This window comes from Amblyraja radiata, chromosome 2 (genome assembly GCF_010909765.2).
Source record: "Amblyraja radiata isolate CabotCenter1 chromosome 2, sAmbRad1.1.pri, whole genome shotgun sequence".
Taxonomy (NCBI): Eukaryota; Metazoa; Chordata; class Chondrichthyes; order Rajiformes; family Rajidae; genus Amblyraja; species Amblyraja radiata.
Genome location: NC_045957.1, coordinates 7,764,052 through 7,836,140, shown reverse-complemented (window position 1 = coordinate 7,836,140; position 72,089 = coordinate 7,764,052). Strand labels below are relative to the sequence as shown.

General features: G+C 45.7%; 1 protein-coding gene across 1 annotated transcript; it reads left to right on the top strand.

The window, feature by feature from the left end:
* The first annotated feature begins 13,405 nt into the window (after positions 1-13,405).
* Positions 13,406-66,124, top strand: slc39a4 (solute carrier family 39 member 4). Its single transcript, XM_033041674.1, has 12 exons — positions 13,406-13,757; positions 34,844-35,140; positions 40,514-40,724; positions 41,791-41,984; positions 46,350-46,527; positions 48,385-48,557; positions 52,214-52,351; positions 53,377-53,484; positions 57,781-57,832; positions 61,267-61,419; positions 62,437-62,624; positions 63,905-66,124. Exons 1-12 carry the CDS (start codon positions 13,536-13,538, stop codon positions 64,034-64,036), a joined length of 2,046 nt encoding a protein of 681 aa, XP_032897565.1. The 5' UTR covers positions 13,406-13,535; the 3' UTR covers positions 64,037-66,124.
* The last annotated feature ends 5,965 nt before the right edge of the window (positions 66,125-72,089 follow it).

Sequence of the window (72,089 nt, the reverse complement as noted above, 5' to 3'; positions counted from 1 at the left end):
CCACCACATTCAAATCCATTGCATTTCAAGCAGAGTGCAGGCCACCACATTCGTTTCCATCGCATTTCCAGCAGAATGCAGGCCACCACATTTGATTCCATTACATTTCAAGCCGAGTGCAGGCCACCACATTCAATTTCATAGCATTTCAAGCAGAGCGCAGGACACCACATTTAATTTCATAGCATTTCATACAGAGTGCAGGCCACCAAATTCAATTTCATCGCATTTCAAGCAGAGTGCAGGCCACCAAATTGCCAAACAACTCATTGCATTGTCTTTAAGGGCTAACAAATAATTTATTGCAAGTACATTGCAGCCTCACAGTTCAATTGATTCACAGCTTAGAATCACAGTTGTGGACTCTCCCTCGCGAGTGACTGACACATGTCCAGGCATCCGGGGTTTTATAGTCATGTCCCCACCCCCCCGGAAGGGGCATTACCTTTATTATGGTGAGTGACCGACAAGAGGATCAATCTGCTGATCTCAAGATTTTTTAAACACTCATGTCTTTTTTATTTTTCATCGATCGGAAAAATCCTCGGGGCTGCCTCAGCGGAGGAGGACTGTGTGTAAAAGATGGCCAAAAATCATAGCGATATAGGGTAGCGTTTTTTCTAAAATCAATATACAGCACAGACTGGAAGTGGTCAAGATGAGACTTTTAGTTATATAGATGATGAAGGCACATGTATAAGAAATGTGAATAGTTTATTGATTCCCTTAAAATTTATTTTATGGGCTGTGGCCGTTACCATTTATTATAAGGTCATAAGTGATAGGAGCAGAATTCGACTATTCGGCCCATCAGGTGTACTCCGCCATTCAATCATGGCTGATCTATCTCTCCCTCTCAACCCCATTCTCCTGCCTTCTCCCCATAACCTCTGACACTTGTATTAATCAAGAATCTATCTCTGCCTTAAAAATATCCATTGACTTTGCCTCCACAGCCTTCCGTGGCAATGAATTTCACAGATTCCCCACCCTCTAACTAAAGAAATTCCTCCTCATCTCCTTCATAAAGGAACGTCCTTTAATTCTGAGGCTATGACGTCTAGTCCTAGACTCTCCCACTAGTGGAAACATCCTCTCCACATCCACTCTATCAAAACCCTTCACTATTTGGTAAGTTTTAATGAGGTCCCCCCCCTCATTCTTCTAAAATACAGTGAGTACTGGCCCAGTGCCTTCAAACGCTCATCATATGTTAATCCACTCATTCCTGGGATCATTCTTGTAAACCTCCTCTATACATCACAGTACATCCTTCCTCAGATATGGTGGCCAAAATTGCTCACAATACTCCAAATGCGGCCTGACCAACGCCATAGAGCCCCAGCATTACATCCCTGTTTTTATATTCTCATCCTCTGGAAATAAATAGTTTGTCTTCCTTACTACCGATTTGATTTGCAAATTTACGTTTTGGGAATCCAAGTCCCTTTGCATCTCCGATTCTCTCTCCATATAGAAAAAAGTCTACGCCTTTATTTCTACGACCAAAATGCATGACTCCACACTTTGCCACACTATATTTCATCTGCCACTTCATTGCCCACTCTCCCAACCTGTCCAAGTCCTTCTGCAGAGTCCCTGCTTTCTCTACACTACCGGCCCCTCCACCTATTTTTGTATAATCTGCAAACTTGCCACAAAGCCTTCAATCCCGTCATCCAAATCATTAATATACAACGTGAAGAGCAGCGGCCCCAGCACCGACCCCTGTAGAACTCCACTAGTCACTGGCAGCCAACCAGAAAAAGCCCCCTTTATTGCCACTCTGCCTTCTGCCATCCAGCCAACCTGATATCCATGCTAGTATCTGCCCTTTGATTCCGTGGGCTCTCATCTTCCTCAGCAGCCTCACGTGTGGCACTTTATAACAGGCTTTTTGGAAATCTAAGTAACCAACATCCACTGACTCTCCTTTGTCTGTCCTGCTATTTACTTCTTGAAAGAATCCCAGCAGATACGTCAGGCAAGATCTCCCCTTCATAAATCCATGCTGACTTTGGCCTATATTATCATGAACTTCTAAGTACTCCATAACCTCATCCTTTATAATGGACTCTAAAATCTTCCCAACCACTGACATCAGACTAACTGGCCTATAGTTCCCACTATTCTGCTTTGCTCCCTTCTTGTACAGCGGGGTAATATTGACAATTTCCCAATCGTCTGGGCCCTCTCCTGACTCCAGTGATTCTTGAAATATCACTATTAATGCCTCCATAATCTCTAAAGCCATCTGTTTTAGAACCCCCCCTAGTCCACCCGGTCCAGGTGACTTATCCACATTAAGGCCTTTCATCTTCCCAAACACCTTTTTTTTCCATCAGTATCAGTATTTCTTTAATATAATTTTCACTGAGTACTCGCATACACAGAGGAAACGAAAAAACGTTGCTCAATCAGTTTCCATTCAGTGCAGTTAATAAAAAAGGATAAATACATAGAGCTTTAAAAACAAATTAAAATTACCATGTCTAAAAACCGAAAGTAGGCCTAAAATGTACAATAGAATAAAAACAGACATTCAGACTGAACAGTGGCTTTACTTTGAGAGGTGCCTAACTGTCAAAGTATGGACGAGGTTGAATGTGTTGGTGTATGATGTATGGGGAGGGGACACAGTCCGTTAATCAGCCTTATTGCCTGTGGGAAGAAGCTGTGGAGCATCCTGCTGGTTTTGCAGCTGATGCTCCTGTACCTCTTCCCAGATGGCAGAATGGAGAAGATGTGGTGTGATGGGTGGTAGGGGTCCTTGATGATGGAGATGGCTCCTGTTCCTGGTATATATTTGTTGACTATATTATCTATTACAAAGGAAAGAGCATGGAGCAGTATTAAGAACATAGAAGAGTACGGCACAGGAACAGGCCTTTTGGCCCACAATATCAGGCTTGTCAACAATACCAATTTAAACTTGTGTTTCATTTAGTACAGTATAAAAGCTGGCTGTTCTGCCTATCTCGTCCTCAAATATCATCCATCGCCCATTCACACTAGTTCTATGTTATTCCATTTTCTCATCCGCTCCCTACAAACTAGGGGCAATTTAAAGAGACTAATTAGCTTACAAACCTCCACATCTTTGAAGACCCTTGAAAGGCTTGTGCTGGCCAAGCTGAAAAATATCACAAACCCCCTGCTGGATCCTCTGCAGTTTGCATATCGGGCCAATAGATCTGTGGATGACGCAGTAAACCTGGGCCTGCACTTCATCCTCCAGCACCTCGACCGCCAGGGGACCTAAGTGAGGATCCTCTTTGTTGATTTTAGCTCTGCATTCAACACCATTGTGCCAGAGCTACTACACTCCAGACTTTCCGAGTTGACTGTGCCTGAACCCCTCTGTCGATGGATCACCAGCTTCCTGACAGATAGGAAGCAGTATGTGAGGCTGGGAAAGCACCTCAGACCCGCAGACCCTCAGCATAGGAGCACTGCAAGGCTGCGTACTCTCTCCTCACCTCTACTCTCTCTACTCCAACGACTGCACCTCCAATGACTCCTCTGTCAAGCTTCTCAAGTTTGCGGACGACACAACCCTGATTGGACTGAACCAGGATGGGGAAGAATCTGCCTACTGACAGGAAGTGACACAGCTGGCATTCTGGTGCCATCGCAACAACCTGGAGCTCAATGCTCTTAAGACAGTGGAATTGATAGACTTCAGGAGAGCTTCCCCTCCCCTCACCCCACTCACCATCAACAACACCACAGTCACATCTGTGAAGTATTTTAAGTTCCTGGGAACCATCACCTCCGAGGACCTTAAATGGGGGGCTACCATCAACTCCACAGTCAAAAAGGCCCAACAGAGGATGTACTTCCTGCGGCAGCTGAGGGAGCACAATCTGCCACAGGCAATGATGGTCCAATTCTATACGGCCATCGTAGAGTCTGTCCTCACCTTCTCCATCATGGTCTGGTTTGGTTCAGCCACCAAGCACGACACCTGGAGGCTGCAGCGAATCATCCGATCAGCTGAGAAGGTTATTGGCCGCAACCTTCCCTCCATTGACGAACTGTACACTGCAAGGGCCAGGAAGCGAGCGGGTAAGATCATCTCTGACCCCTCTCACCCTGGCCACAAACTCTTTGAATCACTTCCCTCTGGAAGGCGACTCCGGACTGTCAAAGCTGCCACAGCCAGACATAAAAACAGCTTTTTTCCACGAGTAGTTGATCTACTCAACAGCCAAAAATCTGTAGCCTCCCTTTGCTCTGGTATTTTATTTAATTCACATGTTTAATCAATAATGTTTTATTATTAATGTTTAATGTTTTACGTGTCATTCCTAACTGTCACTGTATGTCGTTGTCACTTGCGGGCGGAGCACCAAGACAAATTCCTTGTATGTGAATACTTGGCCAATAAATGTATTCATTCATTCATTCATTCTTTCATTAAGAGAAGAAGAAGTATAACTACATGGGAGTAAAAAGTAAAAGAACCAAACTCACTGGATAAATAAAGATTCCATATTAAATATATCTGTACAAAACGAGCCCAAACCCACGTCTTTGGGATGTGGGAGGAAACTGGAGCACCCTGGGGAAATGCATGCGGTCACAGGAAGAAGGTGCAAACTCCACAGGGACAGATTAACGAGGTGAGGATCGAACCAGAGTCTCTGGCACAATGTGGCAGCAACTCTAGCAGTTGCGTCATCATGCCGCCTAAAGACTAAATCCCTCATAAATTACTTCCTCCTGTTTTTTTCTTTCAGGAACCAAGTTGATACAATAAACAAAAGGCCAAATTGGATTCTGGCAGGCTTCAGAAACTTGAGGAGTGAAGCTTTGGGAGCTGTCAGAAGAAATTGGCATGGGAGATTGCCAAACGCAATGGGGCTAATGCAAGAATGAACAAAGGAGTTTAGTAGATACATTCCATGAGAACACACTGCTTGCTGAAGTGGTTAGAAACCAATTAACATGTTGGCAACGGACTGTTAATAATAACGTGATTTCAAAAATTAAAGAATATGAGGAAATATAGCTTTTTTAGGTTTTAGAGACACTAGTTTAAAATTGAACCATGAAAGCCACAGATTTATCTTTGGTTCATGAAATAATGATTTGGAATTAAAAGGCCAAAAATGGTAAATGCACATATGCTGTGCAAAACCAATCTGGTTCATTGTACGTTTGTTTAGATTAGTTTAGAGACACAGTGGGGAAACAGGCCCTTCGGCCCACTGAGTCAATGCCAACCCTCCAATCACCCATTCACACTAGTTCTATGTCATCCCATTTTCTCATCCACTCCTACACACCAGGGGCAATTTATATAGGCCAATCAATCTACAAACTCACAAGTCTTTGGAAGGTTAAGGGAAGATAAATGAAATCTACGAGGGAGTAAAAAGTAAAAGGACCAAAATACTCATTGGAAAAATGTGAATGCCTCACAGCACCAGGGACCCAGGTTCGAACCTGACCTCGGCTGCTGTCTGCACGGAGTTTGCATGGTCTCTCCGTGACCACATCGATTTCCTCCGGGTGCTCTGGTTTCCTCCCACATCCCAAAGACGAGCGATTTGTAGGTTAATCGGCTTCTATAAAATTAGCTCCTAATGTGTAGGAAGTGGGAGCAAAAGTGGGATAACGAAGAACTTGTGTGAACAGGTGAGCGATGGGTCACATGGACTTAATGGGCCGAAGGGCCTGTTTCCATGCTATATCTCTAAATCTTCATCTTCTTATCGAGTCCACACACAAAATTAGAAGTTGTTCAGCCAGAGCTGAACACACTTCTCGGCAGCTGCACAATGGTGTCTGTCTTGCGCTTCTTGTGCTTCTTGTGCGTGGTGGTGGAAAGATTGGTTGAAACAGGGCCGCGACGTGAACGCTCTTTCCTTGGCCCCCATCTCTAAATAATACCTCACAAGAGTGCAGTTCAGTTTCAGTTTAGTTTATTGTCACATGTACCGAGGTACTTTTTGTTGCGTCAGCAGAAAGACAATACATGATTACAATCAATCCATTTACATTGTATAGATACATGATAACGTTTAATGCAAGGTAAAGCCAGCAAGGACAGTCCGAGGGACATTAGAGGTAGATACTAATTCAGCACCGCTCTCTGGTTGTGGTAGGTTGATTCAGTTGCCTGATAACAGCTAGGAAGAAACTGTCCCTGAATCTGGAGGTGGGCGTTTTCACACTTTCCACCTTTTGCCCGATGGAAGATGGGAGAACATGGAATGGCCAGGACGCGACTCGTCCTTGATTATGCTGCTGGCCTTTCCGAGGCAGCGTGAGGTATAAAAGGAATCAATAGAAGGGAGGTACACAAAATTGCTGGGGAAACTCAGCGGGTGCAGCAGCATCTATGGAGCGAAGGAAATAGGCGACGTTTCGGGCCGAAACCCTTCTTCAGGGAGGTTGGTTTGTGTGATGGCCTGGGCTGCGTCCACAATTCGCTGCAATTTCTTGCGGTCCTGGATGGAGCTGTTCCCAAACCAAGCTGTGATGCGTCCCGATAAAATACTTTCGATGCTGCATCTGTAGAAGTTGGTGAGGCATTCCATCTTGGTTGTTGCTTCAACATGGGTGGTCCAGGAGAGGTTGTTGGTGATATTGACTCTGGGGAATTTGAGGTTTTCAAAACCTTATTCTCCTTATACACACATGACTGTGCAGCCAAATCTGCACCAACTACATTTATACAATACAATACAATACAATTCAATTTTATTGTCATTTGGACCCCTTGAGGTCCAAACGAAATGTCGTTTCTGCAGCCATACATTACAAACAAATAGACCCAAGACACAACATAATTTACATAAACATCCATCACATTGCTGTGATGGAAGGCCAAAAAAACTTTTCTCTCCACTGCACTCCCCCATTGTAATGGGCCAGTTCACTAAAAGTTACTTTAGAAATTTAGACAAGCTGAAAAAAAGTCTGGGGAGAAACAAAAACTGCTTCAATACAATACAATATACCTGCAGTAATCAGATATCAGTTAAGACACAGTTCCCACTTTAACCTTATGTGGCTATTGAAACTGACCAACAATTACTTCTAGAAGATAGACACAAAATTTTGGAGTAACTCAGCGGGACAGGCAGCATCTCTGGAGAGAAGGAATAGATGACTTTTTGGGTTGAGACCCTTCTTCTTTTTTTCGTCTTCCATCACAGCGAGGAATGTGGAGGAGTCACTGTGGTGGATGTTTATGTTAAAATGTATTTTTGTGTTTTCTGTTGCTTTTTATTGGTATGACTGTATGGCAAATCAAACTCCTCGTATGTTGCAAAACATACTTGGCTAATAAAGTATGATTATGATTATGAAAGGCAGAATTGTTCAAAGATAGTCAGCAGAGCTTTGTTAGAGATCTGGATGAAAGTGAGCATTTTGAAAAGATAATAAAGTGTATTGATGAGGATACTGCACTTGATAGGTCTATACCAGTTTCTATAATGCCTTTGACATGGTCACACATGGGACCCTGGTTGAAGTGCTAAGAGCCCATGGGATAGTTTAGTTTATTACTGTCACATCTACCGGGCACAATGATAAGCTTTTGTTGCATGCTATCCAGTCAAAGTAAAGACTATACATAGAAACATACAAAATAGGTGCAGGAGGAGGCCATTCGGCCCTTCGGACCAGCACCGCCATTCATTGTGATCATGGCTGATCGTCCCCAATCAATAACCCGTGCCTGACAAGTTTACAATCAAGCCGTCCACAGTGTAAGGATAAGGGGTACAACATTTAGTTGAAGATAAAGTCTGATTATATTTAAAGGTCTCCAATGAGATAGATGGGAGGTGAGGACCACTCTCTAGCTGGTGAGAGGACGGTTCAGTTGCCTGATAATAGCTGGGAAGAAACTGTCCTTGAATCTGGAGGTGTGCGTTTTCAAGATTCTGTACCTCTTGCCTGATAGGAGATTAAGGAGAGCATATAGTTAGTGTAAGAACTGCTGCTGTTGAAATAAAGATTTAAAAGTACGGAGCGATTGTAATGTATGATAGGGCACACAAAGAGTCGCCCAGCTCCGACTCCAGATCCAAGGGGAGTTGGGACAGTGGATCCAAACCTGGCTTGGTGGTAGAAGGCAGAGGTGAATTATACAAGGGTTAGAGTGGATCTGAAAGGTGATTGGGAATTGGGTCACTGCCTGAGATGGTAGAGACTCTCACAACTTTAATAAGTCTCTAGTCATAGAAACATAGAAAATAGGTGCAGGAGGAGGCCATTCGGCCCTTCGAGCCAGCACCGCCATTCAATGTGATCATGGCTGATCGTCCCCATTCAGTAACCCTTGCCGGCTTTCTCCCCATATCCCTTGATTCCACCAGCCCCAAGGCCTCTATGTAACTCTCATAAATCCATCCAGTGATTTGGCCTCCTTGCCCTCTGTGGCAGGGAATTCCACAAATTCACAACTCTCTGGGTGAAAACGTTTTTTCTCACGTCAGTCTTAGATGGCCTCCCCTTTATTCTAAGACTGTGGCCCCCGATTCTGGACTCGCCCAACATTGGGAAATATTTTCCTGCATCTAGCTTGTCCAGTCCAGTCAAGCAGTTGAATCGCCAAGCCATAGAAGGCTACGGAGCAAATGCTGGTAAATGAGTTTAGCATTGATTGGGTGCTTGTTTGGTATAGAAATGATGGACCTGTTTTTGCATTGTGTCACTCTACGACTAGGACTGTATCTTTCTAAAACAGGTTCAAAGGAATAAATGTTTAAGAAAGAACTGCAGATGCCGGAAAAATCTAAGGTAGACAAAAAATGCTGGAGAAACTCAGCGGGTGAGGCAGCATCTATGGAGAGAAGGAATTGGCGACATTTCGGGTCGAGACCCTTCTTCAGACTGATGATTGGCGACGTTTCGGGCCGAGACCCTTCTTAAGGCCGATGTTCAGTAAAATCATTCAGATCTTCAACAAAGCTGCTGACTCTCGTGTCCCTTTAATGCACAAGAAAATAACAAGGATATAACCTTTCATTACCTCAGATGCACCCAGTGCTTTGGATACAATAAACGATTGTCAGTGCCATGAGATAAATAAGGAAATGTAACTTTCATGTGGTACACCAAAACAACACCCCACCCTTTTAATTGGATTGTTTGGCATTCCTCTTCTTTAGTTTAGTTTAGTTTAATTTAGAGATATAGCGCGGAAACAGGCCCTTCGGCCCACCGGGTCCGCACCGACCATCGATCCCCGCACATTAACACTATCCTGCACCCACTAGGGACAGTTTTTACATTTACCAAGCCGATTAACCTACAAACCTGTACGTCTTTGGAATGTGGGAGGAAACCGAAGTTCTCGGAGAAAACCCACGCAGATCACGGGGAGAATGTACAAACTCCGTACAGACAGCACCCGTAGTCGGGATCGAACCCGAGTCTCCGGCGCTGCATTCAGCGTAAGGCAGCAACTCTACCGCTGCGCCACCGTGACCGCCCGTTGAGGCAGTCTGAGGCAGTTTAAGGGAAAACTGTAAGGTCAAGTGTATACACCTTTATAAGATCACCCCTTAGCTTCCTGCGCTCCAGGGGATAAAGCCCTCGCCTGCCCAACCTCTCCCCGTGACTATCTCCATTGTGTTCTTAACCCAGTCCATTCAGGGAGTGCAGGCATTAAGTATAATATTCATCAGGGAAATTCAAGCAATGCGGCATTCACACCTTTAAATAGATGAAGGAGTCATAAGAGTCATAAGGCCCCCCACGCTCATGCTGGCCAAGGTGCCACATCCAAGTTAATCCCATTTGCCCATACCTGGCTCATATTCCTCTGAACTTTCCCTATCCATATTCCTGTTTAAATGTTTTTTATATGTTGAAACAAGTAACTGCAGATGATGGTTTACATTAAAGGACACAAAGTAATAATAATAATAATAATGCATTTTATTTGCTGGCGCCTTTCTGGACACCCAAGGACACCTTACAGGACATAAAATCACAATACATTTATCAATATTACAATCAAGTTGATTAAAAACAAAAAAAAACAAAAAATACACAAAACATTTTAAGTCATTAAAATCAGGGTGGAAGTTATGTCGGGTATGCTAATCTAAACAGGTGTGTTTAAAAAGTACTGGAATAACTCTGCAGGTCTGGCAGCATCTCTGCAACACATGGATAGGTGAAGTTTTGGGTCGGGACCCTTCTTCAGACCCATCTGCAGAAGCACATTGTATCCTTTTCTGTTCAATATTCTGATTGCACCTGCCTGAAATACTTACTCTGGCAGCTGTTTCGACGTACGCACCACCCCCTGTGTGGAAAAAGTACCCAATTAAATCTTTCTCTTCTAACCCCCAATCTGTACCCTTTGCTGTAGGAGCTAAGGAACTGCAGATGCTGGTTTAAACTGAATGACACAAAGTGCTGGAGTAACTCAGCGGGTCAGGCAGCATCTCTGGAGAGAAGGAATGGGTGATGTTTGTTGAGACTCTGCTTCAGACTGATGTCAGGGGAGAGGGAGATACATAGATAAGGAAGTGTAAGGTGTGAAAATAGGACAAAGGGAATTGAGATCAAGGAAAATATAGAGTAGATCATTGTCAGCTGGGAGTTAGTTAAAAATCTCGGTTCAAGGCAGAGATAAAATGTAGTTGGAGACAGTCAGACTGGTCAGAGAACTGGGGAGGGGGAGGGATGGAGAGAGAGGTAAAGCAAGGGTTACTTGAAGTTAGAGAAGTCAATATTCATACTGCTGGGGTGTAAGCTGCCCAAGCGAAATATGAGGTGCTGTTCCTCCATTTTGCGCTGAAGTCAGTGTGGGAATGGTAGGAGGAGTTAAAGTGTTTAGCAACCAGGAGATCAGGTAGGTTTAGTCGGACTGAGCGGAGGTGTTCAGCAACACTCGCCTGCGCTTGGTCTCGCCGATCTATAGGAGTCTACACCTGGAACAGCGGATAGGTAGATGAGGTTGGAGGAGGTGCAAGTGAACCTCTGCCTCACCTGGAAAGACTGTCAGGGTCCTCGGACGGAGTCGAGGGGGAGGTATAGGGGGCAGTTGTTGCATCTCCTGCGGTTGGAGGGGAAGGTACCTAGGGAGGGGGTGGTTTCGGTGGGAAGGGACGAGTTGACCAGGGAATTGCGGAGGGGACGATCTCTGCAGAAAATGGGAAGGGGTGGAGATGAGAAGATGTGGCTAGTTGGAAGTGGCGAAAATGTTGGAGGATTATGTGTTGTACGCGACGGCTGATGGGGTGGAAGGCGAGGACTAGGGGGACTCCAGCACTGTTATGACTGGGTGGAGGGGGGAGCAAGAGCGGAGCTGCCGGATATCGGGAGACTCTAATGAGAGCCTCATCTATGATGGAAGGGGGGAACCCCCGTTCCCTAAAGAATGAGGACATCTTCGATGACCTGGTCGTAAATCCTCATCTCGGACGCAGATGCAACTTAGAGGGAGGAATTGGGAGTAGGGAATAGAGTCTTTGCAGGACGCAGGGTGGGAAGAAGTGTAGTCGGATAGCCGTGGGAGTCAGTGGGTTTGTAATAGACGTCAGTTGATAGTCTGTTTCCTGTGATGGAGACGGTGAGATCAAGAAACGATAGGGAGATGTCAGAGATGGGTTGAACCCCATGAAGCATGAGATTGTGTTCCTCCAATTTGCGTATTGGAGGAACAGCATCTCATATTTTGCCTCAGAGGGCGGTGGAGGCAGGTTCGCGGGATACTTTCAAGAGAGAGCTAGATAGGGCTCTTAAAAATAGTGGCGTCAGGGGATATGGGTAGAAGGCAGGAACGGGGTACTGATTGGGGATGATCAGCCATGATCACAATGAATGGCGGTGCTGGCTCGAAGGGCCGAATGGCCTACTCCTGCACCTATTGTGTATTGTTTATTGTCTATTTGTCCAACTTCCCCTTCTAACTAACAGCATCTAATCCAGGCAGCATCCTGGTGAACCTCCTCTGCACCCTCTTCAATGCCTCCACATCCTTCCTGCAATGGTGTGACCAGAACTGCGTGCAATACTCTAAATGTGGTCCAACCAAACATCCCATGAAGCTGCAACATGACTTTGTGCCTCTTTTACCCAAATGCCCCGACCGATGAAGTCAAGCATACCAAATGTAAGCTCTTTACCACTCTACTGGTGTTGCCACTTTCAGGGGGTTATTAACTTTGGCCACAATGATCCCTCTGGAAAGAGAAACAGTTTGACCTTCCTCAACACTCGTTCGGTTGCAAGGTTTTAAATAGCTGTGCCAGTTCAGAGGAAGGCTCCCAAGCATGAAACAATAAGTGGTTCCACTTTCCACATACGCGGCCTGACAGCTGAGTTCATTCAGCCTGCCCTGAAGCTAGCAGCGTTGAAAAACAACTCTTCTGTGGTCGTTTCAGATTCCATTATCATTGTTTTTCGCGTTGTCAGTGCAACCTGTAATTTCCAGCCTGAGTCCCGGATTCCAGATTAACCCACCTCTGAAGGCCTCTGAAGTTAACCGGAAATATTTGGATGAGCCCTGAGGCTTAATTATTAACCTTACTGAAGTACACAAAACCATGAGGGGCATGGATAATGTGATAACGCTCACAGTCTTTTTCTCAGGGTAGAGGATTCTAAAAACGAGATGGCACAGGCTTAAGGTGAGAGGGGAGAGATTTAAGAGGCAGCTCAGGGGGCAACTTTTTCACACAGAGGGTAGGCCCATAGCTGGAATGAGCTGCTAGTGGAAGCTACAGAAGCAGATACAATTACGACTCTCTATAGATGTATGGACGGGAAAGGGTTCCTTTGGATATAAGCTAAATGCATGCAAATGCGACTAGCCCAGAACGCCGAGCTGATCAGCATGTTCAAGGTTTAATAAAACAATGAACAATAATAAAAAAAAAAATCTGCACCAAGTAAAAACTGAAGTGACGGACGATAATGAGGAGGAAGGTTACCACCAACAAAGAGGGAAAGAATCAAGAGAGCTTTATTGTTATGTGCAGCTGGAGTGGAACAATGGGGTTCTCACTTGAATGAAGACGGCTATTTGAACAAATACAAGTGTAGCTATGAGTGTACGTGGACATAATCCAGGGGAAGGATGTTTGACGTGGTATTGATTGGTGCTTTCCCATGTTTTTGGTTATGAAAGGGACGGATGAGGTTTGGCGTGTACGTCGGTGAAGCCCTTTCACGGTGGGTGTAGTTTTTCTCTTTTTGGAAACATATGTTTACTGTCCTTCTCGACCTGTTGGGAGTTAAAATGAAATGGTTCATTCAAGGTGAGCATGTTCACCTCGAAGGGCCGTAGAACTGGTTCTGTGTCAATCAAAAAGCGAGATTAGCAAACCTGGGAGTTTCCTGTAAATTGTGAATGGTTTGACATCATTAATCTTTCCCGAGCCAATCAAGAGCAAGGAGGAGGGAGGGGGGCCATTTGCCACTTGGTTAGATATAAAAATCATCAAATTAAACCAGCAGCCCATTTGAAACTCTTTGCCTCAGTATCTCGTCTGGAAGTCTTTGAGTGAAGTTGTGTTGGAGAGATTCTTTTCCTCTTTTTATTGATTTGCAGCATGATGACTGGGCTGTTTGCTCTGCTCCCTGTGCTCCTGGCTGCCCTGAAGCTGGCTGCCTCGCGAGGAGACGAATCTCCCTCTGTCACTGGGCAGGAGCTCTTCAGAAGAGTGGTGGACCTTCTGGTGCCAGGGGAGGACATCCTGACTGAGACGGCAGTCACCTCTTTACTAAGTGTCTTGGAGAACCGTGTGCAGTGTTCCGAGGTGCCGTGTGAAAAGGTAAAAGCAAAGCTTTCCGATCAATGTGTTTTAGGGACTAACTCCACTGCAGACTGCTGGTGCCACCTGAAGGCCACTCAAAGCACTCACTTTGCTATTTGGTTCGTTTTAAATTAAAAAAGCGACTGAGAATATAATCACCCAGTATATGTGTTCTGTAATGGTGTGGATTAAGATTCTGCAACTCAAATCCTCCTGTTGTGATTTATGAATGAATGTTAACATATTCTGGAGATGGGAACTGTTCAGATCCATTGAGTGCAGAAACAAGAGGAGTTAAAGAAGGCAAAAATCTAATCCGGAACTTTGCTTCCTTTGTTTCAGCTAAAGAATTAAATTTTCCTAAATGGCTACGTTGGGCTTAGTTCATTGCCACACAATATTAATTGACTGACTGCTGGTGTGGGTGGGGGGTTGGGCAACTGGGGAGTTGCGCCATTTTGCCATCGACGATGATGTTGGACGTTAGTACCTCCAACAATGTAAAGAACTTTGGTCAACGAGAGTTGTTTTTTAAATGTGCTATAGAAATAAAAGTGACTTGACTTGACTTGAAGAAGGTTCGAAGGAGGACCTGCTGGAAAGGGGAACAAAGCACAGAATGACGGAGGAATTCAGCGGGTCAGGCAGCATCCCTTCAAAATCAGAAGAAGGGTCCCGACCCGAAAAGTCGTCTGCCATTCCCTCCGCAGATGCTGCCTGACCCACTGACATTGTGAATTATTAATAACCCATTATCTGTTATTTGCACTTTATCAGTTTATTTATTCATGTGTGTATATATTTATATTATGGTATATGGACACACTGATCTGTTTTGTAGTAAATGCCTACTATGTTCTGTGTGCTGAAGCAAAGCAAGAATGTCATTGTCCTATACAGGGACACATGACAATAAACTCACTTGAACTTGAACTTTTGCTCAATGCTTAAGATAGAACTGCAGATGCTGGAAAAATCAAAGGCAGACAAAAATGCTGGAGAAACTCAGCGGGTGAGGTAGCATCTATGTAGAAGAAGGAATAGGCGATGTTTCGGGTCGAGACCCTTCTTCAGACCAGACCAGGCTATTAGTACCAGTCTGAAGAAGGGTCTCGACCCGAAACGTCGCCTATTTCTTCGCTCCATAGATGCTGCCTCACCCACTGAGTTTCTCCAGCAGTTTTGTCTACCTTTGTGTTTTGCATCGGCAGTCTCTTGTGTGAACGTTTTACTGCTAGTATCGTGTCACGAATGAAGGACCATAGATCGACAAAAAAACTAGAGAAGCTGGTGTTGTTCTCCTTACAACTGATTTCAAAGAGATTTTACTGATCAGGACGAGGTCTCAGAGTAAAATATGGAATGGTCTTTCTTGTGGAAGGAAGGCCGGTGAAGAGAAAACACAAGTTTAAAATAATTTTCACAGAAATGAACCAGTCGAGACCTATTTCTACAGTGAGTCTAGAATAGGCTTTCTGAAAGTGTAAGATCATAGAGAATTAAAGCAAAGAAACAGGCCCTTCGAGTCTGAACCTAGTTAGTTTAAATCACATTGTCCATCAACTCACTTAGCCGTGCACCAGGAGATAAATACAGCAGCCTGGGGGGGGGAAGGTGCGCATTCCACAAAGGTAACTGTGGAAGTTGGGATCGGACCAAGGACACCGGAGCTTTGAAATAGCAGCACTACTGTGAAACGTTGTTTGTCTTCTTCGAGAGTTTACTATGACCTTTCTGCATGTTGGTACTGTTTCATTGTTTTATCTTTTTCTAAAATATCGATAGTTCAAAGGCATTTTGTACCAGGAAGGCATTTCGACACATTAGTTCGCTGACATATCGTACATTGCACTCAAGTTTAACAAAGGGAACATTTTTAAAAGAACAGTGAATGGCCACAGAACTGTGATTCATTGCAAATTACTAAACAACTGAAGAACTCAACAGGAAAGGAATGCAATTCTTCCACAATGTTAAGAAAGTATTTGGCCAGTACCAATCGTTAATCAAATAGATTGGAGAGAGGAGGAAAGCTTTGATGTGGGGAGGAGAGCCTGGAAGTTACGGATGAAGTTGCAATTCTCAGCCCTGAGAGATCCAGGAGCAAAAGCTGAAGAAAAAACATACACAAAGTGCTGCGTCAGGTAGCGTCTCTGTAGGGAAATGGGGAGGCGACATTTTGGGACGGGACCCTTTTTCAATCTGACGTTTCCCTCCATAAAAACTGGCTGGCATCATTCGGCACTTTGTGTATTTTGCTCAAGATTCCAATATCTGCAGTCTCTCTTGTGCTTCCATTCTACCGACTAAGAACAAGCAGAATGTGAGCAAAATTTAATGGGGAAGGGCAAGTTTTATTTTTACTCAGTTGTGGGGGGCTGGAAGTGGTGTGGTAGTGGTAGTGGTGGAGACCAGGGGTAGTGGTGGAGACAGAAGAAATAAGTGGCGTTTAAGAGGCTTTTGGATATGTAGGGAATGGAGGGATATGGATCATGTGCAGGTGGAGGAGACATCATGTTCGGTGTGGACATTGTGGGCCGAAGGGCCTGTTCCTGTCCAGTACTGTTCCATGAAAGGAACCATTTTATCCACTGAAAACAAGTTAAAAGTACGTATGTGATCAAACTTATTTGTTCTGAAGGATGCCACGCCTTTTGTTCACTCACAAATCTTGACAAACATGGAGGGAGTCCATCAATGAGTTGAGAAAGCAACAATGGAAAGCCTAGCAAATAAGCGATGCAATATTTACTTACTTACTGCCTATGATGCCCCCTGGCATGTAGGGCAGCAACGAAGTTCCTCCACTCCTGTGTGTTCTGGGCTAGCTTTTGGACACTACCCCAGGTCAAGTCCATTGTTTTCATTTCCTCCTCTACAGTTCGACACCAGGTGGTTTTGGGTCTCCCTCTTTTCCTTTTCCCTTCCGGTGTCCAGTGCAGGGCTATTCTTGGGATGCTGTCTGGTTCTCTTCCTTTTGGCTTTCACCATTGACATTCATCCTAGCATCTGTCGATAGCCCTGGAAGTCCATCACGCCCAGTAGTGTCGATTCCTTCAGTTGCTGTTTCCGTAACATATTTGTTATACGAGACAGGGTTGTTAGCCCTGTGCTCAACCTCCAACCTGGAGGACCAGTGGATCGCTCTTTGTCTCGCCTCTACCCTTCGATCTGTCCTGCATGGGAGACCCTAACAGGAGACGAATCTCCCGCTGGCATAGCTCTAGGGGTCACTGACACACAAGCTCCCCGACCACGACAAGGTTGCAATCCACCGGGGACGCAAAAGGATCACGTAATTAAAGACACAAAGTGCTAGAGTAGCTCAGCGGGTCAGGTAGCATCTCTGGAGGACATGGACAGGTGATGTTTCGGATCGTGACCCCCTCTTCAGATTGATGAGAATCAGTCTGAAGATGGGTCCTGACCCGAAACATCGCCTGTCTATTGAGAGGCGCTGCCTGATCTGCTGAGTTACTCCAACATTTTGTGTTTTCCTTTGTAAACCAGCACCAGCAATTCCTTGCACCTGCATCATGTGATTTGATCGTGCTGGGTCTTGGAGCAGTTTCTGGTTCAAATCCATGGCAACAGATCCGCAAAAAAACAATTTGTCAAAACTCAGTTTGTCAAAATGCCAAAACCTGTCGTCAAAAGGTTAAGAAAATATTAATGTTTGCTTTTGAGCCTGGTGCCAATGATTGTGTGAACACCTTTCATAGTCTTGGCCACAATTTTAAACAGACAAAAATGCTGGAGAAACACAGCGGGTGGGGCAGCATCTATGGAGCGAAGGAATAGGCAACGTTTCGGGTCGAGACCTTTCTTCAGTCTGATGTCGGGGCAGTGAGAGAGGAGATTGGGGGCGGGAAAAAGAAAGGAAGAGGCAGAGACAGTGGGCTTGTGGGAGAGCTGGGAAGGGGAGGGGAAGGAGGGAGAAAGCAAGGACTACCTGAAATTGGAGAAGTCAATGTTCATACCGCTGGGGTGTAAACTATCCAAGCGAAATATAAGATGCTGTTTTCCTCCAATTTACGGTGGGCCTCACTCTGGCAATGGAGAAGGCCCAGGCCAAACTGGGAGGTCTGGAATCGGAGCTGGAATCCACGAGGTACAAGATGGAGGCGCAGGCAAGTCCCGAGAAAACAAACCTGGTGTGGTAACGGGTCTGGGTTACGACGTGGTATTACAGAGGGAGGGGGGGGGGGGGGGGCGGCAGTGAGAGAGGAGGTTGCTAAACTGTCTTCGGGGAGAGGAGGAGAACATCTTCAAAGTAGACATCCCTTGAGGAGATCTCGCAGTGGAGTAGACGAAATGTTTAAGAAAGAACTCCAGATGCTGGAAAAATCGAAGGTATAAGAAAGAACTGACTCACCCGCTGAGTTTCTCCAGCATTTTTGTCTACCTTCGATTTTTCCAGCATCTGGAGTTCTTTCTTAAACATTTCGTCTACTCCACTGCGAGATCTCCTCAAGGGATGTCTACTTTGAAGATGTTCTCCTCCTCTCTCCGAAGACAGTTTAGCAACCTCCTCTCTCACTGCCCCCCCTCTGTGATTCTCCCTTCCCACCAACTCTACGACCACGTCGTAACCCAGACCCGTTACCACACTACGTTTGTTTTCCCGGCACTTGCCTGCGCCTCCATCTTGGATTCCAGCTCCGGTTCCAGACCTCCCAGTTCGGCCTGGGCCTCCTCTATTGCCAGAGTGAGGCCCACTGCCAATTGGAGGAACAGCACCTCATATTTTGCTTGGGTAGTTTACACCCCAGCGGTATGAACATTGACCTCCAATTTCAGGTAGTCCTTGCTTTCTCCCTCCTTCCCCTCCCCTTCCCAGCTCTCCCACAGCCTACTGTCTCCACCTCTTCCTTTCTTTTTCCCGCCCACCCCCCCCACATCAGTCTGAAGAAAGATTTTGACCTGAAACGTCAACTATTCCTTCGCTCCATAAATGCTGCCTCACCCGCTGAGTTTCTCCAGCAATTTTAAACAGTGTGATCATTCTTCTGCTGTGATGTTATCTTTGAGAGACGATTAGAGTGATCAAGAAATCCAGCAGAGTCCTGAGCAAAGATCCTGCCCAAGATTCCAGCATCTGCAGCATGCCGCCTACATTAGAGGATATTAGCTACAGCGAGAGGTGGGACCAACTGGGATTGTTTTCTCTGGAACATCGGAGGTTGAGGGGCAGACCTGAGAAGTATTTAAAATAATGAGAGCCACAGATACTCCAAACCTTTTTACTCGGGTGGAAATGTCAAAGACCAGAGGGTATAGCTTCATGGTGAGTGGAGGGAAGTTTAAAGTAGATGTGCGGGGCAAGTATGTTTATCCAGAGAGTGGTGTGTGCCTCGAACGTGCTGCCAGGGTTAATCATAGAGAAAGATGCAATGGCTTTTAGATATGCAGGGAATGGAGGGACCACCAGGGGCGCCGGGGAGATGGCAGCCCTGCCGGCAGTCCGTTCGTTTTTTCATCTTTTGTTATTTTTGGCGTCTGTGAAGAGTTTGTTTTAATGTACTTCGGTTTGTTTTATATTGGGGAGGGGGTCGGGGGAAACTTTTTTTCAAGTTCTTACCTTCCCGGAGATGTGATTGATTTCGGATCACATTCTCCGGGCTCTGCGGCCTACCATCGCTGGAGCTGGGAACCGCCTCGGACTGTCGTGAGCTCCACCGCGGGGAGCAGACTTAACATTGGAGCGGATCCCTTGCCTGGGATCGCTCCCACCGCGGCCTGCGGACTTGCCATCGGGAGTTCCTACGCCGCAGAAGGCTCGACCAGCCCAGACGCGAGGTTCGATCGCCCGGTGCGGGGGAGCTGACATCCCCCTGGTGCGGGAGCAGGACGCCTCGACACGGAGGGCCAGAACGCCGCCGGCTACAGGAATCAAGACCGTCCCGTCATCGGAGGGCTCGGGACCCCCGACCGAGGGAGAACTAAGGGAAGGACTTGAACTTTATTTCGCCTTCCATCACAGTGAGAAATGTGTAGGAGTCACTGTGGTGGATGTTTATGTTAAAATGTGTTTTTGAGTGATCTGTTGCTTTAATTATATGACTGACCTGGCCAATGAAATTCCTCGTATTCTGATTCTGATTCTGATTCCGATATGGATCATGTGCAGGCAGAGGAGATTAGTTCAACTTGGCATGATTTTTGCCATAGGCATTGTACCGAAGGGCCTGTTCCTGTGCTGTACTGTTCTATGTTGTGTCCCCAATGCTTCTTATGCACACAAAGTTGCCCAGTTTAATGATCATAAAAAAAACTGCAGTCATGGAAGAAATTGGACCCTGGCAGAGATATTTGTAAATTGAAAGCCACGAGTGAGGTCCCGGAAGCCTGATGAGTGGATACTGTTACGAAAGGCTGCAAGAAAAATCTTGGGGACAAGAGACCACTAAACACACTATCAGTGGCGGGCAGGTTACTGGAGGACATTTTGAGAGACGGGATCGACATACATTTGGAAAAGCAAGGACTGGCTGGGCATAGTCAGCATGGCTGTGTGTGGTAAATTATATCTCACCAATTTGATTGCGCTTTTTGAGGAGATGACCAAGAAGATTGAGACATTGTCTCCATCAACTTTAGCAAGGCCTTGGACAAGGTTCTTCACAGCATGTTGGTTTGGAAGATTAGATCAGATAAGAAACAGGATGAGCTGGCCAAATTATTTTCGCTGATTGTACACAGGACAATAAATTAAACTATCAAATGGATCCAAAATTGGCTTGAAGGTAGGAAACAGAGGGTGATTGTGGATGATTGTTTTTATAGATGGTTGTTTTTCAGGCTGGAGATCCATTAAGAGTGGTATACAGTGATCAGTTTTGGGTTCACTATTGTTCATTATTATATTAACAATTTGGATGTAAATGTTGGGAGCAGGTTTCGAGGTAACATAAGTAATGAATGTACAGCGAAGAATGAAGATGATTATCTCAAGTCAACTAGAGAGGGTGCTGAAAAGTTTTACGAGGATGTTACCAGGGCTGGAGGGTTTAAAGAGAGGCTGGGTAGGCTGGGTCTTTTTCCTTGAAGTGTGGAAGGTCGAGAAGTGAACTTGGAGATAAAATGTCACAAAGGACAGAAATAAGGTGAACAGCTCCGGCCTTTTCCCCAGGGTAGGGGATCATACACTGGAGCATAGGTTAAAGGTTAAAGGTGACAGGGGAAAGATTTCAAAGAGGCCTGAGGGACAGTAACATTAATGTTCGGCACCCTTCTTCGGATTGGACTTGTAGAAGGGTCCTGACCTGAAATGTTGTCCATCAATTTCCCTCCACAGATGCTGCCTGACCTGCTGAGTTCCTTCAGCACTTTGTTTTTTGCTTGGTTGCAATCAAATCTCTTAAGTCCAGAGGATAAGGATTGCCTAAGTATAAAGGATAAGTATAAAGGATTGCCTGCTGGCCCCTGCCTCACCCCTCCTTCCCTCTTATAGAGGTATACAAAATCACGAGTGGAATAGATCGGGTAGATGCACAGAGTCTCTTGCCCAGAGTAGGGGAATCGAGGACCAGAGGTTCAAGATGAAGGGGAAAAGATTTAATAGGAATCCGAGCGGCAACTTTTTCACACAAAGGGTGGTGGGTGTATGGAACAAGCTGCCAGAGGAGGTAGTTGAGGCTGGGACTATCCCAACATTTAAGAAACAGTTAGACAGGTACATGGATAGGACAGGTTTGGAGGGATATGGACCAAGCGCAGGCAAGTGGGACTAGTGTAGCTGGGATACCGTCTGCCGGTCATGCACCCGCGGGCATAAAACCAACTACTGCCCTGCTCAGTACATGAGATGTCACACCTGCGGAGAGATCGGACATCTTTCCAGATCCTCCGACTGCCCGGGAAATACCCAACAGCGGCCCACGTTTCCGACAACATGACCAGCTAATTAGACAAAAGTCCGGGGACTGGAGCCGTGACGTCCGCGACGTCGAGATGACCGCTTCACCGCTGCCTGAGCCAGTGGACGGCGACTTTGACGTATTCTACATTGACGCCGTGATTGACGCCGTTATTGAGTCGACGTGTGAATGGGGACCAGATGTGCAGCATCAACAATGTGGACATTGAGTTCAAACTTGACTCTGGAGCTCAAGTGGACATCCTGCCAGAGCACTTGTTCAGAAAGACTGGTCTTGCCTTACTGAACACGAATGTGACACTGAGGTCATACTCTGGACATACAATGAAACCCGTGGGGCAGGCAAAGGGGAACGTTAAATTAGGTAAGAAGGAATATAGGGTTGTCTTTCAAATAGTGAGGGGGAATGTGAAACCCATATTTGGGAAACTGACGTGTGAGAAGTTAGGGCTTCTTGTGCGAAAGGAGGCGGTTGATGGCGTGAGTGCGAGCCCATCATGCACTGCGAGGATCATTGAGGAAAACCTTGAGCTTTTCCAAGGGCTGGGAAGGCTAAAAAGACATGAGTACACCATAGCATTGCAAGGGAACGTGCAACATAAGCAAAACCCACCCCGCACTATCCCCTATGTGCTCAGGGATAAGGTCAAAGCCGAATTAGAGCGCATGGAAAGCTCAGGAGTCATAAAGCCCGTGACGTGATACATGCTGTAGAAGCCATCCTACACATGTCAGACGAGCGCCTTGCGCAGTTCAAGGCTGAAACAAAAAAAGATCGAACCTTAACACTGTTGTGCGAGTATATAAGAAAGGGTAGGCCTAGTAACAGGCGTGATCTGCCCTCGGACTTGACTCCGTTTCATGCATACCATGACGAGCTGGTTGAAGTAGATGGATTAGTCTTGAGGGAAAACCGAATCGTCGTCCCCCAAAGCATGCGAAGGCAGGTGCTGAACGCGCTACATGAATCACATCTGGGAGTAGTGAAACTTAAACAACGAGCCCGCAATTTATTTGCGTGGCCAGGAATGATTGTACAGATAGAGGACACAGTGGGAACTTCCTCGATATGCCAGGCGACCAGGAAAGCACAAGCAAGCGAGCCGCTCCAACCACACTTCATCCCCAGCAGACCTTGGTCTAAGGTCGGAGCAGACATCTTCCATTTGGATGGAGTTGACCATTTGCTTGTAGTGGACTATTACTCCAAGTACCCAGAAATAGCGCAACTGACGGACATGACGTCACGTTTGGTGATACGCAAGATGACGGGCATGTTTGCCCGGGAATGGCATTCCTGACTTGGTGATGACAGACAACACGAGACAATTTGACTGTGCTGAGTTTTGTAGGTTCCAGGATGACTGGGAATTTGCCCATGTCACCTCAAGTCCCATATATCCACAGAGCAACGGGTAGATAGAACGCTGTGTGCAAACCATGACCCGATGTATGCCATCCTCGAATACCGCAATACCCTCGACGGGACAGGCGGTTATGCCCCCTCACAGTTACTGAACAGTAGACTGTTAAGAAGTAAATTGCCATCGCCTCTATCACTCTTACTGCCTCATCATGTCCCTCCCATGGGACCACAACTGGCCGTCCGGCAAGAAAAACAGGCAGCATACTTCAATGTGAAGGCAAGCGCCGAGCCGCTGCCGCGCCTGGACCAACAACAACAGGTGTGGTTTCATGCCAAACCAACCGTGTGGTAACGTGGCCGTATTGCACGAGAAGACCTGTCCCCTCGGAGGTACGTCATCTCTACACCGAGCGGTACTGAGTTCCGCAGAAACAAGAAGGACATACCTGCGCACGAAGCAGCTGAGCCAAGCCCTGGCAACACGCAGCAGACAAGTGTGAACACTCTCCCACAAGGAGGAACCCCTCTCCCAGAAGGAGCTAGTCTCCCAGACTCAAGAGAACTATCACAGGCCGCATCACAAGGTTATGTGGTGGGGGAATCTGCTCGAAGCGAGCCAAGCCGCACTCGCACGCAACAGAAATACGACACAGAACGAGGTGGAAATATGACTCACACGAGCAGTGGCCGATGGTCAAAACCCCCAACTCGACTTGTTATGTAAAATAGTTAGGCAATGATCTTATAGTTTTGTAGTATGAACAGCACTGTGTTAATTGTGGTACTTCATCCACATTAAATTGATTAAAGGTTCAAGTTATTAGTATTGAAAATAGGTTATATTGACCCCAAAGTGAAGCGGGAGATGTAGTGTTTAAGAAGGAACTGCAGATGCTGGAAAATCGATGGTAGACAAAAATGCTGGAGAAACTCAGCGGGTGCAGCAGCATCTATGGAGCGAAGGAAATAGGCAACGTTTCAGGTCAAGATCCTTCTTTAGACTGATTTGAGGGGGAGGGGGCAGGAAGAAATGTAAATGCCAGCGCCCCCTGAGGCCAAGAGCAGAAGCTGGTTTATGTGCCTGTGCCTCGTGACTGAGGTCAGGTGACCTTCTAGAAGTTTCAGTTGGTGTTTCAGATTAAATCCTCCTTACAAGATGTCAGATGTGTATTTATTGTGCTAGTCATAGCAGGGTCTTACAGGGGGATATTACAATTGGTGACACCATACTTGGGAGTACTGTGTGCAGTTCTGATCACCCAGCTATGGGAAAGTTGTCATTACGATGTAACCGTTGCAGAAGAGATTTACCAGAATGTTACCTGGGGCTGCGGGCGTGAGCTTAGTCTAGTTTAGTTTAGTTTAGTTTAGAAATACAGCGCGAAAACAGGCGGGTCCGCGCCGACCAGCGATCCCCGCACACTAACACTATCCAACACATACTAGGGACCATTTTTACATTTATACGAAGCCAATTAACCTACAAACTGAACCTCTTTAGAGCGTGGGAGGAAACCGAAGATCTCGGAGAAAACCCACGCAGGTCACAGGGAGAACGTACAAACTCCGTACAGGCAGCACCCCTAGTCGGGATCGAACCCGGGTCTCCGGTGCTGCAAGTGCTGTAGGGAAGCAACTGTACTGCTGCGCCACCCTGCCGCCCATGTTATGGAGAATGGTTGGACACGCTCTGACATTTTTCTTTGGAGCGTAAGAGGCTGAGAGGTGACCATGCAGAAGCTTGAAATAAACCTGAATATGGTGCCTGTTTCTCTCCTGACAGATATTTCCTGACCATCTGTGTATCTCCAGCATTTTATTTCAAAATAATCTTTTTTTTTTGTGCCTTATTTTTATTTGTTCATATGATAAAGTTAAGATTCAACATGTCAAGCACATTCTGGCTTTTGTGAATCAGAGTCACTGCCATCTTGATTCACTTTCAATTTTACCCTGTTATCAAACTTATGAAAAACTTGGGGAATCGGGGACCAGAGGATATAGGTTCAAGGTGAAGGGGAAAAGATTTAATAGGAATCCGAGGGGTAACTTTTTCACACAAAGGGTGGTGGGTGTATGGGACAAGCTGCCAGAGGAGGTAGTTGAGGCTGGGACTATCCCATTGTTTAAGAAACAGTTAGACAGGTACATTGATAGGATGTTTGGAGGGATATCAGAATCAGAATTACACTTAATCGCCAAGTATGTTTTGCAAAATACGAGGAATTTCACTGGCCAGGTCAGTCATACAATTAAAAGCAACAAATCACTCAAGAACACATTTTAACTTGAGCATCCACTACAGTGACTCCTACACATTCCTCACTGTGGTGGAATGCGAAATAAAGATCAAGTCTCTTCCTTTGTTTTTCCTCGATCGGGGGCCTCGAGCCCCCGTTGATGGGACGATCTTGACTCCCGTAGCCGGCGGCGTTCGGGCCCTTTTTATGGACCGATTGCGGGCAGGTGGGACTCTATGGTCACTCTATGACCCTAACAAAAACTCAGCCGATGCTGGAATCTGAAACAAAAAAAGATGCTGAAAATGCTCAGCTGGTCAGACAGCAGCTGTGGATAGGGAGAGAGTGAGAGAGAAAGTGTTGAATGTCTCAGATTAATGACCTTTCCACAGACTGGGTGAAGTCTGAAATCAAATATGTTTTATGTAACAGCGAAGGGAGCGTTATGTGGAAACATGCAACATTATGTGTGTATCAGGTTGGAAATTAAGAGACACTGAAGCGGTGATAGTGCCAGTTCAGAAAGGGTGGGACAGCAATAAACCTTTACTATATCTCGTAGCTGGCGATATCATATTCAGCGTTTTTATTACAAAATTCACCGTGGTTGCTCAGTTATGAGGAAGAGAAAATTAGTCATTCATCCATGAATAGGTCTCACATAGCACTGTTCAAAGACTGCGACTCTTTGTGTGGTGGGAACTAGGCCGAGAGGGTGTGGTGAAATGGAAGATAATAGAGGTGGGAAATAATTAGACCTTCTCTGATCTGATCGGCGGTTGTCATAAGCTTCTTCACACGGAGAGTTGTGAGTCTGTGGAATTCTCTGCCCCAGGGCGGTGGAGGCGGGTTCTCTGGATACTTTCAAGAGAGAGCTAGATAGGGCTCTTAAAGATAGCGGAGTCATTGGGATATGGGGAGAAGGCAGGAACGGGATACTGATTGTGGATGATTAGTCAGATTGATCCCTGGGATGGCGGGACTGTCATATGAGGAAAGATTTGAAAAGACTAGGCTTGTATTCACTGGAGTTTAGAAGAATGAGGGGGGATCTTATAGAAACTTATAAAATTATAAAAGGATTGGACAAGCTAGATGCAGGAAAAAAATTCCCAATGCTGGGCGAGTCCAGAACCAGGGGCCACAGTCTTAGAATAAAGGGGAGGCCATTTAAGACTGAGGTGAGAAAAAATGTTTTCACCCAGAGAGTTGTGAATTTGTGGAATTCTCTGCCACAGAGGGCAGTGGAGGCCAACTCACTGGATGGATTTAAGAGAGAGTTAGATAGCGCTCTAGGGGCTAGTGGAATCAAGGGATATGGGGAGAAGGCAGGCACAGGTTAATGATTGGGGACGATCAACCATGATCACAATGAATGATGGTGCTGGCTCGAAGGGCCAAATGGCCTCCTCCTGCACCTATTTTCTATGTTTCTATGATCACATTGAATGGCGGTGCTGGCTTGAAGCGCCGAATTGCCTACTCCTGCACCTATTGTCTATTGTCTAAACAGGCTTGTCTTCAATGCTCTCATTTTCCTCACCTGTATCCTCTCCATCATTTACCAGGCTTTATTCTACCTCCCCCACCACAACCACCACCTCGATCACTCTGAGAAGGGCTCCAACCCAAAAACCTCTGCGTGTTCTCCAGAGGTGCTGCCTGACCTGCTGAGTTACTCCAGCACTTTGTGTCTTTTCTTTATAAACCAGAAATCTGCAGTTCCTTGTGTCTACTTCTTCAAACAGGAGGGGGCCGTTTCGGCATGTGGGATCCGAAGTCTTTCCTCTTTCCATATCTTTGCCCCTTGATTCAACCAGACAGTGTCAATTGTTGATGACGAACATGCAGGCAGAGGAGTTTAGTGTAACTTGGCATCATGTGCCACAACTTGGCACTGGTGCAGACACTGTGGACCAAAGGGCCTGTCCCTGAGCTGTACTATTCTACATTCTCTCCATATTGGCAAAACCAAACATTTATGGAGAAGCAAGTATGGAGAAATTTGGTGCTTGACAAGGTTGAAAGGACCTGTTTTCAGGACAACAGATCTGTATCAAACTGCCAGGTTTAACCGCAATCAGTCTGAAGAAGGGTGCCAACCCAAATGTTTGTCTACCCATTCCCTCCACAGACGCCGCCTGACCTGCTAAGTTCCTCCGGCACTTTGTATTTTGCTCAAGATTTTAGCACCTTCAGTGTGTCTGAGACCCGCATCAACGTTTCCTTGTGTTGCTGCCACATGTATAGTATTCTTCTCATTACACATGTGCACTCACTGTAAAAAGATCAATTGTCTTGTATGAGAATTGACTTCTCCAGTTTTAGGTAACTACATGACCTCCCCCCTTGCCCCATATACCCCCACTTCTCCCCCCTCCTCCCCCCCCTCCCCTCCTCCTCTGTGACTTGCACCTATCTTTCTCCTCTGACTCCACCCACATTCCTTCCGCTAGCTTCACAATTTGCAACTCTTCAATCCATTTGTCTCACATCTTTTGCCTTTTCATCTCTGGCCTCTTGCCCAGTCGTTTGCCTATCAAAAAGCCCTCCTCACCTGCCAGGCCATCTCCTGCCCCTCCTCTCTTCCAGCTTTCTTCCTCCCCACCCCCACAATCTGTCCGGAGAAGGGTTCCCTGTCTACATTCTCCAGAGATGCTGCCTGACTTGCTGGAGTTTAGAAGGATGAGAGGATATCTCATTGAAACATATAAGATTGTTAAGGGTTTGGACACGCTAGAGGCAGGAAACATGTTTCCGATGTTGGGGGAGTCCAGAACCAGGGGCCACAGTTTAAGAATAAGGAGTAAGTCATTTAGAACGGAGAAGAGGAAACACTTTTTGTTACAGAGTGGTGAGTCTGTGGAATTCTCTGCCTCAGAGGGCGGTGGAGGCAGGTTCTCGGGATGCTTTCAAGAGAGAGCTGGATAGGGCTCTTAAAAATAATGGCGTCAGGGGATATGGGGAGAAGGCAGGAACGGGGTACTGATTGGGGATGATCAGCCATGATCACATTGAATGGCGGTGCTGGTTCGAAGGGCCAAATGGCCTACTCCTGCACCTATTGTCTATTGAGTTACTCCAGCACTTTTTATGTTTTTATTTGCCTCACTTGGTTACCACCCCAAGTCTGCATGGTGTCAGCAGAGAAAATTTACGACATAGGTCGAACATCGAGTCTAACAGGCAGAACCTTGTGTCTGGCAAACAGCTGTTCGATACACAGCTTTGACGACAGAGTATAAAGGTATTGCATTCGTGTCCACGAGCCCAAGGTCTGCCTTGGCAAGTTCGTTATGGTTCTTCAAAATAACACCCGCACGGGATTAGTGATATCATCTGTTCCAGGGAATCGATAAAAGTTATACAACGTCGTTTTATTCTGCAGTTTTGCTGATTCTCCCAAGTTGAAGCTCATTCGCAAGAGATATGGTTCAAAAGATTTATTAGCCGAACTCTGTAACTTGCGAGTGAACCTTATGTGACCCGAACCATGCACCAAAAGATTTAGGTAATTACTGAATTGGTGGCAGCAATGAATGAGCTTATAGGAATCTGCTAACTTCCTTCACTGATTAATGCCTAACTAACTTTGTGGTCTATAGCAATTTGACTTTGTGGGTTTAAATCCGACTAAAACAAAGTCAATAAACTGAAGTAAAAAAGTTATGCTGTCATAAACAATTCTTTACCTTGGCAACTGTGAAAGGTACTGGCAATGTTTGATCGAATGGGTTCCCTTCAGTGACGATCATACTAGTCTGTAGTCTTCCTGTAAATATACTTTAGGCAGCAGGGATGGAGCAAGTTGATAGCAGGAGTCGCAAGAGACTCTCACTGCTGGAATCCTGAAAATTCAAAGAAAACCAGCCTTTAACAATACAATAGAACTTTATTCATCCCCGGAGGGAAACTGGTCTGCCAACAGTCAGAACACACAACAAGGTACGCAAAAAACCTGAAATTGAAATTAAATTAAAAGTGACAAAAACGAAAAAGACAAGCGACTGTTGGCTGGCTGCCATGTGCACAGCGCCTTAACCGAACACAACAAACACACAAACGCAGGCTTATCCCCATGCAAGAGGATTCTAAACCGAGAGTGCTCCCCACCTCCCCCACACCGGGTTCTCCCACCATCCCTCACGGCGGTCTCCCCCACGCCGGGTCCTCATTGTCTGCCCCGCCCACCCCTCACGCTCATCGATCGCTGAACGATCGGGAGGCCCCACAGCCGCCGAGGCTCCTGCTGCTGCTGAGGCTCCTGCTGCCGCTGAGGCTCCTGCTGCTGCTGAGGCTCCTGCTGCTGTCGAGGCTCCTGTTGCCGCTGAGGCTCCTGCTGCTGGCGTGGCTCCTGTTGCCGCCGAGGCTCCTGCTGCTGTTGAGGCTCCTGTTGCCACTGAGGCTCCTGTTGCCATCGAGGCTCCTGCTGCTGCCGAGGCTCCTGTGGCCGCTGAGGCCGCACTGCCGGGTCATGGAACTTGGAACTTCAATTTTTAACGCTTGCAGTAATCTTTTAGTATCTATCCCTGCTGTTATTTACCAACAAGTGAATTTACTGTGGTAAAATATCTCAAAAACCTTTACTTAAGACAGATGTAAGAGACTGCCGATACTGCAACCTGGTGCAAAACACAAAGTTCTGGAAGAACTCAGTGGGTCAAGCAGCATCTGTGGAAGGAACGGGCAGACGACGTTTTGGTGCGGGACCTTTCTGCGGATGGCTGATGTGGCTTAGTCATTGAGTCATGCCGCTCAGAAACGGGCCCTTCAGCCCACCATGTCCGTACTGAAAATCAAACATTCTTCTACACTAATCCCATTTGCCAGCCCTTGGCAATTCAAGTGCTTATCTAATCAATGTTGTGGGAAGCTTTGCCTCCATTTCCCCCTCAGGCAGTGTGTTCTCGATTCCAATCCTGGGGTTGGTGGTGGGGGTGGGGATGGGGATTAAATTCTTTGTTTGTTCTCCCTGTAACTCATTAAACTCATGGAATTCCTTACCCAACAGCAGCGGAAATACATGAGCATAAAGAATTCTGTTCATCACAACCTTCCCAAAAACAGTCAGGCTACAAGTGAGGGCTTTGCAGCCCAACCCTCGATCAAGATAAAAAACAAAGTATGCACACACGAGTAGTAATACACACTCACAAAGAGGCGTATGAACATACCCACACATATTTAGCATCATGGAGTTATACTGTGCGTAACCAGGCCCTTTGACCCAACTGTGTCGGAAAGAACTGCAGATGCTGGTTTAAATCGAAGGTAGACACACAACTCAGCAGGACTGAGAAGGAATGGGTGACGTTTCGGGTCAAGACCCTTCTTCAGACTGATGTGACCCGAAATGTCACCCATTCCTTCTCTCCAGAGATTCTGCCTGTCCCGCTGAGTTACTCCAGCATTTTGTGTCTACCTTTGGCCCAACATGTCCAACCTGACAAAGATGTCCCATCTAAGCCAGTCCCCGTTTGACCCTGTCTCCCCCTAAACGTTTCCTACCCGTGTACCTGTCCAAGTCCATTTTAAATGTTGTTATTGTACCTTCCTCAAACATCTCTTCTGGCAGCTGGCAGCTACTCACCGCCCTTGGTGTGGAAAGGTTGCCCCTCAGGTTCTTATTAAATCTTTCCCCTCTCACCTTAAACCTATGGCCTCTCGTTCTCTGTACCATGGGGGAAAAAGTGTGCATTTACCCTACTCATTCCCTTCATGAATTTATACATCTCTATATGATCACCCACAGCTGCTGTCTCTAGAATCTGATAAGATTCTTCAAAGGTTTCATTTACAGTAAAGGTCTGTTCCCTCACCATCAAGGCTTTGGTGGTGCTGGCCAGCCAGATATCCCAGACTATTGGATATTACTCCAATTAATGGCCCGCACACACTTTTATTTCATTTTTTGAACATTACTGTGAATCTGGTGAGTTTCAAAGCTGGAGTAACTCAGTGGGACAAGCAGCACCTCTGGAGAGAAGGAATGGGTGACGTTTCGGTTTGAGACCCGTCTTCAGACATAGACTTCAAACTTTAAAGGGAGTCCACATAAGGGCATCACACACCAGCTACATTGTTCCCGAGTCTCTGTGTATCAGACACGGGGCCAGCTCCAACACACACCAGCTCACACACCAGACCAGCTCCAACACACACCAGCTCACACACCAGACCAGCTCCAACACACACCAGTACACACACCAGACCAGCTCCAGCTCACACCAGCTCACACACACCAGACCTGATGGTCTCCGGGGGCGCTGTTCTGGCAGCAGCCATGTCAGCAGCGCGTCAGTTTTTTCAACTTTTTTTTATTTTTTAGTATGTTTTAAAGTGTGTATTTAATGTTTCTTTGTGTGTTTTGTGTGGGGGGGTGGTGTGGGGGGGTAAGGGGGAAACCGCTTCGGTCGCCTCCTCCATGGAGAGGCGACTTTTTCCAGGTCGCCTCCCCCGTGGCCTAACATCAAGGATCGGCGCGGCCTTTCCTGGAGACGCGCCCGGGGCTTCAGCGGCGGGCGCAGCGTAGACTCTCGTTGTGGAGCGGGTGAACCCTCGCTGGGGCTCGCTGGAGGGGAGCGCTCCGTTTCGCTGGCCCGGGGTAGCCGGCAGCCTGAAGTCGCAGCCTGAAGTCGCGGTCTGCAGAGCTCCAGCTGGTGCGGCGTCTACAGCCCGGGATCCCTCGTGGGGGACCCGGGGGAAGAAGAAGCCATCACTGCCGGGCCCGCGGCCAACTTCTACCGCGGGGCCGGCATGGACTTACCATCACCCCTGGAGGGGAGCTTCGACCGCCGGCCCTGCAGTCTACGGTGCTTTTGGCTGCGGCGGGGACTTTAAATCTTGACCGCCGGCCTGCGGCCTACAACAATCTAAAGCCGCGGTCTCCGGTGAGGAAGAGCCGATCCTGGACTGACTCTGGTCCTGTCCACGGGGGAAAATGGAGGAGGACTGGCCAAATTTTTGTGCCTTCCACCACAGTGATGAATGCTGTGGTGGATGTTTGTGTTACAGTTTGTGTGTTCTTTATTATTGTATCGCTGCTGACAACCCAATCCTTGCCGGGTCACTGCTCGTGCGGTCGACCGGTCGGTGCAGAGAGTAGCTTTGAATGTTTGTCTCTTCGTTACGTTGTTTGTGGCCCTTTCTTTTTTTTAAAAAGCTACTGTGATGCGCCCTTTAAATTGCCCCTTGGGGATGAACAAAGTGCTTGAATTGAATTGAATTGAATTGGTCTGAACTAGAGGGCACCATACTCAGAACTAATCAACACACAAACACACACAGCCTTACACACCAACACACACACACACCCCTACACACCAACACCCCTACACACCAACACACACATACATACGCACAGACACACACACAGGCCCCCTACACACACAAACACACACCCCTACATACACACACAGGCACATGCACACACGCGCCCACACACACACATCCCCCTACACACACACACAAAAGTGTGCATTCACCCTATTCATTCCCTTCATGAATTTATACATCTCTATATGATCACCCACAGCTGCTGTCTCTAGAATCTGATAAGATTCTTCAAAGGTTTCATTTACAGTAAAGGTCTGTTCCCTCACCATCAAGGCTTTGGTGGTGCTGGCCAGCCAGATATCCCAGACTATTGGATATTACACCAATTAATGGCCCGCACACACTTTTATTTCACTTTTTGAACATTACTGTGAATCTGGTGAGTTTAAAAGCTGGAGTAACTCAGCAGGACAAGCAGCACCTCTGGAGAGAAGGAATGGGTGACGTTTCGGCTTGAGACCCGTCTTCAGACATAGACTTCAAACTTTAAAGGGAGTCCACATAAGGGCATCACACACCAGCTACCTTGTTCCCGAGTCTCTGTGTATCAGACACGGGGCCAGCTCCAACACACACCAGCTCACACACCAGACCAGCTCCAACACACACCAGCTCACACACCAGACCAGCTCCAACACACACAGCACACACACCAGACCAGCTCCAGCTCACACAGCAGACCAGCTCCAGCACACACCAGCTCACACACACCAGACCTGATGGTCTCCGGGGGCGCTGTTCTGGCAGCAGCCATGTCAGCAGCGCGTCAGTTTTTTCAACTTTTTTTTATTTTTTAGTATGTTTTAAAGTGTGTATTTAATGTTTCTTTGTGTGTTTTGTGTGGGGGGGTGGTGTGGGGGGGTAAGGGGGAAACCGCTTCGGTCGCCTCCTCCATGGAGAGGCGACTTTTTCCAGGTCGCCTCCCCCGTGGCCTAACATCAAGGATCGGCGCGGCCTTTCCCGGAGACGCGCCCGGGGCTTCAGCGGCGGGCGCAGCGTAGACTCTCGTTGTGGAGCGGGTGAACCCTCGCTGGGGCTCGCTGGAGGGGAGCGCTCCGTTTCGCTGGCCCGGGGTAGCCGGCAGCCTGAAGTCGCAGCCTGAAGTCGCGGTCTGCAGAGCTCCAGCTGGTGCGGCGTCTACAGCCCGGGATCCCTCGTGGGGGACCCGGGGGAAGAAGAAGCCATCACTGCCGGGCCCGCGGCCAACTTCTACTGCGGGGCCGGCATGGACTTACCATCACCCCTGGAGGGGAGCTTCGACCGCCGGCCCTGCAGTCTACGGTGCTTTTGGCTGCGGCGGGGACTTTAAATCTTGACCGCCGGCCTGCGGCCTACAACAATCTAAAGCCGCGGTCTCCGGTGAGGAAGAGCCGATCCTGGACTGACTCTGGTCCTGTCCACAGGGGAAAATGGAGGAGGACTGGCCAAATTTTTGTGCCTTCCACCACAGTGATGAATGCTGTGGTGGATGTTTGTGTTACAGTTTGTGTGTTCTTTATTATTGTATCGCTGCTGACAACCCAATCCTTGCCGGGTCACTGCTCGTGCGGTCGACCGGTCGGTGCAGAGAGTAGCTTTGAATGTTTGTCTCTTCGTTACGTTGTTTGTGGCCCTTTCTTTTTTTTAAAAAGCTACTGTGATGCGCCCTTTAAATTGCCCCTTGGGGATGAACAAAGTGCTTGAATTGAATTGAATTGGTCTGAACTAGAGGGCACCATACTCAGAACTAATCAACACACAAACACACACAGCCTTACACACCAACACACACACACACCCCTACACACCAACACCCCTACACACCAACACACACATACATACGCACAGACACACACACAGGCCCCCTACACACACAAACACACACCCCTACATACACACACAGGCACATGCACACACGCGCCCACACACACACATCCCCCTACACACACACACAAAAGTGTGCATTCACCCTATTCATTCCCTTCATGAATTTATACATCTCTATATGATCACCCACAGCTGCTGTCTCTAGAATCTGATAAGATTCTTCAAGTTTCATTTACAGTAAAGGTCTGATATTCCCTCACCATCAAGCCTCATGGCTTCGGAGGTTCTGTTTCGTTCGCGGTCTCCTGTGACTGGGTGGGTTTTGCCCGGGGTGCTCCGGTTTCCTCCCACGTCTTAAAGCCCGGCGCATTGGTAGGGTAAATGGCTACATATATATATATATATATTGGAGATGACAATTTCACTTTTGAAAAATCATTTATTAACAATTCTTTTCCACCTCTTTTCTCCTAATCAGTGTTTTTCAGCTGATGATATTTTTGAATTTGATGGGAAGAACAGCAGCAACAACAACAGAACACTGACATCGGATGACTTTTTTCGTGTTGCTCCCGGCTTGCTGCTTTTCCTGAGTGACCCACAGAGAGTGTGCCAGGACATACAGTCCAACAAGTGGGTGGAAGAAACAATGGTGTTTGCAGAAAATCTACTGAGGGCAAATGATACAAGCCAAATCCATGAGCTCACCTCTCACCAGGTGGAAGAAGTACTGCAGAAAATACAAAAGAACTATCTGACAGTGGCCAAGGGTCAGGTAGGTAGGATCTAGTACTTGGCACTTTCTCTGTTCCTCACCATTCAATTGTGTGTTATCAGCATAACCTCGAACTCTGCACCACACTAAACTAATTAGCAACTGCAACCAGAGTGAGGCAACCAGCAAAGATTAGGTGTATAAAAATCACGAGGGGAATAGAGATATGCTGTGACCCGGCCCCCGGGGATTCGGAGGCTTACCGCAGGTCTGGCAGACAGTAATATCGGGAGCCCGCGGGTCCCTGGTGGGAGACCGCTTTTCGAGGCTTCTGCAACGGCGACTTCACCCGCCCGAGTCGCGGGGTCGAGGATGACCTGGAGCGGGGCCTTACATCACCGCCCGGCGCGGCTTCAACGGCTGCGGGACTTTGCTGGAGCCCGCCAGGGGCTCCAACAAGACCCAGAGCGTGGCCTTGCATCGCCCGGCGTGGCTTTAATGGCCGCGGGACAATTGCCATCGCCCGCCGGGGACTTTGACTCTGACATCGGGAGGGGAATGGGGAGTGCAGGGGAGAGATAAGTTTTTTTGCCTTCCATCACAGCGAGGAGGAGATACGCTGTGATGGATGTCTGTGTAAATTGTGTTGTGTCTTGGGTCTTTTTTTTCATGTGTGTATGACTGCAGAAACAACATTTCATTTGAGCCTCCATGAGGTTCAAGTGACAAATAAATTGTATTGTGTATTATTGTGCATTGATAGGATTATTGTGTGGAGTCTTTGTCCCAGGGTAGGGAAACCAAGAAATAGGGGGCATGGGTTCAAAGTGAGAGAGGTAGGGTTTAACCAGAACCTGAGGAGTAACGTTTCCAGACAGAGTGGAGTTATATGGAACAAGCTGACAGAGGAGGTAGTTGAGGCAGGTACAATAGCAGTTGAAGCCATTTGGACAGGAACATGGTTGGGAAAGGTTAAGAGGGATGTGGGCCACATGCAGGTAAATGGGACTGGCTTAGATGGGGCATCTTGGTCAGCATGGATGAGTTGGGCCAAAGGGCCTGTTATGACTCTAGTATTTTACGAGAGGGAGAAAGCTCATCAATCTAAGTGCAACTGCGGTGCGGCGGATAGAGCTGCTGCCTCATGGCTTCAGAGGCTCTGTTTCGATCGCAATCTCCTGTGATTGCGTGGGTTTTTCCCGGGGTGCTCCGGTTTCCTCCCACGTCTTAAAGCTCGGCGCATTGGTAGGGTAAATGGCCACAGGTTGGATACACTATACGCCATATGTGCACGAATTTGGGGAGTTGATGGGAATGTAGGGAGAAATAGGCTGCAGGGAAAACTAGTAGGGATTGGGATAAACTCTGTGCGTCAGTATAGTGTCGAAGAGCTGAAAAATGTACATATGACAATCAAACACTCTTAAAGCCCTGTCCCACTGTACGAGTTCATTCAAAGAACTCTCCCGAGTTTAAAAAAAATCAAACTCGTGGTAAGCACGGAGAATGAACGTAGCGGGTACGTCGGAGCTCGGGGACGTCTCTTAGCGGCTCGTAACACTAACGGCAGGTACTCGGGAAGACTCGCTAACGGCAGGTAAGCACGGGAAGACTCGTGAAGATTTTTCAACATGTTGAAAAATGTCCACGAGAGCCCCGAGTACCGACGAGTGGCCATTACCGTAAATCTCCGAGTAAACCTCGACCCAAAACGTCACCCTCGCCACGTTCTCCAGAGATGCTGCCTGATCTGCCTTTATACTCCTGCACTTTGTGGGTTTTTTTGTTGTAGACCCGCACCCGCAGTTCCTTGTTTCTCCAAACACAAGTGCAACAGGTAGCGTAAAGAGACAAAATACCAGAATGCAGAATACAATGTGATAGCATTACAGAGACAGTGCAGGTAAAAAACTGTAAAATCTGCATTGAGGTAGGTTGGAAGATCAACGCCACACGCTAGCTTCGTGGTTGCTTAGTGGCAGGCACCATGGCCTCTCTCATTTACAACTCCTCCTCCACAATTCACTTTACTAGCATTATTTGTTCCTCCTTCACCATGCGCTATTTCCCCCCTTTTGACATTTAACGTCTCCTATTCTCCACCTTATCAGCCCTTCACTTTTATTTCCTCCACCACACCCATTGTATCTGCATTGTAAATCTTGCTTATCTCCATCCAGCTTTTCCAAGCAGCCATGAGAAGTCGTTGACCTGAAACCTTCACCCTGCTTTTCAGCTGATGTCTGACATGTTGAGCATATCCTTCCAGCATGTTTCTTTTTTGCTTTTAATTCAAAATTAATCCCTTATTGAAACATATAAGATTGTTAAGGGAATGGACTCCGCTATCATTAAGAGCCCTATCTAGCTCTCTCTTGAAAGTATCCAGAGTACCTGCCTCCACCGCCCTCTGAGGCAGAGAATTCCACAGACTCACAACTCTGTGAGAAAAAGTGTTTCCTCATCTCCGTTCTAAATGGCCTACCCCTTATTCTTAAACTGTGGCCCCTGGTTCTGGACTCCCCCAACGTAGGGAACATGTTTCCTGCCTCTAGCCTGTCCAACCCTTACGAATTTTGTAAGTTTCTATAAGATCCCACCTCAATCTTCTAAATTCTAGCGAGTACAAGCCGAGTCTATCCAGTCTTTCTTCATATGAAAGTCCTGACATCCCAGGAATCAGTCTGGTGAACCTTCATTACCTTCACAATCCATATCCCTCCATTCCTTGCATATACGTATGACAATCCAAAATCCTGTTAAATGCCACTGCCCCAACCACAAACCCTGGCAGCGTGTTCCATGCACCCACCACCTTCTATGTAAAAAAAACTGCCCCGCACATTTCCTTTAAGCCCTGCCCCCCTCACCTTCTCCAATATTTGATTTTTTTCCCATGCTGTGAAATAGATTCTGACTGTCTACCCTAGCTATGCCTCTCATAATTTTACACGCATTACTTCCATCAGATCTCCCCTCAATCTCCATCATTCCAGTGAAGACAATCCAAGTCTGTCCAACCTCTCCCTGTAGCTGATATCCCCCCTCCCCTCCAATGCAAGCAACATTCCGATCAAATTAGTGTCCGGGCATCGTAAACAAAGTTATTCACTGTATCTCGGAAAACACGACAATAATGAACTAATACCTACAATGAACCAATGCCAAGTAAAAAGATGTTTTGTAAGTGGATGGGTTATTGATCACGCAGATGCCATTGACCTGAATAGTACAAAAAGTTGGATCAGGTTCATCACCATTGCATTGCTAGACAGGTCACGTCTGAAGTAGGGCAAAAAATAAATGTCATAATTTTAATCCAGGGAAATGTCCATATTAATTTGTCAAGATGCAAATCAATTTGATCTATCATAAGGTCATAGTTGAGTTACAGAATTAGGCCAACCGGCCCATCAAGTCCACTCTGCCATTCAATCATGGGTGATCTATTTCTCTCTCCATTTCCTGACTTCTCCCCATGAGCCCTGACACATGTACTAATCTACAATCTAACAGCCTTCTGTGGCAAATAATTCCACAGATTCCTCTGACTAAAGAAATTCTTCCTCGTCTCTTTCTTAAAGGACCAATCTTTAATTCTGAGGCTATGATCTCTAATCTTAGACTCTCCCACCAGTGGAAATATTCTCTCCACATCCACACTATCCAAGCCTTTCACTGTTCGCTAAGTTTCAATGAGGTTCCCCCTCATCCTTCTCAATTCCAACCAGTAGAGGACCAGTGTCGTTAAACGCTCATCATATGCTAACCCACTCATTCCTGGGATCATTCTTGTCAAACTCCTCTGGACCCTCTCCTCAGATATGGTGCCCAAAATTGCTCCAAATGCGGCCTGACCAGCAACTTATAGTGCCTCAGCGTTACATCTCTGTTTTTGTATGCAAGCCCTCTTGAAATAAATGCTAGCATTGCGTTTGCTTTCTTTACTACTGATTTGACTTGCAGATTTTGGGAGTGCTGCACCAGCACCAGCACTCCCAAGTCCCTTTGCACCTCCGATTTCTGGATTCTCTCCCCATTTAGAAAATAGTCTACAACTTTATTCCTACTACCAAAATGCATGACTTCACACTGTGCCATACTATATTCCATCCGCCACTTCTCTGCCCACTCTCCCAACCTGTCCAAGTCCTTCTGCAGAGTCCCTGCTTTCTCTACACTACCTGCCCCTCCACCTATTTTTGTATCATCTGCAAACTTGGCCACAAAGCCTCCAACCCCCTCATCCAAATGACTAATATACAATGTGAAGAGCAGTGGCCCCAGCACCGACCCCTGCGGAACTGCGCTAGTCACTGGCGGCCAACCAGAAAAAGCCCCCTTTATCCCGCTCTGCCTTCTGCCATCCAGCCAACCTGATATCCATGCCAGTATTTGCCCTTTGATACCGTGGGCTCTCATCTTCCTCAGCAGCCTCACGTGTGGAAACTTATCAAAAACTTTCTGAAAATCTAGGTAAACAACGTCCACTGACTCTCCTTTGTCTGTCCTGCTATTTACTTCTGCAAAGAATTCCAGCAGATACGTCATCAAGATCTCCCTTTCACATGCTGACTTTGGCCTATTTAATCATGAACTTCTAAGTATTCTGTAACCTCGTCCTTCATAATGCACTCTAAATTCTTACCAACCACTGAAGCCAGACTAACCGGCCAATAGTTCCCACTATTCTGCTTTGCTCCCTTCTTGTGCAGTCGAGTAATATTGGCAATTGTCCAATCGTCTGGAACCACTCCTGACTCTAGTGATGTATATTGTGAGTGCTGCACAGGAGCCCATTTGGCCCTTCCTGTTCATAATGGCATTGTTCGGAGCAACTCACCCTAACCCTAACCCCTACCCTAAAAGCCCTGTCCCACTGTATGAGTTCATTCCAAGAGTTCTCCCGAGTTTGCCCTGATTCGAACTAGGAGATTTACGGTAATGGCCGCTTGTGGGTACTCGGGGCTCTCATGGACATTTTTCAACATGTTGAAAAATCTTCACAAGTCTTCCCGAGCTTACCTGCTGTTAGCGAGTCTTCTCGAGTACCTGCCGTTAGCGTTACGAGCCGCTAAGAGACGCCCCTGAGCTCCGACGTACCCGCTACGCTCATTCTCTGTGCTTACCACGAGTTTGATTTTTTTTTAAACACGGGAGAGCACGTGAATGAACTCGCATCATGGGACAGGGCCATAACCCTGTTCAGAGCAACTCACCACCGCCACCCACTGGCCCTTTCTCCATCGGCTGCAATTCTTGTACATCTATTCGATTCTCTTTTAGTATCAGTGACAAGACGATGGAGAAAGGGAACACTAGAAACTGTTGGGAAAGGTTTGGGGAGAAAACATGAACGAGGAAGAAGTATAGGCTGTTAGAAGGTGTTTAGTTACTAGATATGTTTGATAATTAATTTATTTTAACCTCCAGCCCTGTGTCAACTCAACTCAAATCTTAGAAGAGTATGAATTGGTGTCCAACGGAATGGCAGGAATTAATGTTGGCCACTTTTCTGCTGTAGTCCTTTACCACGTCTTACGAGGCGACTGCATCCTCCAGCACCTATTGCCAGGGCCTGAGTACTTCCTTAACTTTATCTTTCACATGTACCATAATGAATCCAGGAACTTCACCAGAACAGGTAAGGAAAACATTCTCTATTCTGCTTTTCTTTTGCTAGTGGCCTGAGTAGAGGCATTGGGCAGGGAGACTAGAGCTGGGGATGCAACTGCAACTTGGGTCTATCGCATTAAAAGCGGACATCTTCATTTTCACATTGCAGTGCAGACTTCTGCAATGTCCATGAGAGGCAAGATCAGGAGTAGGCTCTTCAGCCCATTGAGACCTGCTGCTGTTCAATAAAATGATGGCTGCGACAACATTTCTGAGGTCCATCTTCGTGCCCTGTCCTTTCCTTTCGTCACTGATTAGAAATCCACCTCAGGACTCCCCCATCTTCTCGACATTCACTCTGTCTTGATCCCAGGAAAGAAGGAGGCAGCAGAAAGTGGTGGACATTGCCTGGTCCATCGCAGGTACTGACTTCCCCACTGTCAAAGGAATCTACAGGAGGTGCTACTTCACAAAAGCAACGGAAATCATCTAAGACCCATACCACCCTGGTCACATTCTTTTTCCAGTAGAACTTACACGAGGCTGAGAGCCATGACCTCCTTGAGTAGCTTCTTCCCAGCAATCATTTGGCTCCTGAACCATCCTGCATAACACTAAACACAACCATACCACAGCACCAAACCACTATGGGCATTGCATTAACAAGGTTGGACTGATTACTTGTTTAAAAAGGAAATGCAGATGCTGGAAAATTGAAGGTAGACAAAAGTGCTGGAGAAACTCAGCGGGTGCGGTAGCATCTACGGAGCGAAGGAAATGGGCAACATTTCGGGCCGTAACCCTTAAAGCGGCAGCATCTATGGAGCAGAGGAAACGGGCAACGTTTCGGGCTGAAACCCTTAGCGGCAGCATCTATGGAGCGAAGGAAATAGGCAACGTTTCGGGCTGAAACTTGTTTACTTTGTCTTGCATTATCATGGTCTAGTTTACCAAAGAACAATTGGAATTGTTTTGTACATTTGTGGGGATGGGGAAAATTTACAGTGTGGGCTTGGTGGGAGGAACAGGAATTCTGAATCAAGTGGTGGACGGTGGAACTACATAAATGCCAAGGCTTCCTCCTTTCATTTCAGAACTTGAAGACTTGATGAGTAAAATTGGTTTAGCTCATGATAACCAAGAAGATCCAGACCACGGGCATAGTGAAGGTCACGGGCAAGAGAGTGAAAGTGAACAAGGTCATGAACACGAGGAAGAGCATGACCATAGTTCCCATCGGCTGGCAAATCATAACCAGGAGGAGAAGGAGAATACTACCTGGAACATGGTAATGTTACACACCTTACAGCAATTCTCTTTTACCAATTGTTACTGACCGACCCTCAGGACATCCAGCCTGAGCTGCATCAGGGTTCCATGATATGAGTTATTCTATGATATCACGTCCTATTGAAACCAGGCTTATCAGGGAAACCTGGCTTATCAGGGAAACCCCTGGCCCAACTGGTTTCACAATGTGGAATGATCAAGTTCCAGTTGTATGGTCCCTGAGCCAAGTCAATAAAGGCTGTTGCAATTGGTTTCACTACCCCTGGGTTCAAGCGATGAAACCTAGGGCAGGATTTCCAATGTGTTCACAACACAACAACTCTTCCTTGGTTTCCACATGTAGAAATTACAATCAATGCAGACTACAGTACTTACGAGCTGGTGTAAGTAGAAATTAAAATGAAAAGTGTGAAGTTAATTGTTTGGCAGGGGCAAAAAAATTGCCTTTTTAAATAGTGCAAAATGATATGCAGAGGGATCTGTGTGCACTGGTTACTGAAACACGTGTAATCAGGCAGGCACAGCAAGCATTAGAAAGACAATTAGTTGAAAGGAAGCACAAACACAAAGTGTTGGGGGAACTCAGTGGGTCAGGCAACATATGTGGAGGGAATGGACAGATGGCGTTTTAGGTTGGGATCCTTCTTCAGACTGGTGGAGGTAAGATGAGAAAGCTAGAAAAGAGAGGTGGGGGGAAGGTGCAGGATAAAGCCAGGCAAGTGAAAGGTGGATATAGGTAAAGAGGCAAGGGGGGGATAGGGCTGATTGCCAGATGGATGGAATTAGTGACAAAGATCAGAGGTAAAATGGTGACGAAAGGGTGTCAGGTAAGCAGAGAGGAGGAGTGAAATGTAAAGCTGGAGGAGGGATGTGTAAAGAGGACAGGATACATCAGATACATGATAAGGAAATAACACTGAGTGCAAGGTAAAGCCAGTAAAGTCCGATCAAAGATAGTCCGAGGATCCCCGATGAGGTACAGTAGATAGTACTTCAGGACTGCTCTGGTTGCAGAAGGATGGTTCCGTCGCAACATAACAGCTGGGAATAGTAGTGAACGTTTCACGTTGATGGTTTTTTCATCAGAATCCTTCCTGAACTGTTCATTCTATTCCTCTCTCCACAGATGCTGCCTGACTTGCTGAGTTCTTCCAGCATTTATTTTATTTTTTATTTCCCTGCGTGAAATGATTTCATAGATAAATGATTTCAGGCGTACTTGGTTCAAGTGGGGGATGTTCACTGCCCAAAATGTTTACCATTTTAATAACCTGGTAGTTGAGTCAGGTAAAGTTGAGTTAGGATCTATACAGAATATAAAACAGTGTAGCATTGGTACAGGTCCATGATGTCCTTGCCAAACATGATGGCAAGCTAAATTATTCTCCTCTGCCTGCACATCATCCCTATCCCTCTATATCCGTATGTCTATCTACTTGGAACCCAAAGAACCAACGGTAGACAAAAGTGCTGGAGAAACTCAGCGGGTGCAGCAGCATCTATGGAGCGAAGGTCCATAGATGCTGCTGCACCCGCTGAGTTTCTCCAGCACTTTTGTCTACCTTCGATTTTCCAGCATCTGCAGTTCCTTCTTAAACCCAAAGAACCAATATCTTACCACCAGAGGGCATCGCTGTACTATAATGTGCTTTTGTAGATTGAAGAGGAAGAGTATTTCGGGCAGAAATATTTACTAAAGCTTTTATCTTATTTGGAGAACCAAAACGAGTGGGTGCCATATATAGTTCAGCTCTACAGAAATAACTGAAATTAATGTCAGGACAAACAGAATCAGAAAATAAGAACCCCGACCGCGGGTGAACAACAAAGAGTAAGGAAGATGTCTGAACTTTGGTGCCTTCCCTCACAGTGGGAAACGTTGATTCCGCTGTGTGGGGATGTTTATGTTAAATTCTATCGTGTGTTGTGTTCTTTTTTTATTCGTATGGCTGTATGGCAGGCACGTGCCGTGAGTAATTACTCAAGGTAGGCAGTCAGCCGGCTTTAAAAAAAAACAAAAAAACGCACATGCGCAGATTGTTCTGCCGTAAAAAATAAAAATAAAGGCAGTAACAATTCAATTTGCCCAATGCTTCCAAGTCTCCTTTATTCTGAATTACTGAATGGGTGGGGGGGTGAAGGATGATGGCAGGTGGAGAGAAGGTGGGAAAAACGGGAGCACAGGGAAAAGTTGAATCAGTTGTCATCTAATTGAATGACAACACTTGTTCTTGGTTCTTGGTCCTCCAAAATATTCCAAATGGAATTTAAACTGGAGATGGTGTTCAAGGGACCAATTGGGGGGAGAGTTCCTTTCAGGAGAGTCTGTGCCAGGCGTAACGTTGAGGGGAGGGCAGGAGTGTTGAGAAGGAGGGGGTCGGGGATAAAGCCAGTAACTCACCCACTCACCGCTGCCGTGGCGCTCCGGGCGCGGAGCAACCACATTGTAACCGGGGATAGAAGCAGCTCGGGTGGCTGCGAGCGGCCGCCGGGAGCCGACAGCAGAACTGGCCGCCACTTCAGTGCCTTCTGCCGGCCCGCTCACCTCTGGCAGTGCTCTCCGTCTGAACATCTCTCACCTGCCGCTCGCTCATGTCAACCGCTTCCTGCAAATCCTTAAATTCCCACAGCCGAGTAACCTCAATCGCGCTGTCGGAATTTAAGGATCTGTGAAAGGAACTCTCCCCCCCACCCCCACACCCCAGGAAATACGGTATTTAAAAACATATACACAAAACGTACTTACCACATTATCGGTACACGAACTCCATTCTTCTCTCTTTGTTTCCTAAGATACACTTAAAATAATGACAATCCATATTTGAAAACCCCGCCAAGAAACCAGCGCTGAAACAGAATTTCAGCTGCCTTCAGCCCCGCTTGAAATTGACGGCTTCAGGCAGCGCTGACGGCACGTGGGCTGCACAGACCTTCAAGGGTTACAAGTGCTGCGGATGAAAGGCACGGAGAATTATGCCTACCTCTTATGCCTATGCTCTTAGATAGGCATAATTCTCCCATGCCGTTACTATTTATATTTAGTAATTACCATTTTATAATTTTAGTCAGGGTAGGCAGTGCCTACCTTGCCCACCCTGATGGCACGTGCCTGCTGTATGGTAACCCAAATTTCACTGTAGCAATTGGTGCATGTGACAATAAATGTAAACTTGAACTTGAACTTGAGCCATAGTCATAGAGGGATACAGCCTGGAAACAGGCCCGTCATAGAGTCATAGGGTGATACAATGTGGAAACAGGCCCTTTGACCCAACTTGCCCACACCGGCCAGCATGTACCAGCTACACGTCCCACCTGCCTGCGCTTGATCCATATCCCCCCAAATCTGTCCTATCCATGTACCTGTCTAAAAGCTTCTTAAATGTTCAGCCTCAACTACCTCCTCTGGCAGCTTGTTCCATACATCCAACACCCTTTGTGTGAAAAAGTTACCCCTCAGATTCCTATTAAATCTTTCCCCCTTCACCTTGAACCTATGTCATCTGGTCCTTGATTCTCCTTCTCTGGGCAAGAGACCCTGTGCATTTACCCAATCCTCCCATGATTTTTTACACCTAAATAAGATTATCCCTCACCCTCCTGCACTCCAAGGAATAGAGTCCCAGCCTACCCAACCTCTGCAAATAGCTCAGGCCCTCTAGCCCTGGCAACAAACTTGTAAATCTACTCTGTACCCTTTCCAGCTTGACAGCATCTTTCCTATAACATGGTGCCCAGGACTGAACGCAATACTCTAAATGCGGCCTCACCAATGTCTTATACAACTGCAACATGACCTCCCAACTTCTATACTCAGTACAACTGCAACATGACCTCCATACTTCTATATTCAAGAATAATCAAACTGATATTCTTTCACTGCACATCTCGTATGTGCATGTGACAAATAAACTTGACTTGACTTGACTTGATACATTCAAAGGGAATAAAAGAATTGGATACACACGAGAGTGCAGATGCTGAAATTGTGAGTAAAAAAAACAAACTGCTGGAGGAACTGAGCAGGTCAGGTAGAATCTGTGGATGAAATGGGCTAATAATGGTTAGAGTAGAGACACTTTTTCATTCTGAAGAAGGGGTCTGTCTCTCTCCATTACTCTTCAAAGATGCTACCTGATTCTAATGTCTTCCGCTAAAATAGTTGTTTGAGTGGATGAAGAGCACACACACGTGTATTCTGGTAATGAATCTACAATAAGGAGCAAAATTGCTAAATTAATGCTGTGCTTCATTATTTCCTAATCGTAGCAGCAACTCTACTAGGCCCTTGTGCCTCTAAGTTTTATTTAGAATGTTGATTGAAATGTCTAACAGCAGGGTTCTCTTCTTTTCCCTTCTGTAGAAATGTTTTAGCTCCAGTGAAATAATGATCATCCATCAGATTGCGGCCAACGGCATGATTTCCCAGAGTGATTTTGTTCAGCTGAGCCCTGCATTAATCCAGCAACTTCTGAGTGGAGCCTGCACCAGAACACATCCAGGCACAGGCCGGCAGCAGTTTCAGCTGACCACTGCTGAAAGTAAGCCCTCCAGCAAATGACTGTAACTTTTCTCATTAATGTCACATATGTATGTGATAGACATCTTGGTGTGACCAATGACTCAGGTTTAGAGAGTTTGTGTCAAGTCTTGCTTTAGATCACAAAGCATGTAATCTAATTCAATACTTATGGAGTTCTGCATTGTTGGAGATGCCATTTTTCTGAAGAGATGAGATGCTTAAAACTAAGATGCTGTAGCACTCTCTGATGGAGATTCCATGATAATATTTGCTCAGATACATGGATAAGAAAGGGATATGGACCAAACATGGGCAAACAGTTGTAGCTTAGATGGGGCATCTCGGTTGGTATGGTCAAGTTGAGCCGAAAGGCTTGTTTCTCTTTTGTTTGACTATGACTCATTTCCAAACAATAGGATGAGGGCCCTCTCTGCTCATTGCTTCATTAAGACAGTTTTATGTTGACACAAGAGGCTGCAGATGCTGGTTCACAAAAAAGGCACAAAGTGCTGGAGTAACTCAGTGGGACAGGCAGCATCTCTGCAGGACATGAAGAGACGATGTTTCAGACCTTCTCCACCTTACACGTGTTGAAGACTGAAGTCTGAAGAAGAATCTCCATCCAAAACGTCACATATTCTCATCCTTCAGAGATGCTGCTAGACCTGCTGAGTTACCCCAACAGGGTGTCTTTTTAAGAATTGGGTGTTAACGGAATAAGCGACAAAGGCGAGAGACAAACGGGTGGCAGATAAGGAGTGAACTGTAAAGCCGGAGAGAGGGATGAGGAAAGAGGGGGGATAAATAACTTGACAATAGACAAAAGATAATAGATGCAGGAGTAGGCCATTCGGCCCTTCGAGCCAACACCACCATTCAATGGTGATAATCCCCAAACCAGTACACACATTCCTGCCTCTCCGCATATCCCCTGACTCCGCTATCGTTAAGAGCCCTATCTAGCTCTCCCTTGAAAGCATCGAGAGAACCGGCCTCCACCGCCCTCTGAGGCAGAGAATTCCACAGACTCACAACTCGCTGTGTGAAAAAGTGTTTCCTCATCTCCGTTCTAAATGGCTTACCCCTTATTCGTAAACTGAGGCCCCTGGTTCTGGACTCCCCCAACATCGGGAACATGTTTCCTGCCTCTAGAGTGTCAAAACCCTTAATAATCTCATATGTTTCAATAAGATCCCCTCTCATCCTTCTAAACGCCAGAGTGTACAAGCCCAGCCACTCCATTCTCTCAGCATATGACAGTCCCGCCATCCCGGGAATTAACCTTGTGAACCTACGCTACACACCCTCAATAGCAAGAATGTCCTTCCTCAAATTTGGAGACCAAAACTGCACACAATACTTCAGGTGTGGTCTCACTAGGGCCCTGTACAACTGTAGATGGACCTTTTTGCTCCAATACTCAACCGAGGTATGAAAGAGGGGATAGTAATTGTGTTATAACTTGAAACTGGGTAATTCAATGTTCATACTGTTGGGAGTTAAAATGTTCAGCAACCGGGAGATCCAGTGGACCATGGCGTACCGAATGCAAGTATTCGGTACTCCAATACCGAATGCATAGACCTGGTTTATGCTTCGTCTCGCCGAGACTAGTACAGGAGGCCACATTGGGAAAATCGGATGTAGTAGATGAGGTTGGAAGAGGTGCAGGTGAACCTCGGCCTCACTAAAAAGTGTTTTGGAACATCTTGGATGGGATGTAAACTGATACGAGGTTGGAAAAACTGAATAAAAAGAGAAAAGAATACCTTGACAGGAAAGAGTACCTTGGAAGGAGAGAATTACACTCTCAAAGGTGCTAATAATCACTTTTAACCTTTGTGAATTGTTAATTTTCCAACTTCATATTTTCCAGGATATATTTATGGATCAATTGCAACGTTGCTTGTCAGCCTTTGTGCAGTGGTTGGGATCGTGGTCGTTCTGTTCACCAGCTGTACCACTGCTTACCAGTATGTCATACAGGCGTTTGTAAGTCTGGCTGTGGGGTCACTCACTGGTGATGCTGTGCTGCATCTTATACCCACGGTGAGAGCATTGGAAATTAAACCTCTCCTAACCATTCCTATCTATTTACATTTTCACTCTATCTATTTGTGTTGCACTTTCAGGAGGCCATGGGTTTTCTCCTGTCTAAAGAAGGGTCTCGACCCGAAACGTTGCCTATTTCTTTTGCTCCATAAATGCTGCCTCACCCTGAGTTTTGCCAGTATTTTTGTCTACCTTCGACTTTCTCCCAAAGATCTCTTTGTACATCAGTGCTCCTAAGGATCCTGCCATTTAGTGTATAAATCTTCCCTTAATTTGATCACCCAAAGTCATATCCATATTTGACCAGATTAAAGATAGACACAAAATGCTGGAGTAACACAGAGGGACAGACAGCATCTCTGGAGAGAAGGAATGGGTGACGTTTCTGGTCGAAGCCTTCTTCAGTCCAGATTAAACTTTATTTGCCATTTACCTGCTCACATTTCCAACTGGTCTGTATCTTGGTTTTAGTTTTAGTTTTAGCGATACAGCGTGGAAACAGGCCCTTCAGCCCACCGGAATCCGCGCCGACCAGCGATCCCCATACACGAACACTATCCTGCACACACTAGGGACAATTTTTACATTTACCAAGCCAATTAACTTACTTACCTGTACGTCTTTGGAGTGTGGAAGGAAACCGAAGATCTCGGAGGAAACCCATGCAGGACACGGGGAGAACGTACAAACTCCTTACAGACAGCAACCGTAGTCAGGATCGAACCCGGGTCTCCGGCATTTGCTGTAAACGGCCTGTCCCACTTGGCTGTCATTTACGCGACAGGCCGGTAGTGACAGACACGCGACAGTCGTGCGACGGTCGCGCGTGTCATCACCTGTCATCATGCGCCTTCAAATATTTTTATCTGCTCTGCAAGTAGAATTAGTCAGCATAATGACATCATTTGTGAAACATTGATAATATTATTGTTTGCTGGAAAAATTAATTTACTTTTAAACTTTCTGAATTACTCCCAACAAACATAAAATTGTACTCCATTATAGCAGTTTGAGGGTTTCAACCCAGCTTAAGAATTAGTTTGCAAATTTTTTTTTAAATGGTGTTAGTAAAATTATTGGTGGTTATTTAAAAAAACAACTAATTTGGTTACTAGTGTTCTTTTAGAATTTAAAATCTGCAATCCTTACCTGGATGTTAACTTTTGAAACATCCTTAACTAAGTATGTTTCAAAAATCATTATTAAGTTGTTACTGAGGGCATTACTCTGAAAGCATTGATGCTTACTGCGTAATTATTTTCTCATTGTGGCCGTAAGGGCGGCGCGCAGCGGCGCACGGTGATGTAATCACGCGTCACCACACGCTACATGTACGAGGTCAGCACGTCTGCGTGCGACCACAATACGCCCGCGTGCATACGCGATACATCTTGCCGGAGGTGCGCGAAGATTTTGTGCCCTACAAAATCCTGCAGCACCGCGCGATACCGTGCGCAACTCCATACCCCTCAGCGCTTCTCCATGCGACGTCCCGCGCCGCCCACACACTGCCCGTACATCTCAACGCGACGATGAGGTCGCGTAAATGACGGCCAAGTGGGACAGGCCCTTAAGGCAGCAATTCCACCACTGCGCCACCGTGAATTCTGTGAAAACCTTCCTCACATTCCATTATTCCTCTAGTTTTTATGTCATCTTACTAATTAGCCCATCTACATTTTCATCAAAATCATCCACACAACAGTCCCAGCATTGATCTTTGTGAAAGTCCACTGGTCACAGACCTCCAGCCAGAATAACGTCCCTCCACCACTCCCCTCTGTCTTCTATGGCCAAGTCAATTTAGAATCAAATCTATTAAATCTCCACGGATCTCAATGCCTGATCTCTGGATCAGCTTACCATAACAGACCTTGTTGAAAGCTTTAATATAGTCAAGATAAAGCTTTAATAAAGTACAACATCACTGCTCCATATACCTCAATCATCTTTGTCATCCACTCAAAAAACTTAATCATTTATTAGACACGATCTACCTGATACAAGGCTATCCCTAATAAGATTATGCTTTTTCAGGTGCGAGTAGATCTTGTCCCTAAGAACTTTTCCAATACGTTTACCACTAATGTGATGTTCACCGGCCTACAATTTTCTGGTTTGTCTTTGTTGCCCTTTGTTGCCGCTGCCCATCTTAAACAGTGGAACAACACTGGCTGTTCCTCATACCTGCAAAATGTTGCCGTTGGCTAAATCTGTCAAAACCGCAGCCATCTTGTCGCTTGACACTCTCAATAACTTGTGAGAAGGCAGAGATCTGTGGAGACCATGTTGATTCAAGGAGATTGATTTCTAGAACCAAAAAGCATCAGGGGAAGACAGTGGAATTATATTATTGAGAAAGAAGATTAGCCATGATATGCAGGAGTTGGGGGGATACGAATCACATGTAGGCAATTAAGAGTTGGTCTTGGCATCATGTTTGGCACAGACATTGTGACCAAAAAGCCTGTTCTTGTGCTGTACTGTTCTATGCGTGGAAAGGAACAGCAGATGCTGGTATACACTGAAGATAGACGCAAAGTGCTGGAGTAACTCAGCAGGTCAGGCAGCACCTCTGGAGAAAAAGAATGGGTGAGATTTCAGGTCGGGACCTAAAAAAAGGGTCCCGATCTGAAACATCACCCATTCTTTTTCTCCAGAGATGCTGCCTGACCCGCTGAGTTACTCCAGCACTTTGTGTCCACCTTCTGTACAGTTCTATGCAGTAAAATAATACATGGGCATACTGATATTCTCTGGCATGTTGATATCAAAGAAGGCAAGGTGTTTGGGCGCTTAAAGAATATTAAAGTTGATAGGCCCCCAGGGCTTGATGGGATCTCTCCCCGGTTATTGAGAGAGTCAAGAGATGAGATTGCTGCGGTTTTGTTTAGATTATTAACAAATAAATCTTTAGATTATTAGCAACAGTGCTATTTTTTGGCAATACTTGGCAGTACAGCGTACCAGTACCTCTAAAAAGTAAAATAAAATAATTTCACACTCTTAGAAGTTTTAATGCTACAAAAAGATTACTAAAATTAAAATAATGAAGGTATCAATTGAGTTAGACAGTCAGGCCCGTAAATAGTTTAAGCAGCTTATAGGATGATGATCTGCCACAGCCACAACAGCAAGGAACAATATGCTGACTGGCACCTTCATGTCAAAAATGCACATCTAGAAAAAACAAGTCCATGGTCTTCAGTAATTGGGAGTTTGTTGGAAATGTCTTTACTCAGTGAGTCTCTAGATTGTGCAACTCTACCTCAATGAACTGTCATTAAATGCATAAGTGAAAGAGAAAGGGCCTGTCCCATGGGCGTCATTTGCGCGTAATTTATGCTGCATCATTTATGCCTCATGCCGCACACGTGATGTGCGCATGATGCGTGGTGACGTAGGCAGTGATGCGCGGCCGCGCGCGAGCCTCAGGATTTTGGGATATACCAAAACTTTGCGCGCCATCTGCGTGGCACGCAAATGACGTCCAAGTGGGACAGGCCCTTAAGGCCAAAGGAGAAGTGTGAAGTAGCAATTGAAGGAATTAGATAATGAAGGGCAAAAGAGGATAGTGTAACACACACAATGGCCTAATGGGTTGAATGGCCTGTTCGTTCTAAAGATATGTTTTCTTTGCCTGTTTCTTTCAGTTTCTTGGTTTACACTCTCACAGCAATGGTCCTCAACACTCGGCACCCCCTCACATCTGGAAGCTGTTGGCTGTTCTTGGAGGCATCTATATATTCTTTGTGATGGAAAAGCTATTTGGAATATTAATCAAAGATGATGTAAGTCGCTTTATTTTTTTTAAGTACTTTTAAACTGAGTAAAGAGAAACAACCTCACCAACACTTCCACTCTTCCATATCTTTGCACGATGTGTACTGCCATCAGGTACATTTTATTTAATCACTTTAAGAAGTTTAAAAAAAAACACTTTCCATTTTTTCAAGGCCAGCTCCTCACGCCTGAACGCCTGCCAAGCCATTGTAGAATATAGCTGCAAGTATTGGTGTAGACTTAACATGGAGCTGAGAATGTATCATTCCCCAAAGGACATTTGTGATCACTTGGGCTTTTGCAAAAAGATTGACTGCTTTATGTTCACTTTCTATTTCTAGATGGTTAAACTTAAACTCATATTTTACTGCTTCAGTAGCATAATTACAACATCACTAATATGATGAAGATCATTACTGAAAGGCAAAACTACATACAGGGTGGAAGTAGACAAAAAATGTTGGAGAAACTCAGCGGGTGAGGCAGCATCTATGGAGCGAAGGAATTGGTGACGTTTCGGGTCGAGACCCTTCTTCAGTCTGAAGAAGGGTCTTGACCCGAAACGTCACCATTTCCTTCTCTTCACAGATGTTGCCTCATCCACTAAGTGTTTTTTGTCTACCTTCGATTTTTCCAGCATCTGCAGTTCTTTCTTATAAATACAGGGTGGAAATGATTCAGCTTGATCTGGGATCTGAAGAGTAAAATCGGATGTTCGGAGAGAAGCTGGAGAGTTTTCCTGGGTTTTCCCTACTTTCTTATTCGCACTCTCTCTCTCTCTCTCTCTCTCTCTCATGATTCACCAGGGCAGTTATTGCCATATTATATTCAGGGACGTCTCGCATCTTTTCCTCATTCCCTCTTTTCTTTCTGTTGATGTCCAGTGGGTGGGACAACTTCCTAATAACTAGGGAATGCATCAGTTGAATCCGTGCTATTTGAGAGGGCAACCAAGTACTTGCTTCAGATGGGAGGGGAAGGGAGAAGGAACCTATAGTGGAAAATATCATAGCAGCGTGCACATTTTCTACAGGATGAAATGGAGCATCACCATTGCGATCATGAGTTGGCACTTCAAGCATTTAAAAAGAATCAGAAGAATGAGCAGAAGAAAAAACAGACTGCATCACAGGTTGAATTGGTAAGTGTTACACATGAAAGCAGGCTTTATCTGTGTAGTTTCCCAGCTTCCCTTTCTCTTATTCTCTCTCGGGTGAATTTTACTCCTTGATCAGCTAAGAAATTGGGTAAAAAATGTGTCAGAAGGTTACGTGTTGAAATCTTCCTTTCACCACTTTGTGCACCACAGTGGTGCAACCACTGGAACTGCTGCCTCTCAGCGCCTGGGTTCGATCCTGACCTCGGTTGCTTCCTGTGTGGAGTTTGCATGATCTCCTGTGATCACGTGGGTTTCCTCCATGGTGCTCTAGTTTCCTCCCACATCCCAAAGACTTGCAAGTTTGTAGATCTCTGTAAAAAAAAGTGCCCCCAGTGTGAAGGAAGTGAATGCGAAATTTGGAATAACATTGAACAACGTGAATGGATAATGATGGTCGGCATGGACATGGTGGACCAAAGGGCCTGTTTCAATGCTGCATCTCTAAACTAAACCAGTGATGGCACATATTACCTGCATCTAAAGAACTAGACTATTGATCTGGGGATAGACACCAAATGCTGGAGAAACTCAGGCAGAATCTCTGGAGAGAAGGAACGGGTGAGGTTTTGGGTCGAGACCTTTCTTCAGACTGATGTCAGGGAGTGGGAGGTTCATAGATACGGAAATGTGTAGATAAGGAAGTGTAAGGTGTGAAAACTGGATAAGAGAGAATGGAGTTCAAGGAAAATGTAGAATAGATCATTGTTCTAGATCTCACCGTCTCCATCACAGGAAACAGACTATTGACTGACATCTACTACAAATATACTGACTCCCATAGCTATCAAGACTACACTTCTTCCCACCCTGCTTCCTGTAAAGACTCTATCCCCTACTCCCAATTCCTCCGTCTACGCCGCAACTGAGCTCAGGATGAGGTGTTCCATACTAGGACATCCGAGATGTCCTCATTCTTTAGGGAACGGGGGTTCCCCTCTTCCATTATAGATGAGACTCTCACTAGGGTCTTCTCGATATCCCGCAGCTCCGCTCTTACTCCCCCTTCTACCATTCGTAACAAGGACAGAGTCCCTCTTGTCCTCACCTTCCACCCCATCAGCCGTCGCATACGGCATATAATCCTCCGACATTTTCGCCACCTCCAACGGGATCCCAGCACTAGCCACATCTTCCCATCTCCACCCCTTTCTGCTTTCCGCAGAGACCGATCCCTCCGAAACTCCCTGGTCAACTCGTCCCTTCCCACCCAAACCGCCCCCTCCCTAGGTACTTTCCCCTGCAACCGCAGGAGATGCACCTGTCCCTTTACCTTCCCCCTCGACTGTATATAAGGACCCCGACAGTCTTTCCAGGTGAGGCAGAGGTTCACTTGCACCCCCTCCAACCTCATCTACTGTATCCGCTGTTCCAGGTGTCAAGCGCAGGCTCGGCGATCGTTTCGCTGAACACATCCGCTCAGTCTGTCTTAAGCTTCCTGATCTCCCGGTGGCTCAGCACTTCATCTCCCCCTCACATTTCCAATCCGACCTTTCGGTCCTGGGCCTCCTCCATTGTCAGAGTGAGGCCCAGCGCAAATTGGAGGAACCTCATATTTCACTTGGGTGTAGCTTACACCCCAGCGGTATGAACATTGACTTCTCTAACTTCAGATAGTCCTTGCTTTCTCTCTCCATCCCCTTCCCAGTTCTCCCACTAGTCTTACTGTCTCTGCCTACATTCTATCTTTGTCCAGCCCCCTCCCCTGACATCAGCCTGAAGAAGGGTCTCGACCCTAAACGTCGCCCATTCCTTCTCTCCATAGATGCTGCCTCACCCGCTGAGTTACTCCAGCATTTTGTGTCTACCTTCGATTTAAACCAGCATCTGCAGTTCTTTCTTACACATAGATCATTGTTAGTTGGGAGAAGGTAACAACAAAGCAAACAGAAATAAAATGTAGTTGGAGACAGTAAAGGGCAAGTCCCACTTCGCCGTCATTTGCGCGCCATTTACGCGACCTCATTGTCGCGTTGAGATGCACTGGTAGCGTGTGGGCCGCGCGGGACGGTTGCATGGAGAAGCGCGGAGGGGTATGGAGATGCACGCGGTATTGCGCGGCGCTCCAGGATTTTGTAGGGCACAAAATCTTCGCGTGTCTCTGGCGTGACGTATCACGTACACACGCGGACGTATTGTGGTCGCACGCTGACGTCTTGACCTCGTGCGTGTAGTGCGTGGTGACGCGTGATCACGTCACCGTGCGTAACCAAGCGCCGCCGCACGCTGCCCATACGCAGTCGGGCCGCCTTTTACGCGTCATGGATATAAGCGCGCGCGATTTAAAAATATGCAGAGTTTCGGAGAGAAAACTACGTGGTGAACACCAAAATATGCTAAACCGGAAAGTGAAAAAGTGAATTGATGCTTCACTTGCAATGACTGCTTGGGTCCTTGGATTGTGGGTAAGGAAGAGGTTAAAAAGACAAATGTATCTCCTACAGCTGGATGAACGAATGACATGAGAAGGGGTGCAGTTGGTAGAAATAGAAGAACAAACCAGATAAGTGATACAAAATGCTGGAGTAACTCAGTGGGACCGGCAGCTTCTCTGGAGAGAAGCAATGGATGACGTTACGGGTCGAGACCCTTCTTCAGACTGAAGAAGAGTCTCGACCCGAAACATCATCCATTCGTTCTCTCCAGAGATGGTGCCTGTTCCGCCGCGTTACTCCAGCATTTTGTGTCTATCTTCAATTTAAACCAGCTTCTGCAGTTCCTTCCTACAGATTAATTTGGTCTGCAGCTTGCTACTTTTCATTCACCTCTTTTTTTGAATAGAGGCATTACATCTGCAGTTTTCCAATTGCTAGCACCACTCAAGAAACTGGAACATTTTAGAAAATCACCATAAATATCATAAACTGGGTATTCAAATGACATCATGCGTTCCAGACAGCTGTGCTGACGGATGAAGACACATGATGACGCACGCGACAGTCGCTCGTCAGTCACTACCGACCTTAAGTGGGACAGGCCCTTAAGACTGGTCAGAGAACTGGGAAGGGGGAGGGGATGGGGGAACTGGGGACAGGACTTAAACTTCGATAACAGCAGCTGAATAAATAGGGAATGAAAAGTGAGCATCAGTGTTTGACCCATCTGGTTTGCTGGCTTCCTTAAGGGAAGGAAATCTGAAAAGATGCGACTCCAGACATTGATGAGATTGCCTCTCAATTCAGGATGCAAGTAGGATTACAGGCAATACAGTAAATGCCACTGACATCTTTGTCGTGCAAGAATCAGGATTAAAAATAAACAACCTCCTTCAGGACTGGAGAGTGTTTTTAGTTTTTAGTTTTCGTTTTTGGGATACAACGCAGGAGCAGGCCCTTCGGCCCATTGAATCCGCTCGACCAGTGATCCCCGCACACTAACACTATCCTAGGGTGTCTATTTTGTGTTCTGGAGTTTCTGACATATGTAGAAATACATATTTCTACGTATTAGAAATATGTAATGAATCACAAACAGAAAAATCCTTATTTTCAACATGTGACAATAAACTGACCTTGAAACCTTGAAACTGAAAAATAGGCTGTCGCCACATGGTGGTGGTGTGACGCCTGTATTGTCGTGAGTGGCCTCCTCAAGTGTCATTGCTTATTTGTTGTCGCCGCTGGATTTGGAAATATCCAAAACCTCTCACCAACAGTGGGCTTGACGTTGCCTGTTTTCTCCTGTCGTAGGTGCTGTTGTAGGTTGTTGTAGGTTGTCGCCAGGATGACGCCAGGTGACGTTGGCTGTTGCTGGGTCATGACCTCGGCAAATTCCATTGGCAACAACCTACGTCATCCTACTTCAACCAGCGACAGCTCCGGCCTCAAGAGAAGTCTTCAGTTGTCTTCATTTGTCGTCGACAGGGTCGTAGCTTGTCGTAGTTTGTCGCTGGTGCAGGTAGGTTAGCTTCGGGTGTCGTAGATTGTTGCCTGGGTGGTCAAAATTGTCGTAGGTGTGGTCGCAGGCAGACACCCCAAGTGGCGAGGAATTGTGTCGCCGGTTGACGTAGCTTGTCGTTGACAAGATGGTAGCTTGTCGTGGACATTGTCGTGGGGTGGGTGCATTTCCGGCGTCACACCGCGACATTGACTGTCGCCACAGTTGCTTAAAGAATCGCCTAAGTGGGACAGGCCCTTTACCTCCCTTGTGCACATGGATAGGAACTGGGCATGGGCAAATGGACCAGCTTGTACGGGTTAGGCCATTTCCATGCTGTATGACTCTGACTATTCTTGGATTTGCTTCAGATATTAATCACCACTTTATTGTACCCATGCCTAGGTGTCCTCTGAAGTGTCCTTCGAAGGTGACGCGAGTGTACGTCCCAATAAAGGTTAGTTTGCCGACAAAATCTACCCTAAGAATTTTGTTGGATTGGGCGGGCCTTGGTCTAAATTTCCTTCCCCTTACAGCCATGTTACTGGAATTTCTCTGCTGATGTGGTGGTATTACAAAGGACGTCATTAAGCTGGAGAGGGAACAGAAAAGATTAACAAGTGTGTTTCAAGGACTGGAGAGCATGAGCTGTAAGAAGAGACCTTATTTTTAAGGCCGAGATAGATAGCTTCTAGATTAGTACGGGAGTCAGGGGTTATGGGGAGAAGGCAGGAGAATGGGGTTAGGAGGGAGAGATAGATCAGCCATGATTGAATGGCAGAGTAGACTTGAATGGCCTAATTCTACTCCTATCACTTATGACCTTGTGAGTGGATAGGCCGGGATGTTTTACTGGAGCGTCGGAGGCTGCGAGATGACCTTATAGAGGTTTAGGAAATCATGAGAGGCATAGGTAAAAGGTCAAGGGCGTCTAAAACTTGAGGGCATAGACAATAGACAATAGGTGCAGGAGTAGGCCATTCGGCCCTTCGAGCCTGCAACGCTATGCAATGTGATCATGGCTGATCATCCCCAATCTGTACCCCGTTCCTGCCTTCTCCCCATATCCCCTGACTCCGCTATCTTTAAGAGCCCTATCTAGCTCTCTCTGGAAAGTATCCAGAGAACCGGCCTCCACCGCGGCAGATAATTCCAAAGACTCACAACTCTCTGTGAGAAAGAGTGTTTCCTCATCTCCGTTCTAAATGGCTTACCCCTTATTTTTGAACTGTGGCCCCAGGTTCTGGACTCCCCCAACATCGGGAACATGTTTCCTGCATCTAGCGTGTCCAATCCCTTAATAATCATATGTTTTAATGAGATATCCTCTCATCCTTCTAAATTCCAGAGTGTACAAGCCCAGCCGCTCCATTCTCAGCATATGACAGTCCCTTTTGTAAACCTACGCTGCACTCCCTCAATAGCATAGATTTAATCTGGGAGAATGATTTAAGAGGGACCTGAGGGGTAATTTTCTCACATGGAGGATGGCAGATATGAGCTACTAGACGCAGTAGTTGAGGCAGATATAATAACAACATTTAAAAATCATTAAGAAGGGCACATGAACAGGAAACATTTAGAGGGACATGGATCAAATGCAGGCAAGATCTTGGGTAAACATCTTGATTGACATGGATGTTGAGCGGAAGGGCCTATTCCTGTGTTGTATAACTCTATGATGCCAATCTATATATACTTATGTTGAGGCAGAGGAAATTTTGATTGATTGATATAACATTGATCACGGAATATTGCACTCATTTTCACAAATAATCAATTGTTGAAGAAAACTATGTGGAATTTACAGCACTGAAAGTCATTCATTCTCCCTATTCTGTAATTCAACATAAGAGTTTTAACAGGCAATGGGACAGTGTGTTATGCCCTTGGTTCCAGGGTTGAAGACGTGTCTGAGTGATTGCAGAACAATCTCAAGGAGGGTGAACAGCCAGAAATCATAGCGCACATTGGCACAAATGACATAGGTAGAAAAGGGGATGAGGACCTGCAGTGAATATTCGGAATGAATTAAATTGCAGGGGTTCGAAGGTAGTTATCTCTGGGCCACCACCATTCTTAGCGCCGCATGTGAGGGCAAGGAAAAGAATGCAGAAAGTTGTGACCACTGCCCAGTCCATCATCGGCTCTGACCTCCCCACCATCGAAGGGATCTATCACAGTCACCGCCTCAAAAAGGCAGCCAACATCATAAAGGACCCACACCATCCTGGCCACACACTCATCTCTCCGCTACCATCGGGTAGAAGGTACAGGAGCCTGAAATCTATTACATCCAGGTTCAGGAACAGCTACTTCCCCACAGCCATCAGGCTATTAAACTCGTCAACAAACAGACTCTGAACTGTAACAGCCTATTGCACTTTATCTGCTTATTTATGTGTATATTGAACTGAACTGTTCTGTATTTTTGTTTACAATACTCCGTTGTGCTGCAGCAAGCAAGAATTTCATGGCCCTATCTGGGACACATGACAGTAAAACTCTTGACTTGACTTGAATAGGAGGAAAGACAACTGAATGCATGGCATCGAGGTGGTGCAGGGATTCAGATTTTTGGACCATGGGGATTGCTTCTGGGGCAACAGTGACCCACACAAGAGGGATGGGTTGCATCTGACTAGGGTAGGACCAAATATTCTGGGAGACTTCATTCGTTGGAGTGTAGGAGACTTGAAGGGTGATCTTTTCGTGGTGTATAAAATCATGAGCGTTATAGACAGCGTGAATGCGCACAGTCTTCTAATCGCAGATCTAATCTTGGGCACAACTACACATTCCTGACTGTACCCCTCAACCCTTGATTCTTGATAGTCCAAAAATCTATACCAGCATTGAATATATCCAAAAACTTAAAGGTGACTCCGGACTGTCAAAGCAGCCACAGCCAGACATAAAAACAGCTTTTTTCCACGAGCTGTAGCTCTACTCAACTGCCAAAAGTCTGTAGCCTCCTTTTGCTCTGGTATTTTATTTCATTCTTCACATGTTTCAATTATAATGTTTTATTCTTAATTGTCTACTGTATATTGGGTTGTTACTTGCTAGCAAAGCACCAAGGCAAATTCCTTGTATGTGTACATACTCGGATAATAAAATGTATTCAATTCAGTTCAATTCAATTTATGGAACACTGTTTTGTGTGAGGTTTACGAGACTTTGAACCAACCTTGAGAAGATAATGAGGAAACAACTCGACTTTGATAACAAAGTTGAAAAAACTTTCCTTCCTCCTAGAAGCTCCACAGATTCCTCCAAACGAATACTGAGAATACCAGTAGACATCATTAAATTCGTCCCAAACCACCAAGTACATTGTTCTCCATAGCATCTCTCCAATACAATACTAGCAATTGTTTTGGAGAGATGTTTTGGAGAGATTGCAAGCCTAGTTTCATCATTAAAGTAGTGGAAGACTACTGGATGCTTTGACCCTGCTTCACCATCAAACTACCTTGGTGCCATTTTCCTCCGTTATACCCATATCCCTTGATTCCTTTAACATCCACTGATCTCTATTTTGAAATCTCAATAACTCCAGGCCCTCCAGAGTAGAGAATTACAGTGATTTATTGCCCTCTGTGTGACGAAATGGAATTAAATAGAATAAGATAGAATATTTGTATTGAAGAAAATAGTGAGGAAGTATATCTGAATGTTTAAGAAGGAACTGCAGATGCTGGAAAATCGAAGGTAGACAAAAATGCTGGAGAAACTCAGCGGGTGAGGCTGCATCTATGGAGCGAAGGAAATAGGTAACGTTTCGGGGCGAAACCTTATTTAGACTGATGAGGTTATATCTGAACATTTTGTTTTGACGAGTGTAACACAACATACAAAGTGAATGTTTCAACTTCCTTTTCCCTACAGGTTTGCGAGTGCTGCCATACATGATAGTGATTGGCGACGGTATCCATAACTTTGCAGATGGGCTGGCATTAGGGGCAGCTTTCTCTGTCTCCTGGAAATCTGGCCTTGCCACAACACTTGCAGTTTTATGTCATGAACTCCCTCATGAAATGGGTAAGATTTGATTTTGCTGCTTAGTACTTGATTTGCTGCAGTCTGCTATATTATGGCATTGGATACATTTACCCTGCACCACATGATACCCAAACAATGAGAGCCATTTGATTTGACTTGGTTTTTCTATGCAGAAAACCCTCCACCAGAGAGTTATTTTGGGCTCACATATTTTGTGATTCACATATTTAAATGTTACATTGAAATGGATATGCGGGGAGTATCATGTGCTCTTTTAGAAACGATTCAGCATGAGAAATTAAAACAAAAACTCAAGTACTCTTTGTAAGGTTCAATTTATTTTTTATTAGGGTTACCTAGTAAGGAGCATGTTCTCAGTTACAGCTGAAATAGCATTCTGGAATCGTCATACCAAAAATGGAATAGTCAATATGCGAGTGCATCGGACAGCACAGTGGCGCAGCAGGTAGAGCTGCTGCCTCGCAGCGCCAGATCCCCAAGTTCGATCTTCACCTTGGATGCCAATTGTGTGTGGAGTTTGCACTTTCTTTCTGTGACCGCATGGATTTCCTCCATCTGCTCCGGTTTTCCTCCCACATCCTAAAGACGCACAGGTTGTGTAGGTTAATTGGCCTCTGTAAAGTGCCCCTAGTGTGTAGGGAATGGATGCAAAAGTGGGATAACATAGAACTAGTGTGAACGGGTGAGTGATGGTTAGCGTGGACTAGATGGGCCGAAGGGCCTGCTTCCACGATTAATCTCTAAGAAAAATACTTCATTGCTTGTCTAACATCCTTAGGTATTCCATTAAAATGACCAAAGTATTATACCATTAGTGATCTCACTCCAATAACATTGAATAGTGCAGCATAAGAATATGCCCTTAGGCTCACAATGTCTGTGCTGAACATGAGGCCAAATTAATCGCATCTACCTGCATGTGATCCATATTCCTCCATTCTCTGCATATCTATGTGCCTATCGAAATGTTATTGATACTCCTTAGACTCTCCTGATAACAGTAATGAGATGGTTTTCTCTTGTCTTGTACATTAGGTGATTTTGCAGTTCTGCTGCATTGTGGAATTTCTGTGAAGAAATCTATCATCTTGAACTTTGGCAGTGCCTTGACTGCATTTATTGGACTCTACATATCATTAGGAGTTGCGACAGATGAACTAGTGCAAGAATGGATCTTCACTGTAGCAGCAGGGCTCTTCCTATATGTGGCTCTTGCAGATATGGTGCGTATATGTTTATGTATTAACGGTTACCAAACATGATGTCAAATTATGCAGGGCCTTCACCGATATTCCGGCAACTGATGCCTCCCTTAATTTGGACAAAATTACGAGAGTGCTCTTGAAGTTCCACCCGTAAGTCAACACGAAAATGCGGTGCCCTAGGCCGGGTAAGGCGGCCGATCTCAATCTCATTGTGACATCCGTGCCGACCGGCGGGTCGAATTTGCCGCCTGTGGCCGTGGATCTGGAACCCTGGCCCGACCGGAACCGGCAGATCCATTTCCATAGCCAACTTCTGTGGCCTATCGGCGGGTTGAATTTGCAGCCTACTGCTGGGGCTCTGGAACTCCGGCCCGGCCAGAGCCAGCAGATCCATTCCCATAGCTGACTTCCACAGCCAACTTTGTGAGCGAGTATCTCGTCTCTCCAAGGCCATGACCTCTGTTGGTCTGGCAAAACAGATGATACAGCAAGGCTCTGGAACCAAACGGTCCGGAAAATCGGTGGTGGACCTGTACTAATTCCCTCTGCCTGCACGCTATCTCTATCCCGCCATTCCCTGCTAATGCACATGCCTACCTAAAACCCTTTTAAAAACCACTATAATATCTGCTCCACTGCCATGCCTGGCAGTGCAGAATTACAAACCAACTGGGAAACAGAAAGGGTGCACAACATTTTTTCCCACTGTTGGACTGAGGCATTGCTGGCTAATTGACTTTAATTATAAAATGCAAGGTACTCACAAGATGTCAAAGCTATGAGACACAGGGGATAAAAGATGTGATCCGAGGAAGCATGACCAGGTGCAAACAATTCTTGTATTGGAATGATAACAGGGAATACATAGAAACATAGAAAATAGGTGCAGGAGGAGGCCATTCGGCCCTTCGAGCCAGTACCGCCATTCATTGTGATCATGGCTGATCGTCCCCAAACCCGTGCCTGCTTTCTCCCCATATCCCTTGATTCCACCAGCCCCTGGAGCTCTATCTAACTCTCACTTAAATCAATCCAATGATTTGGCCTCCACTGCCCTCTGTAGCAGGGAAATTCACAAATTCACAACTCTCTGGGTGAAAAGGTTTTTTTCTCACCTCAGTCTTAAATGGCCTCCCCTTTATTCTAAGACTGTGGCTCCTGGTTCTGGACTCGCCCAACATTGGGAACATTTTTCTTTCCACTGCCAGCTCATCATGTAATAACATATCATGTTCGACCATTGAACAAATAACCTTGCTGGAATAAACAATGACAATTTCTTCTTTCTTTTCCTTTAGCTTCCAGAGATGTTGCGAGCAAAGAGCAAAAATCCCTGGATTCTATTCCTTCTGCAAAATGTGGGATTATTCGTTGGCTGGGCCATTTTACTTTTGTTGTCACTCTATGAAGAGCAAATTCAATTTGGATAGAGCACAATTTTTCTGCTCTGAATATTTTCTGTTGGGGCAGTTTATGCAGATCTTTATTTTAATCTTCACTGCGGGACAGTGGGCTGTAGTTAAAAAGATGATGGTGGAAGTTATCTATTGAGAAATGTTTGATCAGGCTAGCCAATATAATGCAATTTTAAGAGGTACGTGAGGATACGCTTGGTCCCCAGAACGCCACCCATCTTTCAATTTTGAGGCCTCATGAAGGAAGAAATAAACAAATAAATAACACCAAGACTTTATTAAGCCGACCAGAGGATTTTGCATTGACTGAAAAAAAAGTTGTCCTCACAAAAAAGCTACATTCTAATGGTGCTTGGGTTACTATTGTTTACAATATGCACAGATGATTAAGAAATAGAGTCTAAAACATAGATATATAATTTACTGGTGTTGCCAAAGGTGTAACTTGGGGTTTATAAATAACGTGGACAGAGAAGACCATATACTAAGGGAGTTGGATACAGTGGTCAGTACTATTTAACATGGGTAAATCAGAGAGATAGGGAAGTAAGTGGTAGCAAATGAAAATCGACATTAATAAGTATGGTGATGGTATCCAGAGGTATTGTGGAGAGTGGCAGAAAAGTGAGAATGGTTGAAGTAACAAGGTAAGAGGAGGTGAACCACAGCATGTGTCAGGGAGGAAACAGCAAGGTGTACAGTCATGGATGCAGAAGTCAAGTTGCAGAAATCATTCAACAATTTAAACAATGTAAATAAATTTGAGCAAAACACAAAGTGCTGGAGGAACTCAGTGGGTCAGTTAGCATCTGTGGAGGGAATGGACAGATGGCGATTTGGGTCAGGACTCTTCTTCAGACTGAGTTCCATCTTCTCCAGTCTGAACCAGAAATGTCTGTCCATTCCCACCACAGATGCTGCCTGACCCACAGATTTCCGCTATCACTGAGTTTCGATTAACGTTCCAGCAGCTGCCATTTCTTGCGTCTCCATGTGTCAATTAAACTCTGATAACATATATATGACAGATCATCCACCACTTTTGTTATGAAGGTAAGGTGATCTAAACTTGTTGTTGAATTAGATTGGCTGTGATTTTTCATATGCAAGTACACATATGTAAAATTACAGTCAATCTGCTACAACAAATGCATTCAGTGAGTAACTGAGGCAAATCTGTAATTTTGGTACATTATAATTTTGTAAATGTGTTAAATGATTCCAAACATTTTCCATTTGTCATTGCTTTTAAAAATTGAATAACATTTGACAAAATGTCAGCCTTGACTCAGCTGTAAGGCTTGGCTCTGGGTTGGAAAGATCAAACCCCTTGACACTGGATTCCTGAAGGCGAGACTTAGTTGGAACGTTTTGTTAAAGCAAAGCTGGTGAAATGGTGCAAGACATTGGTACATCCTGTGACGTTACTGCTAACGTGGGTTGACCATGTTTACATAATACAATGATAACGTTCATATCTTTGAGTCATTTCAACATCAAGTGGAGACTGCCACTGATGGAAAGGTTGACTTTGGGAGAGTCATTTAATTGAGTATCTGTGTGGTCTCACAAGTGGTACGAAAGACTGTTGAGGAAGTTAAATACAATTAATTCGATAAAGGTGGAATAAAAAGTCGGTAGTGATAATGATGAAAGTACCCGAACTAAAACCCATCCGTTTTAACAACATTGTTCAGGGGAGGAAGTTTGCCCTTGAACATCTGGTCTATATATTAGACAAGAACCACAGCAAAGTGATTTAGACTGTTTTCTAAACCTCCAGAAATCAGAGGTGCAAAAGGGACTTGAGAGTGCTGGTGCAGGATTCCCAAATAGTTAATCTGCAAGTCGAATCAGTAGTAAAGAAAGCAAACTCAATGCCAGCATTTATTTCAAGAGGGCTTGTATACAAAAACAGGGATGTTATGTTGAGGCTCTAAGGCGCTAGTAAGGCCTCATTTGGAATATTGTGAGCAATTTTGGGCACCATGGCTGAGGAAGGATGTGCTGGCTCTGGAGAGGGTCCAGAGGTTTACAAGAATGATCCCAGGAATGAGAGGGTTAACCTACAATGAGCGTTTATCAGCACTGGGCCTGTACTCGCTGGAGTTTAGAAGAATGGGGGGGTCCTCATTGAAACATACAGAATAGTGAAAGGCCTGGATAGAGTGGTTATGGAGATGATGTTTCCACTAATGGAAGAGTCTAGGACTGGAGGTCATAGCCTCAGAATTAAAGGACGTTGTATTAGGAAGGAGATGGAGAGAAATGTATTTAGTCAGAGAGGGTGGTGAATCTGTGGAATTCTTTGCCACAGAAGGCTGTGGAGGCCAATCAGTGGATATTTTTGAGGCAGAGAGAGATTCTTGATTAGTACGGGTGTCAGATGTTATGGGGAGAAAGCAGGAGAACGGGGTTAGGAGGGAGAGATAGATCAGCCATGATTGAATGGCGGAGTAGACTTGATGGGCTGAATGGCCTAATTCAACTCCTATTCCTTATGTCCTTATGACTTTGAACACACCTTCATTCATGAGTTGCATTAAAATTGCTTGGAAAGTTCTAGCCTGACAACATTGTGGGAGAACTATCAACACCTTTTCAAGGAGAGATGCATGTGGTTGATAAATTGATCTGATTTCATGAAGAAGTAGAAATAATGCTGCTTTTAGTTTCCATTATACTTTTAGCATGTTTCTCAGCATTACTCACCAACAGACAGAACCTGTATGCTAAGCCTTCAGATGACAATGCATAATTCAAAAATTCCCAAATAAATAATCTAAACAACCATTCCAAACTAAAACCACACCTAAAACGCCTTCACAAGGTAAGCATATTAATTAGGCTGACCATATGGGCAAGTGATTTCAAAAGTTGGTGATTACTCATCTGATTTAGAAAGTGTAAATCTCATAACTGATGCCTTAATTGAGGGGTAAAAAATTACTTCTCTAATCATATGGGAAGGTTTAATTTACTTGAAACCATAAGGAAGAGGCGAAGGAGTGAGGTAATTCTCACCTTAAGCCTGCTGTACCAGTCTATAAAATTGCAGCTGACATAACCTCCCTGCTCCATCCCCATGCCTTTTGATTCCCTCGCAGTTTCACAGTTTTGTCAGTTTCTGTCGAATATATTTAATGACTGCCTTCATAAGTCTCGGAGAGAGAAAAGTCCAACATCTTTTCAGTATAGGGATCGCCTATTGTTTAATGCGGGAGAAGAAATTCCTCATATTCTTAAATTGGCAATCCCTATTCTGAAAAGATGCTCCTTAACCGCGATCTTCCTCAGCATCTACCTTATCAATTTCCCTCAAAAAATGTATCTTTCAATGAGCTTACCACTAATTCTTCTATATTCCAAAGAGTATAGGCAAATCTTTCTTCTTACATCCACGCCTTCATCTCAGGAGACAACCTAAGGAATCTACTCAGCACTGCCTTCATTGCAAGCACAACCTTCCTTAAATGATGAGAGCCATATCTATCTAGATATGTTGTATATTTTTGTTATTTACATTAGATTATTACTGTTTGCTATTTCAAAGGTTGTTATATTATTTCTCTACTTTAATAGGCAGTTGTGTGTTCTTCCATTCAACAAACTGCATGGATTGAAGGCAGCCTCTGCCTACACTGTTTTTTTTCATTGTTTTGTTATTTTTAGTCAGTTTAAAAGTATGTTTTGGAGGTTTTCTTAGTCTTTATATGTGGGGGAGAGGGATAGGGTAAAGGGGGAACTGTTTCTCAGTCTCTTCCTGGCGAGGATGCGACTATTCTCCGAGTCGCATCTCCGCCCCCTCCTCGCGGCCTACCAACTGGATTGGCGCGGAGCGGGCAGTGCCTTACTGGGGATCGCTTGTTGAAGCTCCGGAGTGTTGGGCCTGCTGCTTCAACATCGTGGAGCTGTGGTGCGGAGCTTCCAGCTGTGGGCGGCGCTGACTTCAACATCGCGGAGTCCTGGTGGTCCCTTTGCCGACGGTGCCAGTGTGAATCTCCGCCCAGCACGGCCTGTGGACTTCGTGAGCCGCGGTCTCCGGTAGGAAGTGGCCGATTCGGAACTCCAAACCGCTGAGAGTGTTCTCCGTTCTGACGTCGGAGTTTCGATTATCCCGGCAAGAGGGCCTGAAACATCGGGGCTCCCGACCACTGGTGAACAAGGAGGAAGATGGCTGGACTTTATTGCCTTCGCTCGCAGTGGGAAAATGTTGATTCTGCTGTGTGGGGATGTCTATGTTAAATTCTATCGTGTGTTGTGTTCCTTTTTTATTCGTATGGCTGTATGGCAACCCAAATTTCACTGTACCAATTGGTGCATGTGACAATAAATGTACACTTGAACTTGAAAGATCAGATTCAACAGTCACGTCAACTTATCCCAAACGTTAGTTTCCCCAAGCACCATTGTGTTCTACCGTGCTCTTCTTCCTCCTATCTCAATATAATGTTCTGCACATTGGCTCCCCATCTGTATCAGTCCCATTCCTTCTATCCAAAGATGTTGCCTGTCATGCTGAGTTACTCCAGCATTTTGTGTCCATCTTCAGTCAAACATACATTTTTCCACATTAAAACAAAAGTGTGGGAAGAACGCAGCTAATTTAGGGAACGGGGTTTCCCCTCTTCCATCACAAATGAGGCTCTCACTTGTGTCTCCTCGGTACCTCGCAGCTCCCCTCCTGCTCCCCCTCCCCCAAAACGTCACCCATTCCTTCTCTTCAGAGATGTTGCCTGTCCCGCTGAGTTACTCGAGCTTTTTGGGTCTATCTTGGGTTTAAACTAGCATCGGCAGTACCTTCTTACACCATACCTGAACCGTGCAAAAAAAAATCCATCCGACATTCTCGGAGGCTAAACATACATACAATAGTTTCCCCAAACCACAATTTTACCCCAAACCCTTGTCACTCATGTGGCCCACTAGCATGAAATCCCTTCCTTTATTTAGCAATGTTACAACATTTTGAGATTTTAAAAATCAAGTCTGCAATTTATTCCATCAGATATAGCATAAAAAGAAGTTTAATTTGACACCTAATTCAATTTCCTACCTTCAGTATTTAAAAAGTTATGGCCATTTTCATACTTGTTCCCTATTGCTTTTCCATTGACTTAACTCAAAAGATGTGATCGAGGACAGTCAAAAGCCCATAACTTTCTTAAAAATTAAGAGAACTGAATGAAATTTTCAGTTATTATAGATTGAAACATTCTGAAACAAATATGAAACAATCTTACTTGGATGACCTGAAATTAAAGCATATAATTAGTTAGTTACCTAATTGTAGCTAATTACAAAATTGACCGTTGTGTGATGGAAATAGTAATAAACATCCAGACTGCTTTGAAAATTCAAAAATGTGATGTTCTCAAGATCAGAACTTTAATATTGTATATGCTGTAAGTCCGTTATAGATAGGTAAATAATTTACAATTTCTAGCAAAAGACCAAGTCTTTATCGAGAAGATCAACTGCTAGTTGGTACATTGGCATATCAAAATCAGTAGCATCATCATACTCCTCAGATTGCAACCAATAAGCAACTCTGTACACCTTGTTTTTCCTCAACTTTTCAATATTGGCATTGTAAACTACAAGTGTTTGTTCTTGAAACCACACATGACACGCCTTTCTGCCCACTATTTTCCCATTAAGAATGTCCTGTAGATCAGTGATTCCCAACCTGGGGCCATGGCAAATTTCAGGGAGGCCACAGAAAAAATTGGGGATTTAGGGGGCCACAGGTTCAATGAAGGGGGCCACTTTCTTTCCGCTAATAATGTCAGGGGGGGCCACAGAAAAATTAAAGAGCCCATGAACTAAAAAAGGTTGGGAACCACTGCTGTAGATCATCACATTTGGAGTAGTCCAAATTCGGATAATCTCTGCGAAAGCTGTTTAAATCAGCCTCTTTCAATTTTTTTCCTATTTTTTTCCTCTCTTTCGTGTCCCGAGCATGCTCCTTGCCTTTCTGTCGCTTGATGATTTCTGCTCTCAATTCCTTCTGTTTTTTTCTTCCGTCTGTTCCTCTCCACTCTCCCCCATGTCACTGCCTTACAGAGCACCTCCTCCCTACGTTGCTCCTCGAGATTATCAAGGTAATTGACTGTTCTATTCTTGCAGGCCCGCATCCTACATGACAAATAACACATGGTAGCATTGGGAGATTTCTGTTTCGATGATCTAAACATCCCCATTGTCTCCTCCGCATCAATGTTGTGTGAACTTGCTGATGCAGTCTCCTCCTTCAGTTTCTCAGTTACATCAAGTTCAAAGTATTTACTATACTGCCTCTCCAACAGTGATGACAGCTTGAAGACAGCTCCACATCTTTGAACTGAACTGTGGATGTACTGGTAGCTCCCGAAGTTTTGTCAATGTGGCGTCAAGATGTACTTCCTCACTGAAGAAATCTTCCTTTGCCAATATCAAGTTGTCTGGATTTTCTGTGGCTTCCTTTAGAGCAGCAATAACCCCTTTAACCACTTTGATGCCATCAACATAGTTGATCTGATTCTGGTTTGATGTGTAGAAGCGCTTCATCCAAGGCCCAATCAGATATTTGCTAAGTAAGCCTAATATCTGAAGTTCTACTTTTGCTTCAGCCTGGGTGAAGTCATGGAGGATGGCGCTTTTCAACCCCCCACAGGATGTTCCGCTATTCAGGGCAACAAAGTCATCATAATGTTCTATAAGCTTGCCACCAATATGGTAAAGTATACACAATCTGTTGCCACGGTACCATGGGAGGACACCTCGGGGGATGTTCCTGTCATTCTAAAATGCGACAAATCCTTTTGGGTCCCCTTTTCCGTTTTTGTACTGAAGTTTGCTCATCTGCAGTATGGCATTTACTGCGAGACAGTCTTTCCCAAACAAGAATTGTCCTCTGGATTGTTTCTGCATTTTGAGGGCTGAGCGAACTGATGTTGCAATGGAGTCAAGAGGATGCAAGTGGCAGTAGAGCTCATTCAAAGATTTACCCCACTCACTACTCACAATCCTAATAGCAGCATGATTAGCTGCACACCTGTCACTCATTGTGTTTAAAATATTGTCGATTATCTTTTGCCTGGTATCTTGAAAATCTGCTTGCTCATTGAAATAAGTGTAAGTTTTACACAAATTGTCAACTGTTTTGCAAATATGTTGTGCATAGTCCTCAGCAGTCCCACCAGCCAATTCATCGACTGCTGCAGAAAGACATTTGTCTGTGTTGGTGAAGTGCACACTGTTAATGTGGGTCTCTTCCTGGGTGGTTGCATCAAAACCCACAGTCAAACCCTTTGTTGCTAGGATCATCTTTGCTGTTTGCAACTCAGCAATAGCTCCCAATTCTCGGGCCATAACTTCAACTGCACTGCGTCCAGGAACATGATCCAGAAGAAGTCCACTCCGCTTGTAGAACTGGCTTATCAGGATTGGAATGTTTGCTGTGGGAGTTTTGTTTACAATATAGTCAAACACATGCATCCTTGTTGTTGAGGAGTAAGTTTTCTGGCCCACCTTTGACTTGACAATAGGTTTCAAAGGTTTCTTTATTAGTCACATACACCTAGGTGTAGTGAAATTCTTGTTGCCAATGCAGCACATAAAAAAAGAATACAAACATGACAATAATAAAGAACTTTAACATAAAAAACATCCCCCCACAACGGTTCCCATTATGAGGGAAGGCACTAAGTCCAGTCCCATCCCCATGTCCACCCATAGTCAGGCCTATTGAGGCCTCCGCAGTTGCCGCTACAGAGGCCCGATGTTCCAGGCCGTTCTCGCCGGGTGATGGTGCTCTGGCGTCGGGAGAATCCTCTCAGCGGCTTGGGACACCTGGAACGGCCGCCTCATTACTCGAGACCGCGGCTTCAGAAGCCAACACGGCCGCGCCGGATGGAACTCCACTACTGGCGATCTCGTCGCGAGATCCCAGGCTTCCGGTGAAAAGTTCAGCGCCGCCGCCCGCAGCTGGCCGCTCCGCAGACCCGCAGCTCCGCGATGTTTTACTCGCCGGTCTTCAGCTCACTGGAGCTCCAGCGCGGCGACCCGGGCAAGGCATCGCCCGCTC

What these genes read in the sequence shown, in the direction of transcription:
- slc39a4 (XM_033041674.1), top strand. Translation starts at nt 13,536, where the DNA reads ATGATGACTGGGCTGTTTGCTCTGCTCCCTGTGCTCCTGGCTGCCCTG. An exon ending in TGCTGCATCTTATACCCACG is followed by an intron (nt 48,558 to 52,213) that starts GTGAGAGCATTG and finishes TGTTTCTTTCAG; the next exon opens with TTTCTTGGTTTACACTCTCA. An exon ending in GAATATTAATCAAAGATGAT is followed by an intron (nt 52,352 to 53,376) that starts GTAAGTCGCTTT and finishes CATTTTCTACAG; the next exon opens with GATGAAATGGAGCATCACCA.